This window comes from Callospermophilus lateralis, unplaced genomic scaffold, assembly GCF_048772815.1.
Source record: "Callospermophilus lateralis isolate mCalLat2 unplaced genomic scaffold, mCalLat2.hap1 Scaffold_841, whole genome shotgun sequence".
NCBI lineage: Eukaryota > Metazoa > Chordata > Mammalia > Rodentia > Sciuridae > Callospermophilus > Callospermophilus lateralis.
Genome location: NW_027516489.1, coordinates 427,177 through 499,265, shown reverse-complemented (window position 1 = coordinate 499,265; position 72,089 = coordinate 427,177). Strand labels below are relative to the sequence as shown.

The window sequence follows — 72,089 nt, the reverse complement described above, 5'->3', positions numbered from 1 at the left end:
TATCATTATTTCCGAACCTCAAATTTGTGTTCTGGCCCACTTCAAATGGATTCTAAAGCTATCATTCCAAGGAAACTGCTCCTTGAATCACTCCCCAAAAGTCCTTCCTCTATTCTAAAGCATTCCACCTCATCGAAATGTGTAGGTTTTCCTCCACTGGTCCCTCCACTGCTTTGCTACCAAGTGGAGAAGCACCCCAAGGCTTGGTCTTGATCCTCCCCTGTGAAACCCAGGCATCCCATTCTATCCCACATCTTTACAAATATCCATCCACATACGAAGGACATTCTAATCTGCATCTCCAACTTGACCTCTTTGCCACTCCAGATTTCTTCAACATTTCACAAGTCCAACTGGTATCCCAATTTTGGATAGTTGCAAGAGGTATTATGTAATTTATCTTATTTTCTAAATGTGACTCATATCAGTACAATGCAGAGAAAGCCACACAAGTATCCATACACAGCACAGTCACACAACACTAGGCTTTACCTGTGATGGGAAGCCGGGGCTTCAGTGTGTAGAGCTGGGCAGGAGTCTGATGAGGGTTCATTCCATACCTCAAGGGCATCTGAGACACTCCTTTACTGTACTGCTTCCTGAAGCAATCTGAAATTGCTTCATCATATTGTGCTGTGTGAGTAAATGCCTACAAAAGGTGTAAGCTTTGTGAGACACTAGCAGCAGGGATAAGAGAGTTTTAGGCACACAGCAAACTGCATACCTGGTTCCTGTGCATGAGACAAACATGACACAAACAACAAATAACTCTACAAATGATCCCTTCCTGTTGTCTGTCATTTTTTTGGTAGATTCTATTTTTAACAAAAGGATAGCAGTTCCAAACAAAGCCTTGTTAGGTGATATATCTAAGCAAGAACTGAATACATTTGGTTGGCAAACAATGCACTCGATAAACATCACTTTTTTTTGGAGTACCAGAGATTGAACCAAGGGGTCTTAACCACTAAGTCATATCCTTAGCCCTGTTTATTTTCCATTTTGAGACAGGGTCTCACTAAGTTGCTTAGAGCCTCATTAAATTATTGAGGCTACCCTGGAACTTGCCATCAATCCTCCTGACTTAGCCTCCCAAGTCACTGGGATCACAGGCTTGCACCACCATGCCTGGCTCAGATGTAACTTTAGTGCATCCCCCACCTTCAAGGCCAACTTGCGTCTCGTCTCCAAAGAGGTGTCCTTACTATCGGAGCTCTGCATCTCTGTGGACACTGTCACATAGTCCTCTGGTTCACACACAACTGTCACTCGAGCATGATTTTTGGCTGCGGCCCTCAGTAAGGTCACTCCACCTTTCAAGAACAACAACAAAAAAAATCTTTATGTCACTGTACACAAAGTTCTCTTTAATTCTTGACTTAAAAAGGAAAACAAATAAGGAAAAAATACCTAAATAAAACTCCATACCACAAATAGATAATAAAACAGAAAAGTTATAATTATCCCAGAAGATAATCTTGGAGAAGTAACTATCTTTGTTTCACTAATAATGGAAAGAAAATCTCATTAGAATTCAAATAATCCCCTCCTCAGTCAGTCCTCAAAATGGTTTCTCTAACTTACCAATATCAATTTGCTCAACAGCCTCCTCAACAGTTACATCTGGAGAAGCCACTGTCTTCACAAAGGGGTACAGATTACAGGCAACAACTCTAGAAAGGAGAGAAGTGAGCATCACCGAAGAATCAGCTTATGTGGTTTACAGCTTATCTAGGAAGAGGTCAGTACTAGAAACGTGATCAAAGCCAAAAAGATCCAAATTACAAACTGTGAGCCTGACATTCAGAGTTCTAAAAAGTTCTAAAAAGTTGTGCTAAAAGGTCTACTTGTCCAGCTGGTCACACAGTGGTCACTCCAAGGAACCACTTGGGTAACCTCATCAGGCCATCAGAAACTTAAAACACTTCAACAGAAATGGAAAACACCAAACTACAAATAATACCCTCATTTTAGACTGTGATCACTTTTATCTAGGATGTTCAAATTTAGATTTACTTACCAATGGACTGTGCACGATGATGAAAAACAGTAGAACATTCTAACGGTGAAATACTTGTTTTGCCTTCAGAGTGGTCACAAAAATGATGTTAACAGGAAGGCCAAAAGAATAACTTAAAATGCAGAAATAATTTTAAAATGACTAATGAAGTAGACTTCCACTCTCTGGACTTCAAATTCCTGTTGGCAGGCTCCTGAGTCAAACATGTTTAAGTAGTGAAAATGATCAAAAACTCTGGGAAAATAGGAGATTGAATCCCCCAGTTCATTCTATTAAGTCTATTTTCTGATACCAAACCAGATAAACGTGTCCCAAGAAAACTACAGACCACTACCTCTTATGTAAGTTGACACAAAAAAATCCTAACAAACTGAATCCACAAAAATAGAAAAAAAATTATACATCATGGCAAGTTGAGTTTATCCCAATAATGTGGAGTTGGGGTAAGTATCAAAAAAAAAAAAAAAAGAGTTAAGGGCTGGCACTGTAGCTCAGTGGTAGAGCACTTGCCTTACACTGTGAGGTACTGGGTTTGATCTTCAGCATCACATAAAAATAAATAAAGATATTGTGTCCAGCTACAACTAAAAAATATTCTTAAAACAGAAAAAAACAGTTAATATAATGCTAACAGAATAAAGAACAAAAAAAATCTGATCATCTCAATAGATGCACAAAAAAGCACCTGGCAAGCCAGGAGCAGTGCGCATACCTGTAATCCCAGAAGCTCAGGAGGATGAGGCAGGAGAATTTAGAGTTCAAAGCCAATCTCAACAACTTAGCCAGAACTGTCTCAAAAAAAAAAATGACAAGGGGATGTGGCTCATTGGTTAAGTGCTCCTGAGCTCGAGCCCCAATACTTAAAAAGAAAAGCCTTTCTTATCACTAATATTCAACATTGTGCTAGAGGTTTCCGTCAGGAAAACTCACCAAAAAATAAAAGGCATCCTCAGGATTAGAAAAAAAAAAGTAAAGTTATCCCCACACACAGATGCTATGATGTTTTATATATACAGAAAATCCCAAGAAACTCACAAGAAAACCTACTAGCACCAATAAAAAAATGCATGGAGGTTGCAGGATATATGATTGATAGACAAAAAGCAACTGTATACATTAGCAAGGACCAATCAGAAAATGAAATTCAAAAAACAAACCTACTTACAATAGCATCAAAAAGAATAAAAATACTTAAGAATAAATTTAACATATAAAACTTGCATACTGAAAGGTACAAAATAATGATGGAACAAAGTGAAGAAAAACTGAAATGAATGAAAAGACATCCCATGTTTATGGGTTGGAAGACTTAATACTCCTGAAATGGCAACATTTCCCAAATCACCTATTGATTGATTGAACACAATCCCATTACAACTACCTTTTTTTTGTAGAAATGAACAAGTGTTCCTAAAAACTATGTGGAAATTCAAGTGTCCCTGAATTGGCAATCATTTTTTTCTTTCTAGAACTGGGGATTGAATCTGCAAGTGCTCTAAACTGTATCTCTAGCCTGGTTTTATTTATTTATTTATTTATTTATTTATTTATTTATTTGAGACAGGAACTGGCTGAATTGCCCAAGGCTGGAGTGGAACTTGCAATCCTCTTCCCTTAGCATCTTGAGTCTCTGGGATTACAGGTGTGGGCCACTACACCGAGCCCAAAATAATCTTGAGAAAAAAAAACAAAGTTGGAAAACTCAGCTGCTGATTTCAAAACATAAGACAGAGCTACAGTAGTGAAGTAGTGTTGGCATAATGGAACATAGAAACACAGCAGACCAAGCCCACCCAATGACGATTTAAAAAATCTATTAAACAAATAATGCAGGACAACTGGACAGTCACATGCAAAAAAGTAAAGCTGAACCCCTACCTCACACCTATATATAAAAATTAATTTAAAATGAATCAATGACCTAAGTTTATACCTAAATTAAAAACCCTGTAAAGAAAATATACAGGGGCTGAAATGTGAAAAGTCAAAGGTTGAGTGAAGGGTTGTTTTCTCTCATATGTGAAAGGTTAAGAGGAAAAAGAAAAAGAAAGGTGAGGGGATCTCAGGAAAACTGAAGAGGTATTAGTAGAGGAAAGGAACCGGGGGAAAAGAGGAGGGGAGAGAAAGATGGACTCTGCAAGGCTTACAGTGAAGGAAAAATAGAGTGAAGAACATCAGGTTTGGCATATTCTTTGTCTTTGTTTCTTGATGTGTTAAAAGTTCAACTTCAGATTTTTACCTTATAAGATTAAAATCAAGTCTGGCCATGTCAGCATTATCTTCTGGGATATTACAAGCCAGGATTCCTAATTTAACAAAGTTAAAGAAAGATTAAGTTCAGAAAACAAGAAGGTACTTAATTTAATGAAGTCCCATCAATCAAGTTAAATCCTCTAATGCTCTTAATTATATAAATACAAAATGCAGTTTAAGAGTTGTTGATCAAAAAATAATAGTGAGTATATTTAAAAATCTCTTGGATCAGTACCTAATATACCGTTCTTGAGTAAAAAATGTAAAAATTGCAAAACAAATTTTATACCAATAGTGTCAAATCCATCACAGTCCAGGTGTTCCCTAAGTCAACGGCTTTTCTGATGATCATTAGCCTTCCAGTTTTTGTTTGCCCAATTTTACTGCAACTGACAAGGTAGCAATATACTATTTATTACCATTTTTGTTTATTTGCAATTAACTGTGTCAGGCAAATGAATAAAGCACTCCAAGAAATATCCTTTAAAAATCAGGTATTTTGGGGGCTGGGGTTGTAGCTCAGTGGTACAGCATTTGCCTAGCATGTGTGAAGCACTGGGTTCTATCCTCAACACCCGATAAGAATAAATAAATAAAATAAAGATCCATCTACAACTAAAAAAATATTTTTTAAAAAAAATCAGGTATCTTCTGATTTTAAAAGTCTATACTTTGTACTATAAAAACTAAATATTTTCAGTAACTCCAATAGGAAATACAACACTCTAAATTAGTAGTTACTAAGACAAGAGTAAGAGCAAGCAAAAGTAAACAATCTGAATTAATCATGTAATAAGGTAAGGCAGATTTTAAACAGGTTCTAATGCAGTATGAAATTTGACAGTTGATGTGACAAAACCAATATAACCTAACAAGCAGTAATTTTTTTTCAGCTTATGACTTGCTTTCTTTCTCCTTTGTTCTATAAAGTTTTAAAATATTCTTGTAAACCATTGATTGTTTTAAACTGAAAATATCACTTACCTGCATGGACTGCAGGATGCAAGGTTTTCACACGCCCCCCTAACATTTCAGGAAATCCAGTTATCTCAGAGACATCTCTGAAACACATAAACAGAATATTAGGACTATTTCTGAACTGTCAATAATCCAAACAGCTCCCATGAAGTCTATTGTTCTCATTTCAAGAGATTTTTTTCACAGCCTGAATTGAACAAAAAAAATTATTCCAGTGTCCTAAGTTTCTCACAATATTCGACTTCTTATTTTTTGGTACCAAAGATTGATTCCAGAGGTGCTTAACCACTGAGCTATATTCCTAGTTCTCCCCGAACTTTTTAAAATTTTTAGACAGGGTCTCACTAATCTACTTAGGGTTTTGCTAAATTGCTGAGCCTGGCTTTGAACCTCTGATTCTCCTGCCTCAAACTCTGGAGTCACTGGGATTCCAGGATTGCACCACCTTGGCCAGGTACATTTCATTTCTTACATAAAATTCTATTAACTTTCCAAATAAATGTTATTCTATTTTCTAACTGAAGTATGTTTGGGGAAAACCAGTATACTAAAGCACTAATTTTACATTTTTTTCAGGAATCCAGAAATTGAATCATAAACCATACTTATTAAATATTAAGAAATAGATGCAACCTGAGAAGCAATTTGGCAGTATCTAATAAGAAGCATTAAAAATATTCTTATCTCAGAAATTAACCAAGTAGAAATAAGAATTGAGTTTTATGATTAAAAAAGCATAAAAGTGGCATATCAAACAAGTGGAAAAAGAAACCTGTTCTGAAAAGTGAGGTAAGGCCTGACGTGGCAAGACATGCCCAAAATCCCAGCTACTCTGGAAACTGACACAAGAGGATCGCAAAGTCAAGGCCAGCCTCAGCAACTTATAGAGTTTCTCAGCAACTTAGTGAGACCCTATCTCAAAAAAAAAATTAAAATATGATAGGACTGGAATGAAGCTCAGGAATAGTGTACCTCTGGGTTCAACTCCTCATACCATAAAAAAGGGGGAAAAGAAGCAGTGTGGGTGTGATACAAAACATCATTAAATACTATGTAAATGTTAAAACTACATAGAAAAATGATAACAGAGATCACAAAATATAAAGGGCAATTTTAAAATATTAAGCCACATCAGTCAAGCTGACCTCCAGAAAGCTACACACATAAACATTCTCTGGCAAAATTATAAGTTGTAATGATGTGGGAAAAGGCCCATAATATATATGAGCAAGGGGAAAAAAAAGCAAGAAGCAAAACTGTATCTTCTGTGTAAGCTATGAAGTAAAGTAAATGCTTATAAAAACACTGGAAGAAAGACATTAACATGTTGAGAATTATAAGCCCTTTTACTATCTTCTTTATAGATTTCCACACTTTAAAAAATTTTCTGCAATCAGCATATATGGCATTTGTAGGAAGAAAATAATAAAATTTTAGAACAGCAAATTCTGAAAATAGGATACAGATTTCCTGAGTACACTACACAGGAATAAATTTAGTAAATAAAATTCAGTTCTTCCAACTAAAGATTATCACTTAAAACAGAGATAGCAGATTTATTCCTAGAAATAAACATGTGGGGTTAAAAAGCTTGTTATTCCTTTGTACTCAAGAATTTGTCTGTAACACATGTAGTCTTCTCTATTTACTATTGTATACTCTGAAACCTCACCAGTTGACCACACAAGACAATAGTTACCTTTTTGGGAAAGATCCTGGCCTCTTTGCGTGCTACATAAACACTCTACCACTGACTTACATACCCAACCCCGTACAGATTTCTGTGTAACTCAGTTTTCTTAATTGCCTAATAGCGACAATATCACCCATAGCAAAAATGTTACTGGGAGGACTATATGAGTTAATATACATAAAACACCCCTCAGGTAGGGCATGGTGGGACATTCCTGTAATCCCAGTGGCTTGGAGGCAGAGGAAGGAGGACTACAAATTCAAAGCCAGCCTCAGCAATTTAGAGAGGCCCTAAGCAACTAAGTGAGACTCTAGAGCCCAAAATAAAAAAAAATAAAAAGGGTTGGGGATATGGCTGGGTAGCTAAGCACCCCTGGGTTCAATTCCTGGTACCAAAAAAACAAACAACAAAACATACCCCTCTCACTTGTCTTACTCCATTCAGTGAAGTTTATTGTGCTGGGCTCTATAAAAACCATTCATGGAGAACATTCTCACCCTTTAACAGGATAGAAACATATCGATCTTCTCAATTTAAAAAAAAAGAAAAGCTATCATCATAATGGGGGTAAGTGAGGAGTAGGTAGAGACAGAAATAACAATAACACTGGAAAGTTGATGACTATTTAAACTCGATAGCACACACATAAGAGGTTATTATTATTTTACACCTTATATTCATTATGCCTAGAATGTTTCCAAAACACAAGGTTTGAAGGAGAAAAAGGTGGGGGCAGATGAGAACTGACCCCAACTCAGCCCAATGGAAAGAAGATATATGGACTTCATAGTCTCATCCTGCTGCTCTTCAGAAAAATAGACCTGCCAGCTTTCTGTGATTCTCACATACCTCACATAAGAGAGGAAATGCTTATAAAAACACTGGAAGGAATACATCAACATGTTGAGAATCAGAAGCCACTTTTACTACCTCAGTGTTAAGATGTAAAAAGGATTTGAGAAGCTCCAGGGTGCAGAGGTACACATCTGTAACCCCAGTTACTTGGGAAGCTGAGGCAGGGTGATTCCAAATTTGAGGCCAGCCTGGGAAACTTAGTGAGACTCTGTCTCAAAATTTCTTTTGTAAAAAGTGTGTGTGGTGGGGTAGGAGGTAGTAGGGAGCTGGGAAAGTAGCTCAGTGGTAGAACACCCTTGATTCAATTCTCAGTACTGGAAAAGGACAAAAAAAATTTTAGAGAAAGCATTTATTTAATAAAGCTTTCTCTTGGCATCTGAATTTGTACATCTAGGGAGGCTCTGCTCATGCACCACAGAATTACATGAAGAAAAATGTGGATAATCCACATCGACATGGTCTGGAGGGCCAGAAGTGAACTTTTCACACAGCAACAAAGGCAATTTCATCCCTTTTCTAAAATCTCTCTGAGGTTGATATGGCCTTCCTCTGAACTCTCACTACAGTTTATTATATCTGTCCTTTATCATTTTCCGCCTTTCAGTGGCCTTCCCTCCTCTCCAGCCATAATGCAAGTTTCTTGAGGTCTGGAATGGCCTTCTGCTTTATCTTCTGGACATCTCCTTCCACTGCATAGTAAGGTAATAAATGAGCCAATGAATGACTTGTTCTTTCTTTCATTCTGTTAGGGGAGGTGCCAAGGGGAAGTAAATGTGATTCTTCAAAATGTAAACAGCTTTATTAAACAGTTAATCACGTGAACAGACGGAATTATAACTTTTGAGTTCATCGTGCATAATAGATGACCCACCTAAATTAATCTGGGGTTCTGAAACTACCTGGGTTCCAATCATACACCTTACTTGACTCTAGATCTATTAAGTTACTAAACTTTTGAGGCTCATTTTCCTCTTTCATGAAGTGGGTGAGGACTGCTCCAACCTTGCAGCGTTACTCAGTATAAGGAGTTTTATTCAGGGTTCCTGGATTACATTCTTTTCTGGATGGATCACTTTCTGCCTGGACTTACCTTAAAAACTAAATTGTGCCTTACCTGATTGCCAGGCCAGCATCTCTGAGAGCTTTTGCAGTTCCTCCGGAAGCAACCAGATTCAAACCAAGAGACGTTAGGTTTCTGGCAAATTCCACAAGGCCAGTTTTGTCAGAGACACTGAACAAGGCTGAAAGAGAAGGCATTTTTTGCTCACTATTTGCAGTATGTTACATCGCTTCTCCAAGGCCTGGGGGAGGAAACTCATGCGTGACAAGGCCAGCGTCTGGGCCTACGACAGGCAGGCCCTGCCCCGAAGCCACCTGGGTCGCAAGCTGGCAAGCCCGGAGAAGGAGATGCTGCGCGGGGACAAGCGGGCTCTGGGCACTGATCGAAGCCCACAGAGGGGTCCGCAGCCCTGCCCAGCCCGGCCGGCGGTGGCCGCCCGGCCACAGTCATGGTGGGACACCGAGCTGCAAAGCAAGCTCGCAGATAGCGCGGCTCCGCAAGGGCCTCACCGAGCTGGCCAGGAGCCATGGCTGCAGCACCTAGTCCGGGAGAGCGTGGCGGCTGCGGGGACACCACGTTCGAAGGAGGAGGCGCCACCGGGACTGTCCGGTGCAGGAAGCGGGAGGGCGGGAGGGACACAGTCCTGTCACATGACATAAGCCCCGCCCGGGTCCCGCCAAACCTCGGAAGTGCAATTGGAGCCTCGGGCTGAGACCCGAGCAGGGTGGGGCTCCGGGTGGCGCTTCAAGATCCGGAATTTGAACTGGAAGGGTTCCCGCCTCGGATTCCAAAATAACCGGCCTGCGACAGGATCTGCCAGTGTCCCGGAGAATGCGGCCACTCCACAGCCTCTGGAGCAAACTCCTGGTGCCCACGGTAGCCTGTCTCTGGAGGCTGGAACGTGGATTGAAGTGACAACGCACGATGCTGAACACAAGTAAAGGAACCTCAAGGGACAGTTCTTAAGAGTGGAAAAGTTCCAAAGGATTTTGGCAATCATCTAGCAACGCTCCTGTTTCAATAGGTTTGAAAAATGAAATCGAGGTCTACTTATTAAGTGACTGACTGGAGAGTGCCCAGATCAGAGCCCAGAAGAAGTGAAACGGACATCCATTTGAGTTGGCTTATTTCACTTATAAAAATTGCCCGAAATCTGCATAAATAAAGATGCTATGTTTCTTGCAAATCTGTAAGTGTTGTTTTGCCCCAAGCCTAGAGGAGAGGAATGATACTGGTTAAATGGGGAGGGAAAAGACCTTAATTCATTTAAAACAGGAAAAGCAAAATTGAACACATTTGGTTTCTGTTTTTTGTTTTCTTTTTGAAATAACACATTTGCTTAAAATAAATACACAAGATAGGCTGTCCACACAAGCCTATTTTAGTATTCTTTAGAATTGTATTAAAAATAGTAACATGCCCTTTTGGGGAGTGGGGAAAAGTGTACTGGCGATTGAATCCAGGGAGATTTACCTCTGAGCAACATACCCAGCCCCCACTCTTTTTTCTTTTCTGTCCAGGTTAGCCTGGAATTTGCCATCCTGATTCTTCAAAATATAAACTATAATTTATTATATCTGTCCTTTTCACTTTCTGCCTTTCCTCCTACCTCCACCTCCCCAATCATTGGGATTACAAATGCATGACACTTCACCTGGAGCCTTTTATTCTTAGCCCTGAGGCTCACATTAGATGGAAAGGAGTCTATTTCTTTCCATTATTTCTCTTCCTCTAATGCTTCTGGCTGCTGCTTTTAATTCCCAAAATAAATACTTATTAGCTAGAATAAAGGTTTATTTATTTATTTAGCACTGGGGATTGAACTCAGGGACTTTTTACCACTGACCCATATCCCCTTCCCCAGTCCTTTATTTCATTTTTTAAATTTCTGAGGCTGGCCATGAATTTGTGATCCTCTTGCCTGAGCTTCCTAAGTCCCTGGGATTACATGTCTGCCTCATCATACCCAGCAAGAATTCTATTTTTGACCTCTAAATTTGTTTGACTCCTTATTCTGGATTTTCCAAACATTTCAAAGAGAAATGTTTTAAGATTACTGCAGTACCTTCAGAGTGTCTCAGAGTGTGGTATTTTTCCCCTTTCTTTTTGGTTTTTGTGTGCCAACTTTGAAATTTAAAAGTTGAGATTTGTCACCAAGGAATAGAACTATAGACAAATATTCCTGATGAACTGAGATGCAAAAATACTTAATAAAATATTAGCAGACAGATCGTGTTTGGCAACATATTAAGAAGATTATACACCATGAGCAAATTGGTTTATTCCAGAGGTGCAAGGATTGTTTAATATATGCAAATCAATAAATATAATCCATTAAATAAATAAAATTAAGAACAAAAATCACTTAGTCATCTCAATAGATCAGAGAAGGTCTTTGACAAAATACAGTACCCATTTATTATAAATAACACTGAAAAAAGTAGGGATAGAAGGAACCTATCTCAACATCATAAAAGCTATAAATAAAAATCCAAAACCAAACTCAGGGTAAATGAGGAAAAACTGAAAGCATTTTCTTTAAAATCTGGGACAAAAAAAGGACAGCCACTCTCACCACTCCTGTTTAATAATATAGTACTAGAAATACTAGCCAGTGCAATTAGGTAAGAGAAGGAAATAAAAGGGATAGAAATAGGAAGGAAAGAAGTCAAATTATCATTATTTACAGATGATATGATCCTATACCTAGAAGATCCAAAGAACTCCACTAAAAGACTACTAGAGCTAATATACAAATTTGGCAAAATAGCAGGTTACAAAATCAACATAAAAAATTAATAACTTCCCTATATACCAACAATGAATCTGCTGAGAAAAATATCATGAAAACAATTCCATTCCATTCACAGTAGCCTGGGGGAGGCAGGGGAACAACTAGAAATAAATCTAACTGAGGAGTTGAGAGACCTCTACAATGAAAAATATAGAACAAGAAGAAAGAAATTGAAGAAGCCCTCAGAAGATGGAAAGATCTCCCATGTTCATGGATAAGCAGAGTTAATATTGCTAAAATGGCCACACTACCAAAAGCAATACACAGACTCAATACAATTCCCATCAAAATACCCATGACTCTCTTCACAGAACAAGAAAAAAAGAGTCCTATATTCATTTGGAAGAATAAAAGGCCCATAATAGCCAAAGCAATTCTATGCCAAAAAAGCAATGCTGGACATCACAGTAGCTGACTTTAAATTATACTACAGAGTTACAGTAACAAAAACTGCATGGTAGTGGCATAAAAACAAGATACATATACCAGTGGTACAGGGTAGAAGACACAGATACAAACCCACACAGATATAGTCACTGATCCTTGACAAAAGTGCCAAAAGCATACACTGGAGAAAAGACAGCCATTTAATAAATGGTGCTGGGACAACTGGTTATCCATATGTAGAAGAATGAAACTAGACCTTTAGCTCTCACCTTGCACAAAAATCAACTCAAAATCGATCAGACATAGGAATTAGATCAGAAACTATACAACTCCTAGAAGAAAATATAGGGTCAACATTCTAGCATATAGGCACAGGAAATGACTTTCTCAATAGAACTCCTAAAGCTTGGGAAATAATGCCAAGAGTAGTAAATGGGATGACATCAAATTAAAAAGCTTATGCATAGCAAAGGAAACAAGAATGTGAAGGGAAACCAACAGAATGGAAGAAAATCTTTGTTAGCCTATTCTACTGACAGAGGATTAAGTTACAGAATATATAAAGAACTCAAAAAACTTTACACCAAAAAAAATCAAATAACCCAATTAATAAGTGGGCAAATGAATTAAACAGACACTTCTCAAAAGAAGAAATACAAATGGCCAACAAAGATATTAAAAAATGTTCTACATCATTAGCAATTAGGGAAATCCAAACCAAAACTATACTGAGATTTCATCTCACACCAGTCAGAATGGCAGTCATCAACAATACAAACAATAAAAATGCTGGAGAGGATGTGGAGAAAAAGGAACACTTTTACACTCTTGGTGGCATGTTAGATTGTACAACCAATATGAAAATCAGTATGGAGTTTCCTTAAAAAGTTAGGCATGGAACCACTGTATCACCCAGCTGTACCACTCCTCAGTATTTATCCTGAAGAACTGACGTCATCATGCTACAGTGATGTATGCATAACCAAGTTAATAGCAGCACAATTCACAATAGTCAATATAAATTACTAATATCAGAATTAAAGGGAAATAAAACTATATAGGTCCTACAGACATAAAAGAGAATAGAGAGATATTTTAAACAATTTTATACAGATAAATTTGACAAACTATGCAAAATAATTTTTAATAAAACCCAAGTTATCTAGTTGATCAAAGGAAAATCATAAAATCGGAATCACTGTTGAACATATTAAATCTATAATTTATCCCCAAAGAAAATTTCAAGTCTGATGTCTTTCAGAAAGGTAATTTCATCAAAATATTTAAGAAATAAATAATTATCAGTCCTACCCAATTTCTTTTAAGGAATAAAGAGAACAATTTTTTTCCTAGCTCATTTTGAAGCTATCATAACCCTGACACAAAAATATGACAAAGACATTCCAAGAAGAGAAAATTATAAGACTTATGAACATATGTACAAAAATTAAAACAAAGTATTAGATAGTTAAATCCACAGAATAAATACAAAGAATAATATATTATGACCAAATTTGGCTTTTTTTCAGAAGTAAAAATTGGTTTAAACTTTGAAAGTTAATCAGTATTATTCATCTTATCAACATAATAAAGGTGAAAACCATAGGACCATCTCAACAAATACAAAAAGACCTCCAATTAAGTTAGCCACTAGTTCATAAGAAAACTCAGCAAATTGGGGATAGGAGAAAACTTTTTTATTTTTATTTTTTTTTTTATTTTTTAGTAGATGGACACAATTTCCTTTATTTGATTTATTTATTTTTATGTGGTGCTGAGGATGGAACCCAGTGCTTCATGCATGCGAGGCTTTTCTTTTGTAGCTTCACCACTGAGTTAAGACTCCAGCCCCAGAAGAGGACTTCTTTAAGATGATAAAGGTTATATATAAAAATTCTAGGGCCGAAGGTGAGCAATGCTGGTGCGGATTGGAGAGCTACCTGACCTAGAGTGGTTGTTTCAATGGAAGGAACTGATAATTTCAAGACACCAAGCAAATTATCTGAAAAAAGGAAATCTGTGTTATGTTCAACTCCATATATAACTATCCTTGCCTCTCCATTTATGCAGAAGCTTGACTTTGGGACTGGGGTAAATGTTTACCTAATGAAAAGATTTCCAAGAGGTTTGTCTCATTCTCTTTGGGCTGTGAAAAAGATTAATCCCATCTGCAGTGATGATTATCGGAGTATATACCAAAAGAGACTGATTGATGAAGCTAAGATTTTGAAAAGCCTTCATCATCCAAACATTGTAGGTTATCATGCTTTTACTGAAGCCAGTGATGGCAGTCTGTGCCTTGCTATGGAGTATGGAGGTGAAAAGTCTCTAAATGATTTAACAGAGGAACAAAATAAAGACAGCCAGGATGCCTTTCCAGCAGCTGTAATTTTGAAGGTTGCTTTGAACATGGCAAGAGGGCTAAAGAATTTGCACCAAGAAAAGAAACTGCTTCATGGAGATATAAAGTCCTCAAATGTTGTAATTAAAGGTGATTTTTAAACAATTAAAATCTGTGATGTAGGAGTCTCTCTACCATTGGATGAAAATATGACTGTGACTGATCCTGAGGCCTGTTACATTGGTACTGAGCCATGAAAGCCCAAGGAAGCTTTGGAGGAAAATGGTATTATTACTGATAAGGCAGACATATTTGCATATGGCCTTACTCTGTGGGAAATGATGACTTTATCTATTCCACACTTTAATTTTTATGATGATGATGATGATGAAGATTAAGCTTTTGATGAAGGTGACTTCAATGATGAGGCATATTATACAGCTTTGGGAACCAGGCTACCTATTAATATGGAAGAACTGGATGAATCCTTCCAGAAAGTAATTGAACTATTCTCTGTATGCACTAATGAAGATCCTAAAGATCGTTCCTCTGCTGCACACATTGTTGAAGCTTTAGAACTAGATGGCCAGTGACCATGTTCATGACCACCTCACCATGTGTGGTTTGTGTCTATAACTGTTCTGTTTATTTGGATACATTTATATAGTCACTATGATGATCTACACAGTTACTAGTCTCTGAAAGAGGCCTATTGTAGGACCATAGTACTGTTAACATTTGAATTACTTCTTAAGGCTATTTTTTTGCATGATAAGCACTCAGTATTATACTGGATTTTCTGTGAAGTTTAAAAAACTAGCTCTGCAGTTCCTTAAATGTTGCTTATATAGAGCTAAAACACTAGCAATAAATGTTGTAAACTGTCTAATATTAATTTGAATTGGATGACCATAACTTTTACTAATGATCATTGTTACATATTTTCTTTTTATGAATCTATTAAAATTAGCACTTTATACAGTGCAAAAGCCTGCATTTGCTTCTAGTTTTTTGGCTGATGTACTTATTAAGTGGTCACTAGAACTTGAAGAAAAAAAAATGACTCAATAGAAAACTCCTTGGGTAGTTTGATTCTTTGGCTTGTCTTGCTGTCTTGGATCTCCCCAGTCTTAGTTGTTTACTTTAATTTACTTAATGTATTTTCTGTACTGATCCCTTTTTTAGTTTTTATTTATTAATCAAGATTGTATAAAAATAATAGAACTCAAGTAGGGCAATACAAAATAAAGGATAGTTTTCATACTGAAAAAAAAATAAAAATAAAAATTCTACTGTTACATATCTAATGATTAAATGTCAAGTGCTTTCTCTGAGTTCAGAAATAATTCAAGTATATTTAATTACACTATTAATCATTGCCTCTGTAGGTTCTTGTGAGTGTAAGAAGGCAATAACAACAACAAAAATTGTAAGGTATAAGTAATGGAAAGAAGGATCTAAAGCTGTCATTCTGGATGACATGCTCTAAACATAAAAAAACTCAAAATAATATATACACAATTAGCATTAGTAAATTCACTTAGATCACTGAATATAAAACCTAAGGTATATATGTATTTGCAAAAAGAATTAATAAATAAAATAATATTTAAGCAATTAATTTCATTGGAAAACATCATGTTTCTAGAAAAAATCTGAGGAAAGACATGCAAGATCACAAAACTGAAAACTACAGAATATTTCAGGGAAAATTAAAGATCTAAATAGAAGACTAGATATAGCATGCTCATGGATTTGCAGATTCAATATTGTAAAAATGCCAATTCTCTCTAAATTAACTTATTAATTCCATGCAATCTCAGCCAAGATCTCATTGTGTTTTTCTGTGGAAATTTATTAGGGGCATCTAAAATTTATAAGGGGATGCAAATGGCCTATAATAGTCAAGAAATCAAGAAAAAGACATTGTTGGAGAATTTACTACCATCATATAATAACATTTAACATAAAGTGATATTGGCCAAATTATATTGTGTGGATGAACTAATACGTAACAACAAATTCCACCATTATGTACAATTATAATGCACCAATAAAAAATGTGCTGGGAGAGCTAGATGTAGTGTCACATGCCTTTAATCCCAGGGTCTTGGGAAGCTGAGACAGGAGAATCGTGAGTTCAAATCCAGGCTCAGCAAATAGTGAGGTGATTATCAACTCAGTAAGACCCTGTCTCTAAATAAAATAGGGCTGGAGATGTGGCTCAGTGGTTGATTGCTCCTGAGTTCAATCTCTGATACCAAAAAAAAAAAATGTGGAGGAAAAAAATTTTAATTTGATTTTTAAAAATTCTTACTATAAAGCTACACTATTTAAGACAGAGGGGTATTTATGTGATAATATATAAATAGACCAGTAGAAGAGAAGGGCCTAGAAATAGGCCACACATATATAGTAACCTGATGCATAACAAAGATGCCATTGCAATTTTGTGGTGATAAGATTTCTTTTTTTTCTCAATAAATTGTGCTGAGGAGCAATTGGAAATTCATATGACAGAAACAGACTTTAACTCTACTGTCTTGATCCATCTTTTACTGCTATAACAGAATGCCAAATATTGGGTAATTAATAAAGAAAATAAATTTATTTCATTCACAGTTCTGGAGGCTTGGAAGTCCAAAATCAAGGGGATGCATCTGGTAAGGCTCTTCTTGATGCATTATAACAGCGCAGAAAGACCCACATAGTGGGAGAGTGTGCACAGGAGAGAGAGAGAGAGAGAGAGAGAGAGAGAGAGAGAGAGAGAGAGAGAGAGAAACTTGCTTTTACTAGAAACCCTCTCGCAAATGATGGCATTATTCCATTCATGGGAGCAAAGCCTATTTCACACCATTTACAAAAGTTAATTCCAATAGGATTGTAGGCCTAAATGTGAAAAAAATAACAGTAATATTCTACAAGAGGGGTTGTAGATAGTAAACATTTTCAGCTTTGTGGGCCCTAGGGTCTCCAACTGCAACTACTTGGCTCTGATTTTAGTAAAAAGACCCCTAAGAATATGAATCATAAAAGAAAATATTAATAACGTTCTGAAGTTTTGTTTATCAAAAGACATTATTAAGAGAATGGAACAGCAAGACAAAATCTAGTAAAAGATTTGCTATATGTATCAGTAGGGATATGTACACATATCATATATGTTGCATATCTGTGATACCTAAAGAATGCTTAAAAATCAATAAGGAAAAGGCAAGTAAATCAACAAACAAAATGAGCAAAAAATTTGAGTTGGCATTTTACAAAAGAGAATATCAATATCGACATATGTCATGAAAAGATGTTCCACGTGATTATTTATCAGTAAACTACAAATAAGAATAAACCATAAAGAGGTATCAATATAAGCCCAACATAATGGCTAGCTAAAATGAAAAACACTAACAATATGAAGTGTGGAAAGGCCATGGAGCAGCTAGAATAGGAAGTTTTATATAATACAAATGAGAGTGTAAATTTGTACAACCAGTTTGAACTGCTGAGGTCTACTAAAACTTCCACTATGATCTAGAAATTCTAATACTAGGTATATAAGAGAGGGGTATAGATATGTAAAGCAAAAGGAATGTGTAGGACCATTCACAGCAGTTTTCTTTATGATAGCCATAAACTGGAAATAACTCAGATGTCTATCAACAGCAGAATTGATAAACTGCGGTACACTTATACAATGAAATACCATACAGCAATAAGAATTTTTTAACACTGATGAGTATACAAGACATGATACCAGAGAAAAGACAAGACATGAAATTGGAAAAAGCAGTATGGGTTCATCTCTACAAAATTCATGGTCAGAAATAATAATCTATGGTGATTAAAGTAAAAATAGTGATTACTTATGGTGTAGGCACAATGAAGCATTCTGGGTAGCAGAAATATTTTGTATCTTCGTGGTTACATGAGTAATACATATGTAAAACTTATTATAATTTGATAATTTATCATTTGTGCATGTTTTGTCTATCTTAATTTGCAACCAAAATTTTAAAAGTCAAAAACTTTACACAAACATATTTTCATTGAAAGATTCAAATAATACCAAAATACTGACAGTAAGACATTAATCTTGCCATTATTTCCTACTCTTTCTCACTGTTCTCCCTAGAGACTACAATTGTGAGCATAAGTCCTAATTATCTATGTGAATGTAATATAAGAAATTCATTTTTGCAAGCTGGGATTTTGGCTCAGTGGCAGAGCACTGGCCCGCAAGTATGAGGCACTGGGTTCGATCCTCAGCATCACATGAAAATAAATAAATAAAATAAAGATATTGTGTTCATCTACAACTAAAAAATTATTAAAAACATTTTTTTGCTTATAATTTAGTCTTACTTTTCAAAATACGTCTCCCAGCTCTTTGTATGTTTAGTGCACATCATCCTCAATTTTAAAAAGCTGCATAATGTTCCAAACTATAAAAGTCATATAATTTAATCATCTTGTTACTAATTGAAACTTCAATTATTTCTAATTTTTCACTATTTGAAACAATACTTCAAGAAGCATATGTCAATATTCTGAGAGCACACTACAATATATTGATTTGCACTATGCACAATTAATTTCTGTAGGCTAAAATTGTGGAAATAATATTGTTAACTGAAGGAAAATTATAGTGCAAAAATTTAGGTACATTTTGCCAAATTGTCTTGAAGTAGATATTACAGGTTATATTCTAATCAACTGTCCATAAAAATATCTAATTTCTCACATGTTTATAACTGAATGTATCAATCTTTTAAAATTTTGCCAGTAAGGGCAAAACAAACAAAAAACCCCTGAAACTCATTGTTGTTTTAAGTTATATTTCTATGCATCATTTACATTTCTTGTGAAAGTGACTATATTTTTTGCCCCATGTTTTTACTAGTCTTCCTATTTTAATTGATTATTTTGGACTTTATTATGAATAATAAATATATTTTAATAAATATAGAAAATATTTTCTCTTAGTTTGCCACTTGTAAATTTTCTTTTTTTTCACATGGCGCTATCTAGGTCTCTCACAATAATATTGAACAAGCTTTAGTGGGAAAACATTTATTCATCATTAGATGTGAGGCTGGTATATGCATATAACACTCATTAAGATAAGAAAATTTCTCTGTAATTCTGTTGAACTAAAATGGTTTGCTTTCTTCTTAAAAATGCTAGTGTCGCCACAGGTGGTGGTAAGTGCCTTTAATCCCAGGAACTCTACAGGCTGAGGCAAGAAGATCACAAGTTTGAGGCCACCCTGGGCAACTTAGCAAGTCGCGCCTCAAGTTTTTAAAAAATAAAAATAAAAAGGGCTGTTGTTTACTGGTACAGTACCCCTGGATTTTCCCCAGTGCTGTAAAAATAAAATAAAACTAATATTATATAACATAAAAATACGAGTGTCCAGTTGCATCAAATATTTTTTGCTCTCCTTAAGATAATTATACTTTCTTTAATTTGAATATAATGATTTACATTAATATATGCTGAATTTCAAATCAGCCTTGGATACCTGAGATAAATCCTACTTATATTTTAAGAATGTATTCTGAGAAGTCAAAAGTCTAATGTTTTCTCTAATATGCAGAAGTTATGGCAAAACAAGAGAATTTAGAAAAGGGGGGGACACCAGAAAATGGAAGGGACATCATTGTAATAGAGAAGAGACGTTGAGGGGGAAGTGGAGAGAGATGGGAAAGGGGAAGAACAGAAGAATGAGGTTGACCAAATTATGCTGTATGCATGTGTGAATGTACCACAGTGAATTCACCTTTGTCTATACCTATAAAATACCAATTTATAAAAACAGCAAACAGAAGGGTGAAAGGCAAATGGAGTAGAGGAGGGGGAATCTGGGTGAGAGGGCAGGGGAGAAAGGAAGGGAAAGAAGAGGTACTGGGGACTGATAGGAAACAAATTATATTCCATGCATGTGTGATCATGTAAATATGAACCCTACTATTATGTATAAGTACAATGTACTAATAAAAAAATTTTAAATCAAGTTAAAAAAATCTGTGTTCATTTTGCTAATACTTAGAATTTCTATATCTGTGTTCATGAATGAGTGTGTTTTCCTTATAAAATTTTAATAGCCAGGCCATGTCAGCACCCACATAAGTGAATCAGCAAGCTTTCTATTTTTGCATATTTTGTGTTAATTAATATAGCCTAGGAATTACTTGTTCCCTACTTTTATAATCATTTGTGTTTGATGACTGGCTATAGTCTGAATGTTTGTGTCTCCCCTGAACCCTCAACACAGTTGAAACTGAATCCCCAGTGCAATGCTATTATGAAGTGGGGCTTTCAGGGAGGTGGTTAAGCCATGAGGGCAAAGCACTCATTAATGTGATAAGTGCTCTTACAAAAGAGGCCTGAGGGTACTTATTTGTCCCTTCCACCACAGGAGGACACAACTAGAAGGAGGCATTAATGAAGCACAGAAACCTTAGCTAAACTCTGAATATTGGTGCTTTGATCTTGGATTTCCCAGGCTCCAGAACTGTGAGCAATAACACTTTTGTTGTTTGTATGTTACACAGTCTAAGACATTTTGTTATGGCAACCTGAATGGACTAAGACAGGGCCCTTTTATAGATTGATTTTTGATAACCTTTTCAAAATATTCCATGTGTTTTACATCATTGTTTGTTATTTTAAAGTGGATATTTCCTGTTGGATCTATTTTCTCAATTTTAATGATTTATATTTTATAAAAAATATTTTAATATATTTTTAAAAATTTACTAGCTTAAACTTCATATTCACCTTGGAGAAGTGGTGCACACCTGGAATCCCAGTAACTCCAGAGGCTGAGGCAGGAGAATTGCAAGTTCAAGGCCAGTCTCAGTAACTTAGTGAGACCTTGTCTCGAAACAAATTTAAAAAACAAGCTGAGGATGTAGCTCAGAGGTGGAGAGTACCCCTGGGTTAAATCCTTATAACCATTAAAAAAAAAAAAAAAGAAAACTACTCCATACTGTAATTTCTAATGCTGATATTCTTTCTCCCCACCCGCACTACATTCCAGACTTTTAACATTTTGGTTCTTTTCAAAGAGTAAACTTTTCAGCTTTTTTTCTGCAACCCACCCCTCCCCCATTTATTTCTGGGTTTTTCTTTAGTAATACACTTCCTTTCTTTTCCCTTATATTTTTTTGCGTTCCTGGTTAGCCATTTCTTCTGAGTATTGTGGATTTTAATTTGTGTTGTTTTCACCGTCATTCTTGTTGTAGTGGTTCAGTGTACTGGCTCTGGATCACACTATCTAGGTATAAATACCAACTCTGTTATTTATGGACTGTGTGCCCTGGGGCAGCTTATTTAACAAAGCTTTGTTTCAATCTCATCTGTGAAATGAGACGATAATGGAATTAAACTCTCAAGATTATTGTGAAAATAAAAAGACAATTTATGTAGATCACTTAGCATAATTCTGGTTTGCATAGTCATGTCCAACACTTTTTAGGAATTTTCATTTCTAAATAAGAGCATGTCAAATTTCTTTTTAATAAAGTTATTTAAAGAAGTGGCTTCTATCTCTAAGGTTATAATTTTTACTAATTTGTTTATTGATTTCAAAATTTATTACAGTATGATCAAACATGATTTCTTATCTGGGAATTCATTAACAATTTATTTGTGTTTTTAGCAACTAGTTAATGTTTCATGTGTGTTTGAAGAAATTGTGCATTCACTCTTTATTGTGTACAAAGTCCTTTATACTATCATTTCATTATTGTGTTATTCAAAGTCTCTCTACCCTTAATTTTTTTCTCCCTAATCTGTTACTTTCTGAGATATGTATTAAAGTCTTCCAAAATGGCTGTGCATTTTTCTTTTCTACTTACATTTTTACCAGTTTTTACTTAGAAGTTATATTTGTGACTTTTGATGTTATAATGTGAGATTTATGAAGGTTCATTATTAGCAAAGCTTCTTATGGAATGGTATTATTCCCAAATAGGAATTATCTTGTTGAATCCTTTCACATCAAATTCTTTCTTGTCCAGCATGGTTATCATGTTTCTTTTTAGTAGTAGTTGCCTGATTTATTTTTGCATGTTCTTTTATTTTCAACTTCCTTCTTAGATGTGCTTCTAAATAATTTATAATAGATGTTGTTTCACCAAATTTTGGGTTCTTTCTATTGAAGAAATTTCATCCATTTGTTGTATAATTACTGATGATTTGAATTTTTTTCTTGCAAACTGATTGTGTATGTGAGTGTGTATCATGGTTTTAGAACTTCCCTCCTATCTGTTCAACATGGCTTATCCCTGTCATTCTTACGTTGCAATTATGTAGAACAGGAGTTGTCCTCCTGCTCCTTCTTTTAGCAAATAAAATTTTATTAAAACACAGGCATGCCATTCATTTACACCTTATCTATGGCTGCTTTCACACAACAGCAGCGGAGTTGAAGTTGTAACAAAAGACTGTACGGGCTACAAAACCAGTTATTAACTATCTGTCCCTTTACAGAAAAAGTTTACCAATAACTAATCTAGATTTTAATTTTATGTTAATAATTTTAAACATATGCCATATCCAGACAACAAGTTAAATACTTTCTCCACTGATTCTTGAACTTCATATCTAAATACTTTTTAAAAAAATGTTTTTTAGTTGTTGATAGACCTTTGCTTATTTACAAGTGGTGCTGAGAACTGAACTCAGTGCCTCACACATGCTAGGCAAGTGCTCTACCCCTGAGCTACAACTCCAGCCCCTCTTCATACATCTTGAATTCATTATTTATTTTGTCGAAGTTCATCTGACAGTCATCCTTTCAAAGAGAATCTATTGCTGATACATACCTTCTCAATTTTTCATATCAAAAATCAAGTTTTTTGGGGGGCTGGGGTTGTGGCTCAGTGGTAGAGTGCTTGCCTAGCACATGCAAAGCCCTGGATTCCATCGTCAGCACCACATAAAAATAAATATAATAAAGGTATTCTGTCCAACTACAATTAAAAAATAATAATTTTTAAAAATCAAGTTTTTAAGTTTTAATATCACTTTTGATTATTTTCATGGATATAGTATCTGAACTTCTCTGAGGCTAATTACTACATTGGTTATCCAAGAATGTATTTTTACATTCTTGCGGGGATATTGACCAATTTCACTTTACTTGATTTGAAGATATCAAAAAAAAAAAAAAAAAAAAAGAATCCACGCTAAATATTATTCAATTTGGTTTCTCCTCCTCACGCAAGTTCTTTCTCTTGCCAGCACCTCCCCCAAGTTTTCCTGCTCCCCTCCACCGCTACGGCCCCCCGGAGGTGCGGTCCCCAGGCCCACCGCCCGCGCCCACCGTCCGCAGCCGCGTGCTCCGCGCCCGTGTGCCCCCCTCCCGGACCCCTGCCCCATGCACCGCACACACTAGTCCACACGCCCCCCAGCCCAGCGGTAGGTGTAGTGCAGTCTGCGCTGGGCCGCAGTGCGGCTGCGCGCGCTGGGCCGCAGTGCGGCTGCGCGCGCTGGGCCGCAGTGCGGCTGCGCGCGCTGGGCCGCAGTGCGGCTGCGCGCGCTGGGCCGCAGTGCGGCTGCGCGCGCTGGGCCGCAGTGCGGCTGCGCGCGCTGGGCCGCTCCGGGGCTGGCTGGGCAGCGGCGGGGGCGGGGCCGGGAGCGAGCGGCGGCGGCGGTGACGTGGGGCGTGGCGTGGAGCGGAGCTTGGGGCTACAGCAGCGTGGGGACCTCGAAGTAGAAAGCCCCGGGGACAAGGAAGGAAGGCCGGGCCGCCAAGTCTCCGAGCGGCAGTTCTCCTCGGATCTGGCGGGAGCCTGCCCCAACACCTCGGCTTCAGACGTCCCCCTCCTCACCCCCCAGCCCCAGCCGCTGACGGGAGAAGGCAGCGGGGGGGGCTGAGGGGCGCCGCCATGCCTCTGCCGCGGTGAAGCGCCCGGCTGTGAGGAGCCGCTTGGTCTCCCCGGTGATGTCCCCCAGGCGGCAGGCGAAAGCGACTTACTGGAGCCCTGGGGTATAGGCCTAGCTTATCCAGCTTCCTTCCTCCTCCTCCACCCCTCCCCCCCTTTCGTCCTCCCCTCCCCGTCTCTTTCCTCCCCCCTCCCCCTCCCCCTCCCCCTCCCCCCCCGCCCCCTCCCCCTCCCCCTCCCCCCCGCCCCCTCCCCCCTCCACCCCTCCCCCCTCCCCCCTTCTCCTCCCCTCCCCGTCTCTTCCCTCACCCTTCCCGGCGCCGCCATCTTCCCTCCTTTCCTCTCCCCCACCCCTCCAGCAGCGATGGCAGAGGAACAACAACAGCCGCCACCACAGCAGCCTGATGCCCATCAGCAGCTTCCCCCCAGCGCCCCCAACTCGGGGGTGGCTCTGCCAGCCCTTGAGCCCGGGCTGCCAGGGACAGAGGCCAACGCGCAGCAACACAAGGTCAAGAACTCCATCTGGTAAGAGGATCCTCCATCTCTGGGGTGAAAAAGCCCAGGCACATATAAATAAATATAGGCCTATCAACAACTGAAAAATATTAAAAAAGAAAAATCTTTCATGTCCCTTTCCAGCCAGTTCCTACCCATCCCAAGCAACCACTGATTTGATGGTTTTGCTATCTAAATCATATTTAGATTGGTTTTGCCACTTCTACAATGTTATAAAAGTAGAATGATACAGGATATCTTTTGTGTCTGGTTTCTTTTATCGAAAAGACCCACTAAGTTGTGTTTGTTAGTAGTTTTTCTTTTTGTAGCTAAATGGTAGTATTGCATTGTGCTGATAAACCATTTATTTATCCATTTAGGTATCTCTAGGCATTAAGATTATTTCATGGATTTGACTATTTTGAACAAAGCTCTATAAATAGTTCTGTGTAATTCTGTTTGTGTTCATTTCTTCTGGGTAAATACTGTGAGTAGAATTTCTAGGTCAAATTGTAGAAGTATGTTTAACTTCCTGAAAAAGTGCCAAAGAATTTTCCAAATATATGAGAGTTCTAGTTGCTCTACAGTCTAACATTTTGTACTCATTGGTGTGTTATATTTAGTTCCATCATAGTAATATTTTGGTACCTCTGTTCTTTTTGATTAATCAAATAGTTTTTGTATTCAGTTTTAATCCTTCTAATGGATTTTTAGTTATACTTGCTTTATTTTCAGGGATTTTGATAGGGATTATAATATATACTCTTATCACAGTGTACTTGGTGTTTATATTATGTCATTATTATAAAATTAAGAATCTAAACAGGTATTGTTCCATTAACTCTTTTATGTTCTTTGTCCTAAAAATACCATAAAGTTTTCAAAAGGATTTTATGATTTTCAATTTAAACAATCACATACATTTTAAAGATGAAAGGAAATAGTCTTTTATCCTTACTCACATATTTGCTGTTCGTATTTTTCTTTTCTTTGTGTGAATCCAAATTTCATCTCATATCATTTTCCTTCAGTCTAAAATCTTCAGTTGGTATATGTTGCAGTTTACATTTATGGTCTGTGATTCTGAGATGACTTTTGTTTTTCCTCCTCTCCCTTTAAGGGTGTCTGTCATCCTATTACCTTCTAGCCTTCGTTATTTCTGATGAGAAGTAGTGTTTCTTGGTATCATTTTCCCCTTACTGTAAATTGTCTTTTTTCTTTCTGATGAAATTTAGGATTTCTTTTTTTACACAAGTAGTTTAGCATTTTGACAATTGTGCAAATTGGTGAGATTTGCTTTATGGTTCCGCATAGAGATTTTTCAGCAAATTAGATCTGCAAGTTGATGTTTTTCACTGATTTTGGAGAAAGTTTTGACAGTTTATTCACTCCCATCTACTTCTGATACTCCATGTTTTGGACCTTTTAGCTGATGGTCTATTCATGTTTTGCAGTATTTTCTTCTTTCCTACTGAAAACTTTTTATTGAGATGTGTTCAGTTTCACTTATCATATTTTCTGTTCTAGTCCATTCTTAAGCTTACTCAGTGAAATTTTCAAGTATTGTATTTTTTGATTCTAGAATCCCATTTTTAAATAGTTTGCTGTACAGTGAGTTTCTGTTCATTTATTTTGTAACCATATTTTGCTTATAGTGTTTGAATATTTATAACTCTTTTAAAATTCTTTTCTTCTTATGTCAACATTGGTGTCATCTCTGTATGTTTGTATGGCATGCTTTATTCCTAACGGTTATATTTTTATTTCTCCATGTATCTAGTAATTTTTAATTTCATGTTGTAAATGTAGAAAATCTGTTGTAAAGTTTTGCTTTCTGTTAATTTCTGCAGAGTTTAGTTTCTGCTTTGATTAATAGTTTGGTAAATTTATTGTTGAGGCTTTATTTACATAGATAATGGCCAAATTTTCCAACTAATTTTAACTTATTCTAAAATAAAATGAATTTTGGGATAGCTTATTGATAAAATTATTGACTTCTAAAGTGTGAACATTCTTAAAATACTTTACTTTTTTTAAGGTTTAGACTAAGTTCAAAATTTAGAAATCTGTTCACAGCAGCAATTTTTGCTTACAAGTTACAATAATACATATGCATGAGTGCTTTAATTTATTCCATAGAGCACTGTGCTAATGTCAGGGGTTCAGCTGAGTGCCTTTTGGTTTGTTTATTTTTGTTCTGATTCTTGGTCATCAGTTGTTTCCTTTATAAAGGCTGCCTTGCAAAATCAAGCTGTTTATCAGGACTGGAATGAATGTAAGTAGGTTAAGTAAAAGTTTAAATCCGCTACTAGGAAACAAGTTTTTATATTGAGTAGCAGTGTCATTGTGTACATAAAAACTTTTTTATTGCTGCTTTTATGCGTTCAGTATTATAGGTGATAACAGTTTAAGAGCTGAAAGTGTGGTCTTTATTCTTAATTTGAGGCGACATATTATTTGGTGTTGATTCAAGAAACAATGTAACTTCCATTCCGTATGACACAGATTTATAAATACGATACTAGTATTAAGGTGAAGTTAGTAAGGTTAGGGAAGCTGAGCAAGTTGTACAAAAAATATGGAATTGAAGGTGAGCATTGTATTAGTGAGATTTGATTAAATGGACAAAAGGTAGAAACACTAAAGAACCATAAAATATTTGACTGAAACCATGTAGGAGTATTAATCTGCCTTGTGATTACAGTTGGATGTAACCAAGAGTGTTTGAATGGTAAGGCACCAGAGTTCACTCCTTGAATGCAAGGTCTGTGATTCTTGTGCATCTCTGACCCTAGTGCCTATAATCCTCGCTAGATGATGACACTAACATGTGCCATTGTAAGAAAATTAATATATTTTTTTTAGGGTTAGAAACACTGTTTACAATAAACACTTGTGGAACAGATTAGAATAAACATTCCTTTTCAGATTGAAGAATTTGAGATTCTGTTGACAGTGAAGTACTGAAAATGCTCATTTACCTCTTAAATCTGGGAGTAATGGGTTTTTGGAGAAGTATTTTAGGAAGATTACATTATAAGCAGGTGATGTATTATGAAATTGTGTTTTAGGATGATTAAGAGTGACTCTTGCTCAGGAGTTAAATAGATATGTCACAAAAGCCCAATGTAAAAAGTAACTCAGGAGATATAAGAAAAAAAAATAATTATAAGGATGGTGGAGAAAGAAGCAAAGGGGAATCAAAGATGCTGCTAGTTTACAAATCTGGTTGACTTGGATGATTATAGTACTACTTGTGGTGTTAGAAATATTAATAAGGATTGATATTGTCCATAGGCATAGGAGGAATAAATGAAAGTTATTTGATGAATTTGGCTTTAGATATTGTGTATTTTAAGTGATGGCAAATTACTAAAAATAAATGCTTTCAGTAGAAATTTGGAGGCTCAGGATCCAAAATGCAGAATTGAATTTAAAACTGGGAATGTGCATTTGGAAATTTATTATCCATAGAGGACAAAATCACAAAACTAAACGAGCCATTCAGGGGTTACAACATAAAATCAGAGCACATAATGAAAGGCAGGTGCTTTCAGTTTTTAAGGTTTTTTTTGGAAACAGAAGTGAAAGTATATAAAAGAGAGACCCAAAGTTTAAATCTGAGGGAGGCCAAGTGGTTCATAAGGTTTGATGTCTTAGTGCAGGGATGGGGGAAATATAGCCCATGGTTCATTGTCTATTTTCATAAATAAAACTTATTGAACACTGCCACTCCTACTTGTTTACATATTGTCTATGGTTGCTTTTGTGGTATAGTAGTAGAATTGAGGAGTTGGTATGGAGAGCAATTGAATTCTGATTGCCTAAAATATTTGCTGTGTGGTCCTTTACAGCAAAAGTTTGCTGACCTCTGCTATAGAAACGTAAGAAATGAAGAACAAGAGCATAGCCTTTATTTTATATATATATAAATATATATATTATATATATATATATATAATATTATATATATATATATATATATATATATATATATATATATATATATATATATATGATGCTTTTGGTAACCGGAAATATTTATCCTGTGGACAAATATCCACTGAGAATGTGCTTTGTGTCTGACACTGGGTTTTGCTGGTATAATCTAGGAAGAGGCTGGGTAGCAGAAAATTAATTAACCAGTATGTAAATGGTCAAAAATGGAAATGGTGAATGTAGAATTTTATTTTATGAATCCAGAAATAAATGATTAGTAATTCAAAGTGTATATAAGGAAGAATTTTTTTTAAATGTAGGAAAAATATGAAAGGAATATTTTTACAGAGTTTCTCTGGAGAGGCAGAGTGTGTTGCCATTATAGGAATTAATGGTCTAAGACTTGAACACAGGGAGTACATGGGCCTCATTACGGGAAATGAATAGAATTGTTTGTGGAATTAAGTTAAGAATAGAGATTGCTCACATAGCTGTTTTTAAATAGCAAATTGTGTTAGGTAATCAGCAAAAATTCACTAAAATGTACTTGATAGTTATACAGAAACTGCTTTATTGGTACTGACTTATGGTCGTAATGGGTATTATAAAAACAAACAAACAAACAAAAACCCTTTGTATGCAGTTTTCACACTGGTATAGCATTGTATCTTTTTTTGTTTAATGTGTAAGTGCAATTGTAATATTTTCACCTTTTTTTCTAACCACCAAACCCAAATATAATTGCCTTGTTCAAGAAGAACAGCAGCAAGAACTTTATGAGCTCACAGAGCAATGAGGTGTACTCTTACTGAAAGGAGGAATATGTTTGATTGCTTTTCTGTCTTCCTTCTAGATAAAAATGGAATATTTTATTTGTGTGACTGGATTTAGGTCTTTCTAATTTATTTGTTTTCTGTTTGTTTCATGTAAGTGTATTTTGTTTGACTATATTTCCATCCTTTTTCTGACATTTGGATTTTCTTTGGACTCCATTTTAGGTTTTTTACTGACTTTTTAACAATGCCTCTGTCTTTTGTTTTGGTTAGCTTCTTTAGATTTTAAAATACATCATTAACTTTTCATAGACTATTGAGAGTTAATATTGTACAACTTCACATAAAATGCAGAAATCTTTTGACCTACGTGTCTGTTTACCTTATGGGTCCAGTTGCTCATCTCCATGCTGTTATTGCCTTGTGTATTATATTTAAAAGCATTGTGACTCCTATGAGATAATGTTATTTTCCCTTTAAACAGCTGTGTTTTAAAGACATTAAAAGGAGAAAGTCTTTTTACTTATTGATGCTTTTTTTTTCCTTACTCAAGATCCAGGTTTCCCTCCGATAACATTTTCTGTCAGCCTGAAGAACTTCTTTTAGTGTTTTTTGTACTGAAGTTAGTTGGGAATGAATTCTTAAGTATTCTTTTACTTGAAATTGTCATTATTTCACCTTTATTCTTGAAGGATACTTTTGCTCTCCCTGTTCTTCTGTCCATGCCCAACCCGATCTCCAAGCACTTTAAGGATGGTTTTGCCACATCTGTTAGCATCCACAGTTTCTGAAAACAAGTCTACAGTAATTTGAATTGTTCCTCTCTATGAAATATATCCCTTCCTAGTAATTTTTGAGTTTTCTCTTTAATTTTGGTTGTCAGCAATTTGATTATGATATGCCTGTGTTTGGTTTTCTTTGTATTTGACCTGTATGAGTTGGACTGAGTAGAGTCTTTAATGGGCAAGTTTGTCACATTTGTAAATTTTCTGGGGGGTCATTATGAAAATATTTTTCCTACTCTGTTTTCTCTGTTCTGTCATTACTATCTATGGCTAGCTTTTTAATATCTTCCCCTTAGGTCTCTGAAGCCCTGGTTATTTTAATCTTTTCTTCAGTTGAATAATTTCTGTTCATCTGTCATCAAATTCACTTATTCTTTTCCCTGTTGTGTCTCTTCTAGGAAATTTTATTTTAGATATTTAATTTGCTGTTTAAAAAATGTTTTTGTTTTCTTTTAGATTACTGTTTTTTTCATTCATTACCTTCCTGTGTCCTTTCCTCATTGAGCACATTTATAGTATCTGTTTTTATGTCCTTGTTTAAAAATCTTAACCTATCATTTTGAACTTACTCTCTGTTGACTATCTTTTCCCTTGAGATTGAATCACATTTTTTACCAAGGAATTTTAAATATTATCAGTGTTATTTGTGGAAATTTTGGTTTCTTTCAAAGGTTGTTTTCAAGGGTTTTTTTTATTTCTTTGTTTTAGTGAGCCTTTAATTTTGTTAAACTCAAATTCTAACTTGGCTGAGGATAGCACCTGCTCAGATCTCTGTCTGTTTGTCTGTCCTCAGCTGCAAACTGGCTTGGGCCTGTCCTTTAATGTGGGCTTAAAGACTGGGGAAAATATATACCAGAAATTTGGCTTTTTTTGGTGGGGGTGTCTTTTTCCTTTTGGAATTCTGTCCTGACTTTTTGGTGATTGTGGCTGTCCTGGCTGGGTCCTCTTTTTCTTCAGGCCAGGAAGATAATGGGTTTCCTGTTGTAATTGTAATAGCTTGAGGTTATGGATGCTTGCCTGCTGGACAAAGCTTTTGGAATGGGAAACTCACCTGTTCTGGTCTCTAAGACCTATTAAAAAGAGCAACTCATTCATCCTGGTACCCCATATATACTGAGGATTAACTGTGTTCCTCTCTTTCTCCCTCCTTCCCTCCTTCCCTCCCTCTCCCCCCTCCCTGCCCTCCAGGATTTATTGAAGCTATTTTTAGGAGCTTTCTGGACCATATTGAAAGCAGAGTTCTTCTCGTCACTTTTAGGATTTCACCTTAATCTTTGTAGTCTGTCCTTAAAGATAATACTCCTTTTAAAAATAATAATAATTATTTCACTCATTCTTGAAAATTTACTTAGATTGCTTGACATCATTGTTTTATTTTAGATATTTGGGGTGTGGGTAACAGGGATTGAATTTAGGGGCACCACTGAGCAGGCCTGGGCCAAGGAAAGGGTGTGGCCTCCTGGGGTGGAGGGAGACCTGCCCTGGGCCGAGGCAGCAGGCTCTGGTTTCTAAGCCGGGGTTATTTCTGGCAGCCCCAAACAGTGAGATTTTTATAGGCAAGAGACTATGAGAGGGCAGACTACCCATCTTGGTGGGCAGCTCATCGTGGGCCTCAGAAGTGACGAGTGATATAAACTTCTGTGCACAGCTGTAGCCACCTCTTTGTCCCCTCCCTTAGCCTCTGGCTCTGTGGTGCTGCTTGGAATGCTTTTGGTCCATCTCTCCCACCAGAGCCTGCCCAAGGCTGAGGAACAGCACACCCAGGAGAGCCCCCAGATTAGGGGTCATAAAGGCTTAGTTCTCAGCCCCCAACTGTGCCACACACTCACTGTGTGACCTTAGCAAGAGGCTCAACCTCACTGAGCTACACTTCCCTTTTCACCCTAATGAACTATATAATAGCAGCTACCCAAGGTGCGTCAAGGTATAGCCAGAAGGTTCCAATGGTAGCCACCAGGAATTGACCCTCCTCTGCCTGCCCCACTCTCAGGAAACCCTGTACTGACACCGTCCTCTTGAATCCTCATTCCATCTCTGAAGGTTAGGTATTATCTCCCTAACTTTCTGGGCAAGGAACCTGGGGATCAGAAAGGTTAAGTAACTTGGGTTAAGGTTAAGTCACCTGTGTTGGCTCCTCGCCACTTGGGAAGGGTTTAGAGAAGTAGGGTGCATTGCTGAAGCCAAGGGGTGTTTAAAGAGGAAGGAGGCTCTGTCCAGCCCTCAGAAAGGCCCAGGTCCCTGCAGCTGACCCCACAGGTGGGCAGGAACGTGTCTGTCTTATCACTGAGTGATCCCATCTGTGACTTCGGCTACCAGCTTGTGCTCCTGCTGGAACATGAGCTGGTCCTCGGTGCCTGGTGTGAGAAGTCCTGGGGCAGGCAGAGGCCGCAGGAGACACACAAGCAGGGCCTTCCTCTCACTCTGCCTCCCTCTTTAGGTGGACCAGTCTGGCCTGGGCCTGCCCTCCAGAGATTACTGCCTGAACAAGACTGAAAACGAGAAGGTGAGTGCGTCTTTGCGGTGGTTCTCCCACCGTGTCCTCCACAGCATACCTGGGCAGGTCTTAGAAGCTGGGGGAACACAGGGGTATCACTTTCCTGATGGGCAACAGGCAGCCCAGGCAGGGGAGGGATGCCCCCAGGCTTGCTAGTTCATATGCAGGCACTGTGGGCACAAAGGGCAGGGGTTAGGTGTCATTTGTCCCCATTGTAGAGAGGTGGCAGTAGCAGCCCCCACCATTTGAGGGTCTCAGACCTTATATATACCTCACCTCTAACCCTCCCAGTCACCCCAAAGTCACTCAGCTTCTCTGAACATCATTTTCTTCATCTGTCAAATGGATATTCATTTTACCTTGCCCTATACAGAGGAAGAAATAAGTCTCAGACACAGAAGTGACCTCTTCAAGGTCACACAGCCAGTAAGTGGGGAGATCCAGAGCCACAACCAGATCACCTCCAACCGCTCACAGCTCTCCCTTCCCCTGCCCGGCCCACTGAGGTTCACTCACCTGTCCACGGGGCTTGAGGTCCAGTAGGAGAGGGAGACATTACTTAACGGACCACCCAACTAGATGCCAACTGTATACATTGTGATCAGGGCAGAGGGAGCCGAGAAAGGACTTGATTCAGCTCTAGGGACGTGGTGGCAGAGGGTGGTTGAGAAAAGGTGCATTTCCAGAACAGGAAGATGGCTGAGGACGAGCCCTGAAGGCAGGGCCAGAGCAGCAGGGGCCAGCCTCAGGGACCTGTGTGTGTGCAGAGGCGGTGGGCTTTACCAGGAGCGCCACGGACACCAGTGAAGACACACAGCGCCAGAATCCTCCCCAGAGCTATTTTCCAGCATGTTTCCTGGGTCCCATGCACAGGGCCGCAGCTGGGCCGGCCTCACCTGGCCCACTGGGTGGCAGGTGACAGCCACTGACAGACAGTTTGGGGGTGCTGGGCCCTACAGGTGCTGACTGGATACCTGAACTACATGGTCCAGCTTGGGAAGCTGCTGGGCAGCGGGGATGAGGACGCCATCCGGCCCCAGATGCAGCAGATCCTGGACTTTGAGACGGCGCTGGCCAATATCACCATTCCCCAGGAGAAGCGTCGGGACGAGGAGCTCATTTACCACAAAGTGACGGCCGCCGAGCTGCAGGTACCCTGTGCACCGGCTACTGCAGGTGCAGGGCCACTGGAGTCGGACAGGGCTCTTGGGGGGAGGGGTCATACCAACTTCATCATGACCATAAAGCCACCCTTGGGAGGAGGTGTTTATGCCCAGGTTACAGATAAACTGGGGCTCAGACAAGTAAGATTACCTGCTAGTGACCACAGAGTGCAAAGGGACTCCAGAGCCAGGCTTCTTCCCTCGCCGGGCTGCTTCGTGTGACAGCGTTTCCCTAGCAGCTCCATGGTTGTGATGTAAGGCTCACACGGACAGGGGCATTCCCAGTCATCCAGCACAGAGCACTAAGTAAAGGTGGGGTGTGGATTCCTACGTTGCTTCTCCCTTTGCTGAACAGGAGATGGAGAGACATGGTCAGGTCCCGGAGGCTCCTGAGGGCAGGGGTGCTGGCCCTTGGACTCAGGCTTGGCTCAGCTCTTGACCATGTACCTAGGCAATATCCAGAAGCGTAACGGGGAGTCAGACCTGCACTTTCTGTGAAACTGTGTGAGTCACCAGAGACCTGCTGTCCCCTCTGAAGGTCAGCCTTGCCGAGGCTGCCCCCTGGTGGCTGCTCAGGCCTCCAGGGCCTGGGGTGGACTTTCTACTGCTTCCTTCTTTCTGGCCCGTGTGCTGTTGCTGACCCGCTTGTCCTGGGCCCTGTTGGTCTCCGAGGAATGAGCAGAGTGGTTCCACGTATCTCCCAGTTCCTTGCCCTCAGGCAGGAGCACCTGGTGGCCCTTGCTGTTCTGCTGGGGCGGACCCTGCGCCTGCAGTGGGTTCCACTGGCCAGTCTTCTCCCCGCTCCTCACCCATCCATTCCTTCTTCCTTCGAGGAGGAAGTTCCTGCCCTTTTTTCCTCCTCCATCTGACAGATGTATCAGGAGCCACCTTGGGCCCTGCTTTCCTGTGCTTCTGGTCTAGTGGGGACACTAAGAAACAATCCCAGTCTCCCTGCCTAGTGCTGTGGGCGAGAGAAGCAGGACGCTGGGGCCCGGTGGGGAGGGGCTGGGGAAGCTGAGTGTACACCTGCCCCGCGGGGACCTTGGTGTGTGCAGGGCCTCGTAGGCTTCATTCCAGAAGTCGTGCTTCCACTGGGTTTCCTGGGTGAAGTGTGTGTCCCTCTGGCCCCAGACAAAGGACTACAGCCAGCCCTGCTCCACCCTGGCCTAGTGGACAGCAGTTTGGGAGTGTTGAGTCCCAGGGCTGACCGGATACCCGAACTACATGGTCCAGCGGGGAGGCTGCTGGGCCCCGGGGGTGAGGGCGCCACCTGGCCCCAGATGCAGCAGATCCTGGGCTTTCCCCACCTGATGCTTCACCCTGTGCCAGGATCCGCCACCTCAGTTCATGAAGCTCTCGTGAGCCCTGTAACTGGTGACATTCAGGAAACTAACCCACTTTCCCAGGTCTTTGCCCCAGGCCATGCAGTCAGGTGACCCTGATTGTTGGACCCAGTTTGAAGGTCTCATCACACACCTCTGAATTCTGTGGCCACCGAAATGTAGAGATTGGCCTGAGAGTCTCCTGCTAGGGAGAGGGGAGGCTCTGGGCCACAGGGGAGGCCAGGCAGAGAGGCCTACGGCAGTCAGCTCTGGGGGCAGGGTCGCTGACCCCATCTTAGGAAAAGGATAGACAGTGCCCAGAGCTGGTTCCTGCTGGGGACTCTGATCTAGGCCTCCTAATGCCCAGCTCATGTCACCAGCTCATGTCACAGCTGGGCGACAGGGCTGTGCTGGTGCTTGCTGGCTCAGGGCCCACTGTGTGCTTCTCTTCCCAGCCCTGTGGGGGTTTGCCATCAGTGTTGGTGGGAACATTCACCCAGGGATGATGCCAATCAGCCCCCTACTGAGACCTGGTCTATGACTTGTACCAGCACAATACCGCCTTTGGGAGCTGCCCCCGCTCCATCCCCAGCCTCATTTGTCCTTTGAGATCTTTGTTCCCCAATAGATACGATGTCCACTTAAACCCAGGAGCAGGGGCTGGGGTTGTGGCTCAGTGGTGGAGCGCTTGCCTTGCACGTGTGAGGCACTGGGTTCAAGTCTCAGCACCACATATAAATAGATGAAGGTATTATGTCCATCTACAACCAAAAAAAATTAAAAAATAAAAATAAATAAACCTTGTCATGTATGTAAGAAATAATAATAAATAAAAATAAATGAATAAATAAACAAACAAACCCAGGAACAATGGCCTTGGGGTGGAGCCCAGTGGTAAAGCCTGTGCTTACCTGCTCAAGGCCCTGAGATCAATCCCCAGCACCCCGCCAAATACACCCACAGTAAGCCATATAACCTCAGGAAAGTCACCTTCCCTGATCAGCAAACTCAGCCTCTGTGAATTGGGGGTCTTGTGGCTGACTGCCTGTCCCAGCAGGCGGGGTGGATCTTAGGTGGCTTTATGGGTACGGTTTTCCTGTATGAAGGGAATGCATTTCTCACTTCCCGTTTTTGTCTTACATTTCACCCTTTCAAGAGAATAGAGAATGGGGTTTGAAATCTGCCAGGCCCAGGGTCACTTTTGGTGGGTCTTAAGCGATGATCGTAATTTCTGGGATTGCTAGCTAAGTCAGGTGCCCATCCAAGTGACTGACATATAGAGGCGTCTTTGCTAAAAGACGAGATATGCAGCCCAAAGCCTCATGTTCTGTAAAACTGCACACTAAAAATAACTGAGCGTGTGGGGAATACAGGGCCAGAGCAGACACATTGTGCAGCTCTGCTTGAGGAGGTGACACCAAGGGACACATGCCAGCATTGAAGCCCGAATCCTATGTGTTTGCACGTAAGTTGGGCCACTTGGGCCGGCGTCAGGCTCACAGAGACAGGTGGGGGTAGGAAGTGGAAAGCACAGAGTTCAAGTCTTGCAAAAGTCATCTGCAGCTGGGTGAGCCACATCCCCAGGCCTTTTTATTTTTCATTTTGAGACAGGGTCCCACTAGGTTGCTGAGGCTGGCCTTGAATTCGAGATCCTCCTGCCTCAGCCTCCTGGGTTTCTGGGATTATAAATGTGCAAGATATTTTACCACAATTTATTTTTAAAATGTTGTAGGACTTTATAACAAAAATCTGCAACCTCAAGAGGGATAGCTCGCATGGCTGGAGGCTGCTGCTGCAGGAGATGCTGGCCGTGACGTGGAGGTGTTGGGGGAGAAACCTCTGCGCAGGGCACCTTGGGGTGCCAAAGGGAAAGCGAGATCTGTTGGGAGCTGACAGTTATGAAAAGCCAAGTCTCTCTTTGGAAAGCCCTTGGGTACAGGGTCTTTTTTGGGTCACCTTAAAACAGAGCTGCTGGGGCTGAGGTTGTGGTTCAGTGGTGGAGCGCTCTCCTAATGTGGGTGAGGCACTGGGTTCAATCCTCAGCACCACATAAAGATACATAAATAAAAACAAAGGCATCCTGTCCACCCACAACTCAAAAAATACTTAAAAAAAAAAAAAAACAGAGCTGGCGCATGCTGGTGCATGCCTATAATCCCAGAAGCTTAGGAGGCTGAGGCAGGAGAATCAAGAGTTCAAGGCCAGCCTCAGCAACTTAGTGAGGCCCCAAGCAACTTAGCTGCCTCAAAATAAAAAGGGCTGGGGGTGTGGCTCAGTGGTAAAGTGGCCCTGAGTTCAGACCCCAATAACTCCCCAAAACAAACAAGTGCAAATAGCCGGGGGCCTGGTGTGTGCAGGGCTGAGCTGCAGGCCTCTCCCTTCTTGTTGCAGTCATCACCAACTTTGCTGTCCCAGCTCCCCACTCGGCAGCCTCACTTGTGGACCACAATTTACCCCCGCAATGCTGGCCTTCCTGAATGTTGGATCCTCTGCAGCAGACTGCTGCTGCTGATACTCTTGTTGAGTGGGACAGTGCTGGCTTCTGTGTGTGACCCTCCCAGTTACCAGATACACGGGACTCATTGTCATGATGATCCCTGTTTTTCATATGAGGTGCTGAGGCACAGATGGGCACATTAACTTATTAAAGGTTGCACAGCTTATAAGCAAGGAAGCTAGACCAGGAGCCCAGTCCAGCTCCTGATTCTTAACTGTTAGGGGTCTGAGGCTCCATTCTTCCTCTGTAAATGGGGATAATTGTGGCCACTGCTTGGTCAGTTGGGCAGTGGCACATGCCACATGGGAAGGGCGTGGTGACGGTGGCGGCTGCTGTGCCTGCTGCTGCTGCAGCCTCTCCTCCCACCCTGGTTCCGCTTCAGATGAGGTTTGCCTCTGGCTCCTGGGGACGCTGCCTCTGCCTGGAGCTCCATCAGCACCATGGTCCCAGGGAGAGGCACAATGACACCTTCTGAGGGACACCCAAAGACGGGGCTGAGGAGAAGCCACCCTCCAGCCTCACGCTGTCCCCTTCCCTCGCAGACCTTGGCACCGGCCATCAACTGGCTGCCCTTCCTCAACGCCATCTTCCACCCCGTGGAGATCAACGCGTCCGAGCCCATCGTGGTCTATGACAAGGACTACCTGGAGCAGGCCTCCGCGCTCATCAACGCCACGGACAGATGGTGAGGCCGGCAGCCCTGTTGGGCAGGAGGGGCAGGAGGCGGCAGGGCGGCCGGACGCAGGGTGCTGCACCCTGGTGAGCTTCCCTGAGAGGCAGCAGAGGGTGCTGGTCCCCTGGGCAGCTTCAAATCCTGCTGCCCTCAGCCAGCTGTGTAGCTGTGGCATGTCCCTTGTCCTTTGTCGGGGTCATACTGTCACCCATAAGATGGGGATCAGATAGCACCTACCAAGCAGGGGATTCAAAATGATTCATGTTTTAACACCGTGCCTGTCATGGAACAGGACTCCGCCAATACCACCCATAATTTTTGGTTAATACTTACGGGTTTTTTATTTTATTTTATTTTTTTATTTCAAAGGCTTATAAAAATGTTGAAAATTACAGAAAAATAGGAAAAATGTAAAATTATTCAAAATATTACTCTTGGTCATTTTGGGGGGTGTTTGTGTGTGTGCATATCAGGGAGAGAAGGTGTTAGGGAAGGGAGGTTTCCAATCCATAGCTCTTCTTTCTCATTAACGTGACTAGATGGATAATCTACTTTTCCCTTGACTTTTCATTTTTATTTTAGTAGTAGGAGTACTGATGATTGAACCCAGGGGCACTTAACCACCGAGCCGTATCCCCAAACTTTTTGTATTTTATTTAGAGACAGGGTCTCACTGAGTTGCTTAGGGCCTTGCTGTTGTTGAGGCTGGCTTTGAACTCACTATCCTCCTGCCTTAGCCTCCTGAGCTACTGGGATTACAGGCATGTGCCACCGCTCCAAGCCTTGCCTTGACTTTCATTATGAATATTTCCCAGTGCCATCCCAAACCCTCTGTGAGGATCATTTTTATAGTTGCATAGTATTCCGTCAACTGTTCATACAATATTTGCCACACTCTCCCCGTAGTCAGGCTTTTAGGGTGATTCCGGTTGAGGTTAGATGTTCAATATAGTGAACATCTTTGTACTAAGGTAACATCTTTGCAAACATGACTCAGCCACAGATAGGTTCCTGTGCCCTGTGGGTGGGGGACATGGGAACGGTCATTCATGGAAACCTGGTGGCCAGAGCTTCCTTTCCTGCCCCTGCTGCTCTAAGGCCTCTACTTCCTGTCTGGCCTTCAGCAGGGAATGGCAGCCTCCTCCCCACTGTAGCATACACCACCAGGCAAGTCTCTAGGCAGCAGCTTCACAGGTTCAGACACAAAGCAGCTAAGCAGCAGCATGTGTTGAGCACTGCTGGTATGCAAGTGATTGCACTGGACACTGGGGGGTTCTAGGTGGAGCGCCAGGCGTTCCTCGGAGAGTTACATTCCATGTGCTTGGAAGGCAGCCGCCAGCCGAGCACCCAGATAGGCTAGGAAGGAGGCTGGGGTGAGGCTGTTCGGGAGCCCCGGGCATTTCTGAGCCAGCGGTCCTCTCACCCCAGCCTGCTGAACAACTACATGATCTGGAACCTGGTGCGGAAAACAAGCTCCTTCCTCGACCAGCGCTTTTAGGACGCCGATGAGAAGTTCATGGAAGTCATGTACGGGACCAAGAAGGTGAGCTGTGACAGTGATTCCCAGGTTCATGCTGAGCACCTACTGTGTGCTCTGCCCTGGGTTGGGGGCTGGAAAGACCACTGTACCCTCAGGGCTGTGGCACTTACGAGGGCTGAGTCTAGGAGGAGAATGAAGAGGCCACTGAAGGGTCCATTTGGGGTCATGGGAACACTGATGGGGACTTAGGTGGCTTAGAGGCTTCTGGAAGGAGGTGGTTAAGCCAAGCACAAAGAGGAATCTTAGCAACTCAGCTGGTTTGCAGAGAAGGTAGTCTCTGTTCTGACACTCCAGCTGTGGAGATGTCAGCACTCTCCTTATGTAACTGTGACTCTAAAGGTGGGGACTTCTTCCTCAGAAGCATCAAACACATCAAACACCTGCTCACGAGGGTTCCCTGATTATTATCCTCCCTGTTTGTAGTCGGGGGAACCCCAGTCCAGATCCAGGCCTCAGGTTCTCTTCGGGGCAGGAGTCCCAGGCCCCAGACCCAGTAAGCTCCACCCATCTTGAGTGCCCCCAAACCTCTGCGGGTCCTTCTGTAGGAGGCCCCAGGCCTCCCTCCTTCCCGCTGGGGAAGCTTGCCTCCCGTAGGAATTCTGATGCCAAGAATGAGGCCGTCACCTCTCTTTTATGCATCCAGCAAACAGTTACTCCTGCACTGTCACATGGGCCAGGCCCCAAGCCCAGTGTGGGAATACCAAGATGGGTGGGGTGGGTCTGTGCCCAGGAGCCCTGCCTGCCTGGGAGGTGCCAGGGCTGACCTCCCTCATGTACCAAAGGCTCAGAGAATGGCTGGGTGTGCCCCGGCTGCAGAGCAGGGGAGGCTGGGCAGAGATTTGAATGGGAGGTTCTGCTTCTTATCACACAGCCTTGGGCGGGTCACTTAAATGGGCCAGGGACTCGGTCTTCCCATCTGTGAAAAGGGGTGACTGATCCCTGGGCTCCTTTTCCTCAGGCCGTAAAGTCGGTTCCAAAGGTGGAAGCTTCTGCTGGGTGCCTGGCCGGCTGTCCTCGTGCTACCTGCCTACAGTCTACAGTTCTTGTTGGGAGGAGGGACCCCTCTCCACTCCCTGCTGGGCTCCTCCGGTTACAGTGAAGAAGTTACAAGTCGCACAGCCTCTTCAGGGGCCTCTTGGCCCCTCCTTTTCTGCCTGGAGGTGGCCCCCATGTCAGATGAATGCTGCCTGACCCTTTCTTTTTTCAAAGAGTTTTCTCCTCATTCCAAAACCTTTGTCGTAGCCAGTCAGAGTGGCCTTTTTGCGGGAAGTCACTGGAGCCAGACTCTCTGGGCTCAAGCCCACCACAGCCACTTGCTCCCTGAGTGCTCCTTTTGGGCCAGTGACTTAACCTCTCTGTGCTTCATTTCTCTCCCTTAGTCTCCCTGGAGCATTCTAGGCGTGGGGCCTACACACCCTGGGCACTCAGGCGCTCAGTGCTGTCACGGCTGTTAACATCATTACTGCACCTCTGTCTCCTGCTGGATGTTCTGGGCATTTCCACAGAGTCCTCAAGGGCAGGCCTGCGTTTGATTCAGCTCTAATTCCTGAGAACTGGCACAGTCCCCGAGCAGGGGAGTCACTCAGGGGACAAATGCATGTGTGTAAAGTGAATGGGCTTCTCCAGAGACGCGGGCAGAAGATGAGTAAGAATCTGCCCGTGATCCAGCCGTCAGAGCCTCTGCCCATCCTCAAAGTTGGAGGCTCCCTAGCTGTGACCCACTATGTGCTCGGCCTCAGCATATCCAGGCCAAGTCTGTGTCCAGCTGTGGGCTGCCCAATGACTGGCAGGGCAGCGGGCAGGAGGGAGAGGGGAGCAGAAAGCAGCCATTGGAAACGGACACAGGTTGCGACAGCTAAGCAGAATCCAGGGGCTACACTTAGACTAGAATGGCCTTCCCTTCCTTCTTGACTAGAAAAAAAAAATTTAAGTCATAATTTACATACAATAGAGTATTCAATATACCTGGCCATGGTGGCACACTCTGTAATTCCAGGGAGACCCTGTCTCAAAATAAAAATTTGAGACATAGACCAGTTTAGTGTGATGCTAGGGTGGCCCTGGGTTCCATCCGTAGCACCCCATTAAGAAAAAAAGAAAGAAAGCCCGCCTAGCATGTGTGAAGCCCTGGGTTCAACCCCTGGCACTTAAAAACAATATGCACACACATATGCATAGAGTGTGGGTGAAGGATACAGTTGGTTGATTTGTGACAATGAAGTCGTGTGTGTGACCACCAGCCCAGTCAGGACAGAGAAGGTTTCCATGGCCCAGTTACCCGGCATGCCCTCGGGCCCCTCCCTGCGTCTCCCCGAGGTGCTGCAGATGGGCAGCCGAGTCCTACGCTGCCTGCCTGGCTGCCTGGCTCAGTGAGTCTGTGGAATTCATCATGTTGTGGCATCTCTGAGTAGCTGGTTCCTCCGTGCTGCCAAGTGGTATGTCGCTGTAGAAAAACACCACATTTTGTTTATTCATCTGTCTGCCGATGTGCATTTGGGTTGTTCGCAGTAGGGCTGGTGTAAAGCAGGCTGCCCCAAGCTGGTTGTCACGCCTGTTCCTCAGGGTTAAGAGGACCCTGCAGCTGGACCGGTTTCCATAAGCAGGGTCATCACACCTGGTCATTCACACTCTCCATGGGGGGATGGCCAGGCAGGGGGCCAGTGGGCTGAAACCCTCCCAGTGCTCTTTATCAGCTCTTTATCTGGGGAGCTGCAGCCCAAGACCATTTCTGGTTCATACTGAGGAATCCTGTGGGCTAGCACTGCTTGTGGGTGAGACTGAGGAAGAACCAATTTAAGCCCCGTGCAGTGACACACCTGTGGTCCAAGCTGCTGGGGAGGCTGAGGCAGGAGGATTGCAAATTCAAGGCCAGTCTGCGCAGTGAGCATTGAGAGACCCTGTCTCAAAATAAAATATAAGGAAAGAGCTGGGGTTGGGGTGGGCGTGCGGCTCAGTGGTGAGGCACTGCCTGGCATCCTTAGCACATTAAAAAAAAAAAAAGCCGACATTGAAGTTTTGCGATGTCACTGTGGCCTTCTGTCTCTAGGAGGCTGTAAATGGGGCTGGGCCCCTGGCCTTCTAGGAAGGTTCCCATTGCTCAGGTGGATGGGCAGCTTCCCGAGGTTCTGCGCCTCCAAGATTCCTTGTGTCCTCCAGGAAGCAGGACCAGGTGGAGTTGGCGGGAGCCCTGGATGGAGGGCCAGGCATGTCAGAGTTCCCATCCCTGTGGCACCCCTGTCACCTACTGTCACCTGCTGGACCAGTGACTGCCCTTACTAAATTTCTGCTTCCCGTCTATCCAGTGGCTCATCCCTGCCCGCTAGGGGTGCTCAGTGGCAGACCTTCGTGAAGTGCCAATCATGGAGACTGGCACTCAGGAGACAGTAGGTGGTGGCCATGAGGGGTGTCGGTGGCCTAAAGTAACTTCTGCGGTCAGAAGAGGTCTGTCTCCCTGGAGTTCTGGGGGGAAGCACAGGCCCCCGATGGCGCCACCTCCCAGGCAGGCCTTGGGAGAAGGAGGACTGTGCCCAGTGACCCTCTGCGCTCGTGTTTTCCAGACCTGCCTTCCTCACTGGAAGTTTTGCGTGAGTGACACGGAAAACAACCTGGGCTTTGCCCTGGGCCCCATGTTTGTCAAAGCGACCTTCGCCGAGGACAGGAAGAACATAGTAAGTACCTCCCCTGTGGACAGAGTGGGCATCGCATCTACTGGGCGCCCCCCACCCCAGCCTGACAGCCCACACTCTGCTCTGCCCTGGTCCTTTCCTGCTCCAGGCCACAGGATCCCGGGGCCTTCTTTAACTCAGAGGCCGTTTCCTCAGGCTGCAGGGCGTGACTTGCTAAATGACTTCCGTGGTTGAGGCCAGGCCAGTTGTTTGTGTTATTTAATTTGATCTTCCCAGTGACCCCATGAGGCTACCACAGCCATCTCCACCTCCTGGGTCTGCGAAGGACCCCACCAGGTAATGTTGACCTGGAAGTGACATTTTTCTTACTCTGAGGGTGACAGAATTATTCAAGCAGGTAGAGGATCATCATGGCTGAGTGCTAGGGAGACAGCCAGCCCCCAGCTCAGATTCTGGCTCTGTCACTTGGCTGGGTGACTTGAGCGGTGTTCTCCCCTCACCTGGGACATGAAAGTGGGGCTGTCCCTTCTGCAGAGGGGTGTTAAGGTGAGACAGCAATAAACCACCAAGTCGATCTTAAAGCAAGAGATGGAACCTTTATTCACCAGTTGATGTCTGGATCCACCAGCTGGCGGGCCAAGGGCCAGGCTGCTAGTCCACACCCTTCGACCCCTCCCAGGGTTCGAGCACACCTTTTGTAGTCCAAAACCATATTAACATATAAGTGGCTGTTGCTATGATTCAGATCCATAAGCAAACATCATAAGATCTAAAATCATAAGCACTAAAGAGGGTGGGCCAAAACGTCCCTAGTTGAGAACAAGTTAAAGAATGGCTACTAACATCTACACCTCTGACAGGGTAGCTTGTCCAAGAAAAATGGGAACTGAAGAGGGGACACTTTTACGTTGTATAAGAATTGCCATCTGTGTCGCCTAACATGCCGTGCTAGGCAACCGCTCACTGATGGGTGCAGAGACGGGGCTTTCCCACGGGAGAAGATTTTCTTACATGATGTGGGGTCTCAGGGCAAAATGGAATCTGTGTGGTCATTGCCCACACAGCCTGGCCATAACAAAATGAGATGCTACACATAAAGAACACCTGGCCCAAAATAAGCTACAGTCAATGGCAGCGATAGTTTATCACTAATGGTATTGTTTGCGTAACTAGTATCTGTAGTCAAGGGGCAGCATTGCACTTCCAGTCTGCTGAGGCAGGGGCTGGGGTGGTGGCTCAGCGGTAGAGCCCTCGCCTAGCACATGCGAGGCCCTGGGTTCAATCCTCAGCACCACATAAAAATAAGTAAAATAAAAGTATTGTGTCCAACTACAACTAATATATATATATATATATATATATATATATATATATATATATATATATATATATATATATTTGTTTGTTTGTTTGTTTTGTTTTGTTTTTTTAATCTGTTGAGGCAGAATCTGAGTCCAGGTCTGTCTGGCCCCAGCCCCATGGCTCTTGCCTTCCCCTTCCCTAGAATCTTCCATCTTCTATCTTTGGCCCCCGGGTCTGCCCTGCATCGTCACCCTCAACAGCTGCCATTTGTGCCCTGAGACCTTTCTGAGTGCCTCTCAGATCAAGTTCTCTGGGTGTTAAAGCTCTATTCCATCAAAAAGGATCCCATCAGCCTGGGAGAGGCCATGTCTTCTGGACGGCTCCAAAAGAGCACTCTACCACTCTAAAGGCTCCGAAAAGTCCTCCTGCAGACCTTTCCGCTTCCCCAAGGCACGTCCAAGCTCATTCGGCCACAGAGACCAGTGCATGGAAGGCCCGTCTCATCTCGAGGGATGTCTGTCCATGTTAGGAACATGGTCTGGAAGCACAGCCATGGCCACCCTCTTAGCCCACTCTGCAGAACCCGAGGCCTTGAGCCAACCTCAGTTTGACCTCGGGTCCAGTGTCATCCTGCCTGGGGCACTGGTTGCATCCAGGGGGCCAGTGCCCAGAGCTGAGGGTGCAACATCTGTCTCCTCAGGCCAGCAAGATAATCCTGGAGATCAAGAAGGCCTTTGAGGAGAGCCTGAGCATGCTGAAGTGGATGGATGAGGACACCCGGAAATCAGCCAAGGAGAAGGTGAGGCCGCCCGGGAGCTCGGGCCACCCAGGCTTCCTGCACCGGGCAAGAGCAACAGAGAGAGAGCAGGGCTAGGAGAGGCCAGCCTGTCCCCTGGGCACGCATGGATGCTGTCCTGCCTTGTGACCAGTCTAGCAGGCTGGGGGGACAGCCTGAAGTCCAGTGTCACACATCTCTTGGCTGAAGGTGGACAGGCAGGACAGCACGCACAAGAGAGGTGGACCAAGCCACTGTGGTGCTTGCTCCCTCCACAGCTCCCAGTCCCCCAGCAGTAGGGGACAGAGCCTCAGAATCTCAGAACCTCATCACCTCCCAAAGGTTCCAACACTTGAACTTTGGGGACACATTTGGACCATAGCAGCTTCCCTTGGGGAAGCAACATTTAATCAGAAACCCAAAAGATTAACTGGGGGCTGGGGTGGTGGCTCAGCCGTAGAGCGCTCGCCTAGCCTATGTGAGGCACTGGGTTCGATCCTCAGCACCACATAAAAGTAAAAAAAAAAAAAAAAAAAGATACTGTGTCCACCTATAACTAAAAAATAAATATTAAAAAAAAGATAACTTAGGCAAGGGGGGAATGTTTCCAAAAAGATGTGAAAGCCCTAAGTGGGGAGGAGCCTGATCCCCCGCCCCTTGGCATGACCCTGAGCCCAGAGCTCACAAAGCTGGGGCCAGCTGGTCAGCATCGCGGGTGCTCAGTCCTCTGTGTCCCTCCCATCCAGGCGGACGCCATCTACAACATGATAGGCTACCCCAACTTCATTATGGACCCCAAGGAACTGGACAAATTGTTCAACGACGTGAGTGGCTTACGCCCTGCTATCCCAAGTGCCCACTTGGGGAGGGTCCAAGGTGGGCGGGGCGCCCAGGGCTTCTGGAGGCAGGGAGGCTGACCTGGCATCATGACAGCGATCAGGGGATTAGCTCAGCGGGAGAGCACTGGCCTCGCATCATGACTCCAACTGGGTTCAACCCAAGCACTGCATAAAATGGGGTGGGGGGAGGTAGCGGGGCTGAGGTTGGCTCAGTGGCAAAGCGCTTGCCTCACACACATGAGGCCCTGGGTTCAATCCTCAGAACCACATTAAATAAATAAAAAAATAAAGATATTGTGTCCATCTACAACTAAGAAATTTAAAAAAAAATAAAAGACTTGGGGAAGCAGATCCTAAAAGGTGCAGTACCTGACCCTGAGCCCAGAGCCCACAGGGCTGGGGTCAGCTGGCCAGCATCGTAGCCCTAAAACACCACGGTGGTGGGGGGAGAAAGTGAAGCCCCTCACACCCCCGCTCCTGCCCCAGAACGGCCACCTGTCTTCAGGGTCGTACCCCAACCTCCTCAGAGAAAATTTGGAACTCAAATTTTGACCTTGAGATGGGGATGGGAAAGAGGAGGCAGCCATCCCAAATGCACAGTGAAGCTCCACTGAGGCGGAGGGGGATTACTGCCTCCCTGCTGCCAGAACCTTCGGCACATCACCCCTTTAAGTGGGTTGTGATTTTGCCCCAAATGATAGTTTGCTATCTTCTCATGAGTGAAATTCAGGCATTTTTGAAATCATAATAACCTCTCATCATGGTTCTATTTAAAACCTAAGACTATTAAAATTACTTCTGAGAATAGGAGACTCATTCCGCAGCCATGTTTCTTGAGAATACTTTCAGACACCCCAGGGTCATCCTGATGCAAGACCCAGAGTCTCCTGGAGACAGCTCAGGCAGGGCCCACAGACAGGGGCCTGCCCCTGAGGGCCCAGTGTTTTACCACAGCCCTTGGGTATGCCATAAAGATCTGGAGTGGACCTGAGGGAGGGCTTTGCACCTGGTAGGAGCTGAGAGGCCGGGCCCAGGGGTGGGGGGTGTGATAACGCCTGTCCCCTGACATTTCAGAGCCAGATTCCAGTGTAGTTCATTAAATCTGTGCTGTCCAATTTGTTAGCTACCAGCCATGGGGGGCTATTTAATTAATCAAAACTTAAGTTAATTAAAATTTAATTACACTAGCACATTTGAGATGCTCAGTAGCCACCTGTCACCAGAGTCTACCATATTGGCCAGTGTAGGTGGAAAACACACGGAGAACACACCCATCATCACAGTCCTGTAGGACAGTGATGGAGATACTTCTTGCTCAAGGGAACCACTGATGGGGCATCCTGCAGCACTGTGACACTGTCAGGTGCCTGAAGAAGACAGTTGTTGCTGGGCCCAGCAGGTTAGAAGCCTCAGAGGGGCAGAGCCTGCAGCTCTGAGCCCACACTCTGGCCCTGGGCCTGCCTACCCATCCCTTCACCTCGTGGAGTCTGAGTTTCTGACTTTCCTCTGGGGTTGCTCCCATCTGTGTCTCTGCTTCTTTCCTCAGTACACGGCAGTTCCAGACCTCTACTTCGAGAACGCCATGCGATTTTTCAACTTCTCATGGAGGGTCACCGCTGACCAGCTCAGGAAAGCCCCCAACAGAGACCAGTGAGTCCCCCAGGCCCGGCCAGGAAGGCCTTGGTTCCCCACCATAGGGATGCACCCCACTGAGCTTGCCTTCCTCACCCACTGTCAGGTGCCAGGTGTGACTGTCACAGAGGCCCTCTTTTCAAATTAAGAAACCAAAAGCCGCTGGGTGTGGTGGCACATGCCTGTAATCCCAGCAGCTCAAGAGGCTGAGGCAAGGGGATCGCAAGGTCAAAGACAGCCTCAGCAACGGCGAGACACTAAGCAACTCAGTGAGACCCTGTTTCTAAATAAAATACAAAAGAGGATTGGGGATGTGGCCCAGTGGTCCAGTGCCTCTGAGTTCAATCCCCAGAATCCTCTGCAAAAAAAGCCAAAGTAGAGCCCATCCTGGCCCCAGTCTGGGTGCCCCAGTGCCCAGCCTGTTGGCAGAGTGAACCTGGCCTCTGAGGCCGAGGGGCCCTGGCACCACATCCCAGCTTCATGGCCTCAGCATTCAGAGCCTTCATTTCATTATCTTCGAAGTAGCAGGGAAGGGAACTGGTTCTTGGGTCATTGAAGCAATCCAGTGTGGGAACTGGGGAGAGCCAGGCCCTGACAGGAGGCCCTCCGTATGGGTGAGTGTCCCATAACTCCTCACAAACAGGAGCAGTGGTTTCTCCCACTGTCCCACTGAGGGCTGGGAAAGGTTCTATATGGGCGCTGATGACCCAGCACTTAACACACTGCAAATCCCACTGTGCATCAGTGTCCCCTGGAGAGCAGTTTCAAAAATAGTCTCCAAGGATGAGGGTGTAGCTCCACGGTAGAGTACATGCCTAGTACTTGAGACCCTGGGTTCCCTCCCCAGCACTGCCAAAAATGTGAGGGGGGGGTGTGGGGGTTGCCTCCTGACGTTTTTTTGTTGTAGTTTTTGGTTGCGGGGGCTTTTGCAGCAGGGGGTAGGGAGTTCCTGAGGATTGAACCCAGGAGTGCTTTATCACTGGGCTAAATTCCCAGCCCTTTTTAATTTTTTATCTTGAGACAGGGTTTGACTAAGTTGCTGAGAGCCTCACTAGGTTGCTGAAGCTGGCCTTGAACATGTGATCCTCCTGCCTCTACCTCCCAAATTTGCTGGGATTACAGTTGTGCACCACTGCACCTAGCCATAGCCTAACTTCTACCCCAGATCTTAAGTCAGAATAATCTGGAGAACGACCCTTCTTTTTAAAATGGTCTCCCCAGGAAAGTTAGATGTAGTCAGCCCGGTACTAGTCCCTCCACTCCTGAAACAGGATAAATCTTACCAAGTCAGAACAAGTCCTCTTTGCCTCTGGCGCCCTCTTGTGGGCAATGGAGGTTCAAACATCTTTTTCCTCCAAGTTTTCCATTGTCAATGAGGGTCCCCCTAACAAACAAGAAGGTAGGTGGACCTTCACCTTCAGAATATGGCACAGACACTACTGCCAATTTACCTGGCTTCTTAAGTTTTAGATTAAAAGTTTTCACTTAAACTTGTCTTCTAGCCAGACACAGCAGTATTCATCTGCAACCCAAGCTACCCAGGTGGCTGAGGCAGAAGAAGCCAAAGTTCAAGGCCATCCTCGGCAATTTAGCAAAGTAAAAAATAAGGGCAAGGGATGAAGCCCAGTGATAGAACACCCCTGGGTTCAGTCCCCAAGGAAGGAAAGATTAATGCATTATGGAAAATCTGAACCAGTCGTGGTGGTGCACACCTATAATCCCAGTAGCTCAGGAGGCATGGGCAGAAGTTCAAAGCCAGCCTCAGCAAAAGTGAGGTACTAAGCAACTCAGTGAGACCCTGTCTCTAAATACATACAATATAGGGCTGGGGCTGGGGCTTAGTAGTCAAGTGCCCCTGAGTTCAATCCCCATTAACCTCCTTGCCCTCCCCCCAAAAAAATATAATATGAAAAATCTGAAAACTTATTCATGAACTTTTCATACCCTGTACACTAAAATCATTGATCTGTCTTGCACTTTTTGGATTTTTTTACATAATTTTTTACATAATGGCTCATGCATTGGTCCTTTGGAAAATAGTGTTTTGCCAGGCATGGTAGCACACGCCTGCAATCGCAGCAGCTGAGGAGGCTGAGGCAGGAGGATCATGAGTTCAAAGCCAGCCTCAGCAATTTAGCAAGACCCTAAGCAACTCAGCAAGACCCTGTCACTAAATACTATATAAAAAAGGGCTGGGGATGGGGCTCAGTGGTTACACACCCCTGGGTTCATTCCCCAGTACAAAAAAAAAAAAAAAACAGAAAAGAAAAAAAATTGTGGTTCCACTAAGATTTACAGATTTTCCGCTCTCATATACTGCAGCCAAAAAAAAAAAAAACCACATTAGTTAACATCATAGTTGACCTCCTGAGAAAAATCTTAAAGTACTGGGAAGCTATCAAATTCATGATGGTCAATACAAGTTTTCCAAAATTTTAATATTTCTTTGAAACTTCATTTTTCTTGAAACCTCAGATTTTTATCATTGGTAATAAATGACAAAATGTGAATTAGTTCCCCTGAGGTGCTAAGCTTCCTTTTTCATTTTCAAGAACATGTCTGCCTTGTTGCCCAAGTCCAAAATTCCATGGCTGGTCGGTCATCCGAAGAGGATGAGAGAGACCTGAAGCACCACGTGGGTATTCCCCATTCGTCACACAGGATATTGAAAAGACTGGTACTTGGGGGTCGAGATTTAATGGAATTAATGATTAGGCTACTTTTTCCTGGGTGTTGTCAACGAAAATGACCCGCTGGCTTGTTTTGGTTGGAGCACCTGCTAGGAAAGGAGCAGGTGGCCACTAGGACTTGCCCGGCCCCCTGCCCAGGCAGCAGCAGTGTCATTCAAGGTTGCTTTTGTACCATGATGCAGATCTCAACATGTGGCAGAGACAGAGTGTCTCAATGTTATAATGAAAATAGTTTTGACATCATAAACCAGAGGATCTTGGGGACTGTCACTTTAGACCACACCTTAGAACGGCTGCTAGACACATTTCAAGCCTCAAAAATAACCTCAGTTCAATATCTGATGGTCCCTCTTGCTGTCTGTGAGCGTCTCGGTGTGGCACCCTCTGAGGTGACATCACTGATTTATAGGTATTCAGGTGTTTTCTAGCTTCCCCCTCAGAAACAGTGCTGCCTGATGTCCTTGTGCTGACCTGGTCCTGGGGTCAAGGAGTACCCACTGGAGTTCCGCTCCGCCCACCGCCTGGGCTCTCACGCACCTGTTGCTTGCAGGTGGAGCATGACCCCGCCCATGGTGAACGCTTACTACTCGCCCACCAAGAACGAGATCATGTTTCCGGCTGGGATCCTGCAGGCGCCCTTCTACACCCGCTCCTCGCCCAAGTAGGCCATCTCTGGTGCTGGTGCCCCGACGGGTCCCCTGCCCCTCAGCCAGCCCTGTGTCTGCAGCTGACCCTGACAGCCATCTCACTGAGCCATCTGTGCCCTGGTGGCCCAGGTGGCCTAGGATTGCAGCGTCGTGGGTGCAGAGCGCAGCAGCCCCTGTCCCCTGCCTTCCCTCCAAGGGTCTCTGGGGCCAAAAGCTCCTGCAATCGGGAAACGTGGCACAGTCATGCAGTCAAGAGCCCCATGTGGGAAATACTGCTGTGACGGTGGCTTAGAGCAGTTGCAGCCAGGGAGTTGGCGGGGTGAGGGCGCTGTCCTAGAAGCTGGACTCCCGGGATGACTGTGTGGAGCTTGGGAAGAGGCACTGGCCCATTCCCAGGCTTTGTTTTCTTTAAAGCTTAACTGCTAGTCTGTGGGAGGGGACAGTGATCCTCTAGAGTGTCCAGCACGTGCATGTCACCCACAGGGCACAGCTGGCTCCCTTAGACTGCCCAGCCTCCCACTGTCTCCAGGGCTGTGTCCCACAGAGCCCCTGCTACATCTCAGGCCCAACAAGTGAGGGCCACATGGCAGGGCAGGAGCCAGAGGCCTTGCTCTCACTTTGTGTCTCCCTCCAGGGTCTTAAACTTTGGTGGCATTGGTGTCGTCGTGGGCCATGAGCTGACTCACGCTTTTGATGATCAAGGTACAGGTTCCTTGGGGTCCCTCCAGACAGAGCCCATCAGCTTCTTAGCCCCACTGCCTCTGCTCCCTGGGACTTAGCTTTGCAGAGAAGGACCAGAGTCTAAACCCTGGCTCGGCCGCTTGCCAAATGCTCTCACCTCGGCAAGTCACATCATTCTCCAAGCCTCCGTCTCCTTATCTGCAAAATGGGTGCAACAGGTCCAGGTGGGGGTGAGGAGGATTGTGTGAAGGCTATAGTGAGCACTTTCTGCAGGGTGCTGGGTGCTCGGTGCTCAGTAGGAGTCAGGAGTCAGAGACGTGGAAGTCACACCCTCCTCAGCAGCTAGTGTCCAGGGTCTTCCTCAACTGCCCCCTGCTCAGGGACAAGAAGGAAGTGGCAGAGACCCTGGAAACCAGGCCTGTTATGTGCTCCTGATTCTGCCAACTCCACTGGCCCCTTGCTGGACTCCATTCCTTGGGATCCGAGGCCCTTGGCCAGTGGAGATCCACCCTGCGCCTCAAACCTTTGTACAGCCACATGGCCGCCTGCCTGGCCACTTTTCCCCACCCTCTCCCACTCGGTCTGGCCCGTCCTCTGGCCCTCTGATGGGCATCCTGTCCCTGTACAGGCTGGAGGGTGGGGTCAGACAGGGGAACCGACTTCCCACTGGGAGGGAAGAAGAGCGATAGTGCCACTCCTGCGCTCTGACCACAGGGCGGGAGTATGGCAAGGATGGGAACCTCCGGCCCTGGTGGAAGAACTCCTTGGTGGAGGCCTTCAAACAGCAGACGGAGTGCATGGTGGAGCAGTACAGCAGCTACAGCGTGAACGGGGAGCCGGTGAACGGCCGCCACACCCTCGGGGAGAACATCGCAGACAACGGGGGCCTCAAGGTGGCCTATCGGGTGGGTCTGCTCCCCCTGTGTACCTGTCCAGGTCCACATCTGTCCAGATGCCTCATCAGTAGGTCAGCATAGAAACGCCTGGCAAGCTGCAGGAGTGCTGTGCCTCGGCTTCCTCGTCTGTCGGTGGGGGTGGGGAGGACGTGAGCACTGACTGTGGACGCAGCACCTGAGCCGAGTGCCCAAGGCCTTCTGCTTGGAGACCACCTGCTTGAGAGTCCCAGGAGAGAGCCAGGGCAGGGTCCACCTGCAGAGCCGGCCCCTTCTTGCCTTTGTGGGGGAACCCACTGCCAGGTAGGGCAGCAGGGCCCAGGAGGACACTGAGCACAGAGCCAGTTCTGGGTTCCGATCCTAGTCTGGAGTAAGTCGCTACCATCTGAGCCCATTGGCTTGGCTCTGAGCCCCTGACCTGCACCCTCAGGTGGCCGGAGGTGAAACCAAGTGACTCAGACACAGGTCCCGGCCTGAGAGGCAGCCTGGCGACTCACCAAGGGCCAGAGGCAGGGGGTAGTGGAAGGAGTCAGGAGCAAGGGCCTCTGTCACTGAGAAAGGAGCTTGGTTCTATTCTGGCGACAGTGAGAACCACTACAGGGTCAAACAGGAGATATGATCTAATTCCTTCTTTAAGGCAGGTCTGCAAGCCGGCAGCCCATGGGCAAATCCAGCCCCAGCCTGTCCCCGTAGGTTTGGGGAACCTGGCCACACTGTATCCACAGGTTGCCTGTGGCTACTTTTGCACTCTGAGCGCAGAGGAGGATAGTTCAACAGGGACCGGTTGCCCCAAAGCTGGAACATCTACTCCGGCCCTCACAGAGGAGGTCTGCCAACACTCGCCCTAGACGGTTCGCTCGAGTTGCCACATGAGGAGGGGACCAGGCTTGTGTCCTCGGTTCCTCTGAATTAGGGAGACCCGTTGGAAGCTGTTGTGAGGTTACCCAGGCTAGAGGGGGAAGGGTGAGGAGGGTCAGTTTTGGGGTGTTTGGCTTGGCTGGAAGAGTTGGGGGGAACTCTGAGCCTGAGTAACTAGGAGGGTGGTGGTGCCATCCTATGGTGGCAGGTTTGGTGAGGGTTCATGTAAATGACTTCTTCCTTCTGTGCCATGCTGAGTTGGATGTGACCTTGGGTGTCCAGCTAAGGCAGTTGAATATCCAGATCAGGGAAGAGGCTGGTGCCAAAGTGCACATTGGAGAGCCATCAGCATTGTGTGGCGTTTTAGGCCATGGGGTCCATTGCACTCCCCTTTAGGGAGGGAGCAGAGAAAGAGGAGGGATCCTCCAGGCTGAGCCAAGGCCCAGAACCCAGAAACCAGCCTCGGCCTGCACACTAGCCCCTCGCCCCTGTGTCCTGGCTGCCCTCAACCTCTGGCCTTCTCTCCTCCCAGGCTTACCAGAACTGGGTAAAGAAGAACAGGGAGGAGCAGACCTTGCCCACACTGGGTCTCACCAATGACCAGCTCTTCCTGGGGTTTGCACAGGTGAGTTCATTAGGGGAACAGGTAAGGTCCCCTCCAATCACCAGCTCCCTAACTCATCAGACCGTCTTCAGGTCATTAGCCTGTGAGGAGGTGAGCTTCCTGTCATTAGAGAGATTCAAGGAAGGGCCAAGAAAGAATACTAGTATCCTGTATGTGGTGGAGAAGGCCCCTCCTGGTTCTGGGGTTCTAGAAACTTTTTAACATAGCCAGACACCGGTAATGCATGCCTATTATCCCAGCTCCTTGGGAAGCTGAGACAGGAGGATCACCAGTTCGAGCTCAGCCTCAGCAACTTAACAAGACTCTGTCTCAAAATAGAAAATGGAAAGGGCTGGGGATGTAGCTCAGTGAGAAAGCAGCCCTGGATTCAGTCCCCAGAACCGGGGGAGAAAGAAATCAAGACCCACCAGGTTGGCACTTGAGTTGGCCTTCAGTTGATTCCCAGAGCTGCCTCTCGAGAGAGTGTCCTACCCAGAAAATATGAAATCTGGACTAAATCCAAAATTTGTAAAGTGGAGTTTAGGCAGAATCCCAGCCTGGTACGTTGGTATCAGACAGAGACCCGGCTCTGGCTGAAGAGACACAGCTTGGTGACACCTGCGTCAGACAGGGGCATAGGCGCACTCCAGCCTCCCCTCCGACCCACCCATGGGCCTTCCTGAGTCCTTGGGGTGTGAGCACCAGGCGAGGGCTCATTCCACCCCTGCAGTGGTGGGACCAGTCTGGCGGCCTCAGGGCCCCACAGTGACCCCAGCTTCTCCCCCTTGTCCCTCAAAGGTCTGGTGCTCTGTCCGAACCCCCAAGAGCTCTCACGAAGGCCTCATCACCGACTCCCACAGCCCCTCTCGCTTCAGGGTCATTGGCTCCCTCTCCAATTCCAAAGAGTTCTCAGAACACTTCCACTGCCCCCTTGGGTCACCCATGAACCCTCATCACAAAGAGCCAAGACGGAAGAGAGGAAGGGGCTGAGGATGAGCCCCCAGGGGAGGCTGCCATGTCTGCCCCTTCTTCCAACCCCTTGGCCGCCCAGGGCCCCTTCCCCGAACTGGAGGGTTTGCAGCTGGCACTGGGCCAGGTGGGGGTCCTCTGCATACCCGAGTTGCTCCCCTGTGCAGACCGGCGTCCCAGCGAGCACCAGCTCCAGTGGGCATTGGGGTATCGGGCTGGTGGCTCACCAGGCCTGGGCCCCACAGCGACAAGGGCCGGGGGACACAGCCCCCTCGCCCACATCTAGCACCACATAGACCACAATTACCACTGTGTCAAATGCTTTAAGATCTATTTTTGGGGAAACTATTTTTTAAACATTGTGGAGTACACTGGAAATCTTCAGGGAAAAATGCATTTAAAACACTTTTTTTTGAGGGAAGGATTGTTATATTTATTATGTTTTCTTTTTTTTTCTTAAATAACCTGTGGACAAAAGAAGCCCCACTGATTTACCCCCTCACTGCAAGGCTGGGCTGAGTCAGGAACACACACACACACACACACACTCACACACACACCTGTCCTTCCAGGGTGCTGTGCATCCTTTGGAACCACAAGAAAGCCCCAGCCAGCCCAGAATGGCCCACCCTAGCCTCACTAAGAAGAGGCTTTGGAACCTGAGGAACAGCTGGGGCTTCCTCCTGCCTGCGCCCACCTAGCCAACCCCCACCTAGCCAGCCAGGCTTCGTGGGCAGGCTTGTGTGTGCCCCCTACCTGTGAGAGTGATGTGTCTCATGGCCTGGGCCCAAGGGGCTCCCTGGTCAACGTCATGTTTCCATTATCTCAGAGCCAAAGAGCTTCTGGATCTCAGATACTTGGGCAGGGCAGGCAGGAAATTCAAAGAGGTCCAAAAAACAGCCTCCCCTGGCTTTTACATATGTACTTCCCGCTGCCTGGAATGTTCTGACTTCCCCACCTGGTGAACTCCTACCACCCTTCAGTGCCCCACTCACCATCACCTTCTCTAGGACGCTTCAGGTCTGCATGGGGAGGCTCACACAGGCTTTCCTCTCCTTCCAGAGGGTATTAGTTTACTAGGGCTGTTGTAACTAAGTACCACAAACATGGTGGCCTACAGGACGGATTGAGGTGTTGGCCTCCCAAGTCTCTGGGGTTACGGGTGTGGGTCACCAAGCCCGGCCTGACTCTACCTGTCTTTAATAGGAGTAGGTCATTTCTCTTGGACTCTGTTTCTCTGGCTATAAGACCTACAATGTACTCTCTTCTACTGTCTTGGTAACCATCAGATATGGGCGACAGTAAGGATGCCAGAGCTCAGATGCTTGAGCTCAGACTGTCCCCACGAGGTGCGAAGGGGCCTGCGAGCCCCATAGGCCCCAGTGTCTCTCCCCCGGGCAGCTGGGAGAGCCCCCTCCCCTCCAGCTCTTGTCCTCAGGAGAGCAGCCTGTTTAAGGAGAAGAGCCTGTCACTGGCTCCCACCTCTTGTGTTTGACCCTGTTGTGTCCTGTTTGCTTTGTCTGGGGCAGTGCCAGGGATTAACCAGGCCTCAAGCTGCAAGCACCACCACTGAGCCACACCCCAGGCCTCCAGCTTCTTTCTGGAGCCCAAACAGGCCAAGCCCTTTCCCACTGAGGCTCTGGGTCCCTTTTGTCCTTCAGGCTGGAATGTTCTCTGCCCAGAGGGCACACCCCTCCCCAGCAGGATGGATGCATGAATTCTGTTTAGACCCTCCATGAGTCATGTGCCTATTGGAGTGCAGCCATGGGCAAGAGTTCTCACCCCGCCTCCCCTGAAGCTCACAGTTTGTGGGACAGAGAATTTCTCAGCCCTGATGCTCAGAGGAAGTGTCATTCGGGGACACTGGGTTGCAGGCAGGAAGTGGCTGAGCTGGGTTCTGAACCCAGGCCACTCGATTGGAAAACGTGAGAAGCCACTAGAAACAGAAAGCCCCAGGGATGCCACATGTGCAGAACATGCATGCGCATACACACACACACGCACACACACACACATGCATGAAGGCACAGGATGGAGGAGCTGGCTGCTGCCCACCCTTTTCCCAAGAAGGGAGACCTAGCTTTTAGCCACCCTTTCCCCAGCCTTGGGCCTGCAGATGCCCTCCCTCCAGACAGGCCACCTCCCAGGGACGAAGAACAGGCTTCTTCCTCCCCAGGCCGGGGTCCCAGTGCCCTTGCCCGCCCCCATCCTCCTAGATCCTTGCCCAACCTTGTTCCCCTCCCAAGCAGGACTGGAAACCCCAGTCTGGCCTTCAGACTTCACCCAACACATGTGGAAACACACAGGATGTAACTTGGGAACAGCTGGAAAAAGTAAGCAATCTGTAACAATCGTGTAAGCAGAAGGGCCTGCAGAGGCCTTTGAAAGGGTGAGGGAGCAGGGGGTTAGGACAGACTTTAAACTTGTAAAGAATTTGGTCCACTGTAGAGCCCAACCAGAACTTGGAAAACCTCAGAAGAGAAAACTGGAAACTTTACCAAAGGCCGTCAGAGAATGCCCTTGAGCACCCTGACGGTGGGCGGAAAAGTCCAGTGTAAAAGTCCAGCTGTCCCCAAATTAATGTATGATTTCAGCGTACTCTCAGCCAAAATCCCCAGATAATTTTGCATAGAATTTGACGAGCTGATTCACATGAAAGGGAAAAAGCACAATCAGGACAATTCTGAAAAAACATTGAAACAATGAAGGAGCTATATTCCATATGTAAATATTTATAAAGCAATGGTAAGTGAGAGCTGCTGTAGGTTAGGAACAGGTATCAAACTGGAATAGACCAGAAGCCAGAGACAACCTTGCTCATATATAGGAATTAGGGTAAGATAGAGGAAACACTTCCTGAGTGGAGAAATGAACCAGCGCCCTCCGGTCCTCTTCTGTATATGGCCTGTTGCCCACCAGGGCCTCCTTCTCAACCTGGTGGTCTCAGGAGGGCTGAGCTTCCTACATGACAGTGGCTCCCAAGGGGCAGGAAGCACAGCCTGCCAGGTGTGTTAGGCTCCTCCCCAGGGCCCAGGTTGACATCCTCCTGCATATTGTATTCCTCGAGCAGGGCTGTAGTGCAGTGGTAAAGTGCCCGGCTCAATCCCTTATACCAGGCTCAAAATTAAAAGATAAAAGGAGGGCTGAGTGTGGTGGCACACGCCTGTGATCCCAGTGACCCAGGAGGCCGACACAGGAGTATCTCAAGTTCAAGGACAGCCTCAGCAATTAGTCAGACCCAGTCTCCCAATAAAAGCAAAAGGGCTGGGGATGTGGCTCAGTGGTAGAGACTCCCTGGGTTCAATCCCCAGTACCAAAAAGAAAAAAAAAATATCCTGTGGATACCAGGGGACCGCTGAAAATTTTCCTGCCCATCCCACCCAGAGCTCTTAGTCTGGGTCTCACTGGGCACATGGCTTCTCTTGTGAGCAACAGTGTCTCTGAGCGAAGAATGACCAGTTGGTCCAGTCTGGCATGGAGATTTGAAAACTGTATGGAAAGTACTTGGCACAGGCTAGGAGCTCACCGGTTCACCAGATCATCAGGAGCCTGATTCTCCATCCTCTCCAAGGCTGGGAACACCCCAGTACACATCTGTAGTCAATTTCTTTGAAGAAGCCCAGGGTAGTGCAGAGTCCAGGGCCCTGCTCCCACTCCAGGTGGACTTTAACACTGGGCCCAGGGACCCTGCTGCCTTGCCACCCAAGGCTAAGGGTGCTCTTACAGAATGCCAGCTCATTGCTGATTATTGGTGGCCAGTCCCTCCCTCCCCCAGGAAATTCAGCCACTCACTTCCAATGGTTAGAAATACTCAGACTCAACCTGCACCACCTTGTGGCCCAGCAGGGGGAGGTGCTGGAGATGGATCCTAGCCTCCTGCAAAAAAAAAAAAAAAAAAAAAGGCAGATCTGCACCTGAGCTACACCTGCAGCCCAGAGCCCCCCTCTGTTATTTGCTGGTTCTATTCTAATTTGTCTTGTGTCAATGTTCCTTTCCTTTCCTTTTGAAGGGCTGGGGCTCAGATCCATGGCCTCATGCCTGCTGGGTGGGAGCTCTGCCCCTAGGCCACACCCCAGGGGTCCTTGTTTCCATTTCCAGGCTGAACAATGCAAGCTCCTTGGCATTTGCTCTCTTCTGCTTTTATTTATTTTTAAACTTGGGGGGCTGGAATGACCCCAGAGTCTTGTGCCAAATGTGTGCTCCACCTTGGAGCTACATCTGTCTGCTGTTTTCGTGTTTTCCAGTAGTTGCCGCAGTCTGGCTGGGCACAAAATCATGAGCCACTCACAGCTTTGTAGATTCAAACAGCAATTCTTTATTCCCGAACTCACACTGGCCCTCTCCAAACACGTTCTGGGGAAATCCACGTTCTCTGCCTCCCCAAAACTCTCTGAATCCGGGGAGAACACAAGGGGAACTCAGGCAGCAGGATACACCCTATTCCCAGCAGGAATACTCTTAAACCTGGAACCGCCCTAAACCCGGATTGTCCTAAACCAGGAACGCCCTAAATCCGAGGAGAGCCTAAAACCCTGATCTGCCCTAAACCTGGATCCGCCCTGGTCCTTGAGCAAGGTCACCTTACATGCAATGTCACTGCAAAATGTCTAAGGCAAGTCCTATTTCCACGAGTCCTTCCACTAAGCAACATGGGGTATGCTGGCAAGGAAATTGTCATACCAAGTGGCTAATGGCTCTCAGCAAGTAGTGAACATCTGCCCGTTCATTCTATTGGGACCTGCTTGGGAAGGGACACACTGGGCAGTGCCTGGGGCCGGGCCTGGCCTGGGATCGGCTGCTGGCTCTGTGAAAAATGAAGGATCGCAGGGCTGGCGTGAGGTAGTGGGAGCCAGGACGGCAGCGCCAATCTGTCTTTGGTTATACATAGTTGTCCAGCAGAAGGTTATGTCATTGACTAATCAGAGTGAGATGGGACACAGATGGGCCTCTCCATGGCAGGAAGCACATCTTCTCACTTTTAGAAGTGCTCTAGTCTGATGCAGCACACGCCTGTAATCCCAGCCACTCAGAAGGCTGAGGCAGTTCCTCGCAAGTTCGAGGCTAGCCTCAGCAACTTGGTGAGCCCCTGTCTCAAAAATATAAAAAGTAAAAAGGATTGGGGATGTGGCTTAATGTAGCACCCCAAGATTTAGTCCTCAGTATGTCTCCAAAAGGAAAAAAGAAATGAAATGTTCTAGGGAATCAGCACAAGGGCTCTGGAGTCGGAAGTCCTGGGTTCAGAAGTCCTGGGTTCAGGTCTTGCCTCTGCCCTCACTTACTGCATAACTGCTGATGGCTATTTTGACTGGAGTGGATTTGGTGGAGAGTGAAGCTTCGGAGAAAATGCAGTTGAGGTGGTAAATCCCAGTTCCTGTAAACAACAAAATAAATTGTCGCCATTGTGAGAGAGGGATTCCCCTTTGGGTCAATAGGGTACACGGAATGGAGTAAACCTGAACTTAACACTCATATTAAGTGGTAATGGGAATGCACAAACTTGCAGATTTTTTTCAACAAATGTAAATTGTGAACCAAGTGATCAGCATCCTCAAAATCAGAATGCCGTGTTCTCTTGAGTGTCCTGCTGGAGGAACCTGTGGTCCCAAATTGTAGTTTATATTAAGGTCAAATTCAGGATCCAGGGAGTTGCCACATTTTAATTCTAAAACACAAGGAGACAAACTGATTTTTATGAGTGTAGGCAAATGACTACTTGAGGCAGTCTGCATGGTTGAGAGTGGATCGATGAGTGGTGGCTGGATGCATGAGTCTAGAGGTCGGTCAAACCAAAGCTTGCAGAGGGAGATTGCAAAGGTTTGAGCGAAGAGGAAGACCATTGGGTTTCAGGGCTGTCCTGGATCTCTGCAAAGCCTCTTGTGGAGGTCATGGGTTTCCTCTGTGGGGTGCTCCTCTGCTTAAAGCACCTGGAGGGTGCAGAGCCCCCTGGCTGCTCTCCAGTCTGCATTAGGCAACATCAAGACCCTAATGTCCACCTCAGCAAGACGCAGGGCTCTAGTGTCAGATGTCATATCAGCTGTGTCAGCCTCTGAACAGAAGGAAAAGAAGTCACCAACAGCACACCTGTCACCCAGGACAGCTGATGGCCAGGTCACATCTCAGATGTGACATCCGCCCCCAGGATGAGGTGTGGCTTTCTGCAAGAGTCACAGAAGCAGTCCTGCAGGAGGGCTTACCTCTGGGGCTTGCTGGGCTCAGAGAAGGGCGCCTCCAAGACACGGTGGTGTTTTTGGCGTGTCAGGCTCATGACCTAGGAGAAAGCTGGTGGCTTCTGCCCACCCAAGCACCAGGAGCCCCCGGAGTTCCCTGATCTATGTGAAGAGGAGGCTGCAAAAGGGATTGGGTTCTTGTCCACCCCCACCTTGAAATGCCCTTATCTATCTCAGGAAAGTAGGCTGGAGGTCACTGCCCCTGGACAGATGTCCCTTCCAAGATAGTGTTCCTGGGGCTCATTCAGATTCTAAAGAGGATGTAGCCCAGTGGTCAGACCTACTGGGTTCCATCACCAGCATGCGTACACACACACACACACACACACACACACACACAATTCTGGAACTATTCATTACCCAAATAATCATTTATATGCCCTCAAAGTTGCCAATATTCTACATTCTCTTCCTGCTATATAGAAAAAGTGACATATAAGTTTGGCCAGGCACAGGGGTGCACACCTTTAATCCCAGTATCATGGGAGGCTGAGGCAGGAGGATTGTGAGTTCAAAGCCAACCTCAGCAAAAGCAAGACACTAAGCCACTCAGTGAGACCTTGTCTGTAAATAAAATATGAAATATGGGGCTGGGGATGTGGCTCAAGTGGTAGCGCGCTCTCCTGGCATGCGTGCGGCCCAGGTTTGATCCTCAGCACCACATACAAACAAAGATGTTGTGCCTGCCGAAAAACTAAGAAAATAAATATTAAAAAATTCTCTCTCACTCTCTCTCTCTCTCTCCACTCTCTCTTTAAAAAAATATATGAAATAGGGCTGGGGATGTGGCCCAGTGGTTGAGTGCCCCTGAGTTTAATCCCTGGTACCAAAAAAAAAAAAAAAAGAAAAACTAGCAGTTTTTCCACAGGGCCTGTGGCACACACATGTAATTCCAGTTACTCAAGTGGCTGAGGCAGAAGCATCACAAGTTCATGGCCGGCCTTAGTAATTTAGGAAGACTCTGTCTCAAAATAAATTAAAAGGGCTGGAGATGTGGCTCAGTGGTAGAGTACCCCTAGGTTCAATCCCTGGTACCAAATTTTTTTTTTAAATAGCAGGTTTTTTTTGTTTTTTGGTTTTTTTTTTTGATCACCCAGTAAGTGGGTCAGAGCAACACATCCAAATGAAGAATACGATATCTTTCAAGTGCAGAGGTGCCCAATAGGTACCAGATTGCTTTCTTGGACGCAGGGGTACCAGATGGAGCAACTGTAGAAGGGTATCTCAGCATACCCACACTGCTGGACCCCTAGATATTTTGCTGAGGTAGAAGGCTCTGAATTCCAGCTGGATTTATTCCTCCCACCCCTCACATGCACCTGGATCACCGAGTGTAGGATAATCACCACTTCAGCGTGACAACATCCATGTAATGGGGCAGTGTGGTATCTTGTGGAAGAGGAAGGTCATAGAGATCTCTGTGAACTAAATTGGAACGTTGGACTAGAGAGTTGATACACTCCTGAGGCAGGACAGTGAAGGTGTCTTGCTCTCCTTTTTAGATTTAAGAAAGTCACTTGTGATGGCCGTGATGGACAGGGAAGGGGAAGGAAGGCAAGTTCCAGATCAGTAGCTGCATGCCAGAATTGGGGATTGGAGTGTGTCACTTGATGGTGTGGGATGGAGGTGAGCATGTCACATGGTGGCTTATGATGGGTGTGAGTGTGTCACATGATGGTTTGGGACCGTGGGACCAGGTATTGACACCGTATCTAGATGGTGGCTGCAATAGAGTCACTAACCTTATAATAACCCACACTCATCCCCCTGAACCTTCTGCACAGACCAAACAGACGGGTTGGAATGTGGTGGGAATCACCACTCCTGTGTCTTTCAAGTCCTGATGGTGACAGTGACCTCTGAAATCCCTCTGAAAATGCAGTGTGCTTTTGGTTTGTGAATTTTTTTAAGATAGAGGTGTTCTAGTTGCTTCCACTTGGCCTTTCCTATCACCTGGAAGGAAATGACCGTTCTATGTCTCAGGTCAGAAAACCATGGCCGGGATTGTGCCAGTGGCGCGTCCATCCCTTCCACACGCATTCCAGAACTAGGGAAATCACCACAGGTGGATCCGAGCACCCGCTGGGCTGGCCAGCAGAGGAGCACAGTCATTGTCACCTGACCTCCACGGCCCTGGCACGGGTGGTGGAGCACAGTGGCTTTGAGGGTTAGTTCAGAGCTGGCTTCCAGAAGCCCCTGGGGAGTCTGATGGTTTCCTTTTCCCCAATACACAGTCCTAGGTCCCTGGGGAGAAACCAAGAGAAAGATAAAGGGTGTAAGTGTCGGGCAACATAGCAGAGTCCTTCCTGGGGGACCTACCCTCTCCTTCCTTCGGGGGCTGCTGGGTCTCTGAGTCTGTAACTGGCCCCAGCCTGGGAATGACTCAGAGGCCATGGCTCCCCGTTCTGGTGAGTCAAGTTAGACCTGTGTTCACTCGGCCTAGAACTCTCCTGCCCATACAGGTCAAGTAAGAAGTTGGCCGACTGTCTTCTCTGGGGATGCTGCAGCCAGCCGGCCAGTGCTGGGGCTCTGAAGGCCAACCATTCTGATCTCAGCCTCACCTATGCTGTCTTTTACAGTCTCTGTGTGTTCCTCATCTTTGGCAAGTCAAGGGCTACTGCTTGACCCCTGCCAGCCCATGATTCCACAGTCTTACTAGCTTTAGGGATCACAGCTCCACGTAAATCCAGGAATTCCCCGTGTAAATTCTGAACTACAGAGAAGAGCCAGGGCTCCGGGAAGCTGCTGGGACTCCTTTAACAAATGTATTCATCCCAGGTCTGGAAGGTGGGTCCTCCAACCTGGCCTGGTCGGGGAGTCCGTCTTTTATGATCAAGCCACCATTCAACGCTCAGCCTCTGGGTCTCTTCCTCGGCTTTATTGCCAGTACCAAAAACAAACAAACAAACAAAAAATTGTTTTTGTTTGAGTTGGCCATGGTTGGAGCACACCTGTAATCCCAGCTACTCAGGAGGCTGAGGAAGAAGGACCACACATTCAAGGTAGGCTTAGGGAACTTAGTAGGACCATATCTCAAAATATTTTTTTGAATATTTTATTTATTTATTTATTTATTTATTTATTTATTTATTTATTTATTTTATTTATTTTTTTTTTTATTTATTCATTTTATACGGTGCTGAGGATCGAACCCAGGGCCTCATGCGTGCAAGGCAAGCGCTCTACCACTGAGCTACAACCTCAGCCCTCAAAATAAAATTCTAAAAGCAAAAAAAAAAGGGCTAAGGATAGAGCTCAGTGGTAGAATGATTAACTAGTATGTCCAAGGCCATGAACCAATAATAATACATTTACTTTATTTTCATTTTATTTTTAGAATTGGGTACTTTGAACCCAGGGACACTCTACCACTGACCCACATTCCCAGCCATTTTCATTTTTGATTTTGAGACAGGGTCTTGCTAAGTTGCTCAGGCTGGTCTCAAACTTGCAGCCTTCCCACCTGAGCCTCCCCATTTGATGGAATTCCAGGTGCATGTCACCCATGCCCAGTTTAAAAAAAAAATTAAACTTGTCTTTTAGATTTGCTTCATTTTAGCCATTTCTGTGAATCATTGTTGCGGTAGATACAAGGGCCTGTTGACTATCATTCCTTCACCTGAAGAACTTCCTTTAAGATCTCATATAGGGGGCTGGGGATGTGGCTCAAGCGGTAGCGTGCTCACCTGGCATGCGTGTGGCCCAGGTTTGATCCTCAGCACCACATACAAACGAAGATGTTGTGTCTGCCGAGAACTAAAAAATAAATATTAAAATTCTTTCTCTCTCTCTCTCACTCTCTCTTTAAAAAAAAAAAAAAAGATTTCATATAGGGGCTGGGGTTGTGGCTCAGCGGTAGAGCGCTTGCTTGAGTAAGGCACTGGGTTCAATCCTCAGCACCACATAAAAATAAATAAAACAAAGGTATTGTGTCCATCTACAATTAAAAATTTTTTTAAAAGAAGATTTCATATAGTACAGTTCTGGTAGTAATGAATTCTCTCAGCTTTTGTTAATCTGAAGAAGTCTTTGTTTGACCACATTTTTAAAAATTTATGTATGATAATATTGACTTTTTGTATGTATAGTTTAATGAGTTTTGAGATGTTTATAGAATCATGTAACCACAATCAGGATACAGAAAAATGCTTTCATTTTATATAATCCTTATTTTAAAATAATTATGGTGTGCATGTATGAATGTGTAACAATGAATCCCACTATTATGTATGATTATAATGCACCAATAAACAAATTTAAAAAAATAAAATAATCATAGACTCACAGGAAGTTGCAGAAACTTGCATAAAGATTCCTATGTACCCTTCACCTATCCTGCATAAATATAGCCAATGTCAAAACTGGATATAATCAACTCAAAAAACTGTACCAGTATAATACTTTTAAGCAGAATACAGACATTATTCAGATGTCACTAGTTTTTGTATGCATTCTTTTTTTTAATAGCCTTATAGTAAGGTTTTTGTTTTTATTTATTTATTTTGTTAAGTACTAGGAATTGAACCCAGGAGCACTTAACCACTGAGCAACGTCCCCAGCCCTTTTTTCATTTTTTAATTTTGAGACAGGGTCTTGCTAAGTGGCTTAGGGACCTGTTAAATTTCTGAGGCTGGCTTTAAACTTTTGATCCTCCTATCTCAGCCTCTCATGACACTGGGATTACATGCATGATCCACCATGCCCAGCAATGGATGCATTATGGATTTTTGTTGTTGTTGTTTGTTGGTTTGTTTTCGTACCAGGGTTGGGATTGAACCAAGGGGCGCTTAACCACTGAGTCATGTCCCCAACCTTTTTTATGTTTTATGTTGAGACAAGGTCTCGCTAAATTGCTTAAGGCCTCAATAAATTGCTGAGACTGGCTTTGAACTTGCAATCCTCCTGCCTCAACTTCCCAAATTACTGTGAATACAGGCGTGCGCCACAGTGCCTGGTCAGGCTCAAATGATCCTCCTGCCTCAATCCTCTGAGTGGCTAGAACTACAGGAACATGTCACTATGCCCCACCAGTTTAAATTTTCAGAGTCTGTTTCTGCACCTGTAAGATGAAGCTAATAATGGCCATGTCATAGCTCATGTGAGGTAATGGTTATAAGGTCTTTTCTTTCGACACAGTGGCTTGTGCCTGTAATCCCAGTGACTCAGGAGGCTGAGGCAGAGGATCACTTGTTCAAAACCAGCCTGGGAAACTTAGAGACCCTGACTCAAAAAAAAAGGGGGAGTTCTGGGGATGCAGGTCAGTGGTAGAGCACCACTGGGTTCATTCCCCAGTTGTGCACATGCATATACACACATACACACACACACACACATAATTTAGAGTACTTTGTGGCATATAGAGCTTACTAATTATCAGGTTTTTCCTTTTCTTCATTTTAATCCATTCATTCATTAACAAATATTGAGAAGCTACATGTCTAGGAATTGTGCCTGATGCTGGGAGTGCCCCATTGAGTGAGATGGGGTTTTTGTTAACTACAATAAAGGCAGTCATTGCACAAGTAACTGCAAGTCCAAAGAGCACTCTGGGAGTGGCATTGCAGGGGAATACAAAAGTGCGTTCTTGGGCTGGGGGTGCAGCTCAGGGTAGAGTACTTGCCTAGCAAGGGTCAGGCCTAGGTTCAAAACAGTGCATCTCTGAGGCAGTCATCTTTCAGCTTCACAAGCAGGAACTTAAGAATTTTCCACGTACAGGGTAGGGAATTGGCTAGGTGTGGTGCTGTGTGTGTAAAGGCTGACTTAGGAAGTGGCTCCGACAGACACAAGCAATTGGAAGAAGACAAGTGAGGCTAAAGATCAGGGAGAGACAGGGTGGAGGCAGGGAGAGAGAGAGGTGGGGACCGTTGACTGTGTCCTGCAGGCCATAAGAGGATGGACTTCATCCTCAGAAAATGGACACTAGAGAGAGTATAGGGGCTGAGGATATAGCTGGTTGGTAGAGTGCTTGCCTTGCATGCACTAGGCAGTGAGTTCAATCCCCAGCACCACCACCAAAAAAAAAAAAAAAAACCACTATGGGGAGTATAAGCAGGGAATGGAGTGAATAACATGGTCCATTTTGGGTTTTTAAAGCTGGCTGGTTATGCAGAGAACAGACTGGAGGAGGTCTGGAATAGAGTCAGGGAGGCCAGTCAGGAAGCTGAGGAGAAAAGGGGAATGTGGCACGTCCAGGGCAGCAAGAAGCCTAAACTTGGACCTAAGCACCAGTTCTATTTTATTCCAGAGAACTAGGGCAAACACCTGGTTCCCAAGAGGGCTTGGGCTGGTTCATTGGAGTTAGGTCTGATGCAGTTTTAAGATATTACCACTAGGCGGCGCAAGAACCCAAAGAGACGCTTAGAATCAGCAGAGTCCTTGGGGGAACTGAGTCCTGGGAGGCAAAGACAGCCAGAGGGGGTCCCCTTCCTTTGCTCAATTAGATGGCTGACTCTCAAAAGCAGGAAGGAAACTGGAGGGAATCCTGGACTACATATTCGAAAATATGAGTTCAAGTCCTTCCTCTTCAGCTTCCTGTCTTAGGCGAGTTATTTTACCCCTGGAGCCCTCAACTTCTGCAAGAAGGCAGCTAATTATCCTTGGCAGTGGAATTAGAGAGAGGTCCTGAACAGAGAGGCTCAAATCTTGGTATCTGAGTGTCCTGAGTTTAATTTCCCCCTTCCTTCAACCGCATACTGACTCTATAACTTAGGTAAAGTGATGTCACCTCTCGGATAAACAGTTTCCATCTCTGTTAAACGAGCTTTTTTTTTTTTTTTTTTTTTGGTACCAGGGATTGGACCCAAGGGCACTTTTACTATTGAGCCACATCCCCAGCCCCTTTGTATTTTATTTAGATAAAGAGTCTGCTAAGTTGCTAAGATTGGCTTTTGGCTTTGAACTCCTGGTACTTTGCCTCAGCCTCCTGAGCTGCTGGGATTATAGGCATGCACCACCACCCCTGGATTCAATGGGAATTTTAACCTATCCCTTGCGTGGGTGCAAATTTTAAATGAGATACTGTCTGCATGTAGTTAATGCAGGGCTGACAGATAATAATTGTTCAATACATGTGTATTATTATAGAAATTTAACTCATATTTATTAAGTATTTAATGAATTTCTAGGCCTGGGTCTATGCTACTATCCTCTGCCAATAATTCTGTTGGGGCAGAAGAAAGGAAGAATCCTTCTTTTCTGAGCCTCAGTTTCTCCAACAGAGACACAGGGAGTAAGATGGGATTGGATTCTTAGTAGGAGCCTTTCCAGCCCTGATATTCCAGGCTTTTCTTTTCCCTCCCTCCTTCCTTATCTTTTCTTTTCTTCCATTTATCCATCATTTATTCATTCCTTCAACAATCATTCATTGACAATCTACTATATTTCAGGTGCAGGAACCAAAACAGACCCACATTAAAACGGTTGGAAATCCCTGGGAGCCAGTCCATTGGAAAAATGTTGGTTCAAAAAGCTTTGTTCTTCCTTACAGCCATCAATCCTTGCAAGTTATTTTGTGTTTGGAAAAGGAAAAAATCATGCCAAGAGTTTATTTCCGTGCCTCTCTGTGTGGCTATGTACACACACAGGAGCACACAGACTCATTTATATAGAACATTTGCAGCACGTTGTCATGGGAACCATATTTTTCAGTGTCTCTGGGCATGAGGGCTGCCTGTGAGTAGAGGAGCTTTTATAAAACACCCCCTGCATGCACTTTTGTGTGGTGTGAGATCCTGCTGTGAGAGCTGCCTCCAGAGCCAGTGTGGGCCCTTTTGATCATTGCTGCTTGTTTCCCTTATTGATCTTGTCAGATATGAGTGAATTTGACCGAGGGAACAGAATGTCTAACTCAGTGACTAGTGGAAAGATCCTCTGGGACATTTGCCAACTTGGTGGCACACAGAGGTCAGAGTTTGAGGGGTTTTTTTTTTTTTTTTTTTTGTGTGTGTGTATGTGTGTTTTGAAACCCCCAATTTGAGATTGTTGAAGGATTTGGGAAAGACTTGGATGAAAAGACAGAAAGCATCCAGGGAATATATTTTCAGAAATGACAGCTGCAGCAGCCACTTTTGAACACAGTGGGCAGTGCCAGAGCCAGGAAGGGGCAGAGCACCATCCCAGAAGGCGGGGCAGGGAACCACTCTCCCCTGAGCTTCCACTCCGGGGCCTGGCTCCTTTGTCAGGGCTTTGCATGTGGGATCCTCTGTAATTCTCAAATCAGCTCTGTGAGAGGGACATTGTCCTTCCTAGTGGGAAACTGGGATCTGGAGGGTAAAGGAGCCAGGAAGAGGTGGAACAGATTCAGACCTAGTTTGAGCCTGACCTCACAGTCCACTGTCCTGGTCCATTTTCTATTGCTGCAACTGAGTGCCACCGACTGGGTAATTTATAAGAAAAATAAATTTATTTCTTATAGTCCAAGAGCCTGGCACCGGCATCTGATGAGGGCCTCCTGCTGCAGGAGAATATGGCGGAGTGCCTTACACAGTAAGGCAGAGCAAGCAGGCTAACTCTGGTCTCTGTTCCTCTTTTAATAAAGCCACTACTGCCATTCTTGGGGCCCCACCCTTGTGACCTCATCTAATTCTAATCATTGCAAGGCAAGGGATCTCCATCTATTGATCTCCACCTCTAATTACCATTATCAAGATTTCTGGAGATGAGATTTCCAGAACATTGGAGGCTTATTTAAACCATGGTACCCAGTACACTGAGCCACCTCTGCAGTCAGTTTTCTCCTCACCTCCAGGCCAGGAGTGGAGTGAGGGTCAGCAAGGAATGGTAATCCAGAGATTCTAGTCCTTGCAGACCTCAAGTCATGGTGGCAGGTCCTGTCACGGGGCAGCTACGAGGCTGACCAGACCAAGTCTAGCAGGAGACTTCTTCAACACAAGAGCTGGCTTGCATTCTGGTTTCTTGAGAGCTTCCTATCTATCGGGAGCTCTGATTTATTTTGGTGCTGGGGATGGAACCCAGGGCCTCATGCAGTCCTAGCACGCTCTACCACTGACCTTCACCCCCAACGGGTGCTTTCCACATTTTCATTTATAAACTCTTAGAAGATCAAGGCTGGCATCATCATGACTACACTACAGATAGAAACTGAAGTTCAGATCACACGGCTAGTAAGCTGAGATGGGAACCCAAGTAACCTGGCCCTGAGGCTGGGGCTCTTAACCGCTGTGCCCTTCTGGCCTATGATTTAGAGCTCTGTGCTGCTACCACAGAGCCATGTGGCATTTCCCCTCCCCAAAGAGCTTCAGCTGGATCAGAGTAAGAAAGAGCTGAAGGGGGAGGGGGATTCCCATTGAATGACAGTCTCCTGTGAGTCCAGAACTGTGCTGGATCTTTCCACCTTGCAACTTTGTAGGAACATTGGAACTATCATCATGCCCTACGCACAGAGGAGAGGAATTGAGGTCCAGAGGGTGAAGCAATTCAATTAAGTTCTCAGAACTGGGATTTGTGCCAAGATCTATTGTGTTCCAAACCCCATGCCCAAGCCGCAGAAGTAGGACAGCACTGAGTCCTCCGCCCACATTTCTCAGTTACAGTGTCAGGGAGAAGGATCCAATTTCCCCTAGGATCAGGAAAGGCCACTCTGAAACTCCTGGGTGGACTGGCATGGTGGGGCAAGACTAGAATCCCAGCAGCTCTGGAGGCTGAGGCTGATTGTAAATTCAAAGCCAGCCTCAGCAACTTAGCAAGACCCTGTCTCTAAGTAAAAAATAAAAAGGACTGGTGATGTGACTCAGTGGTTAAGCACCCCTGGGTTTAATCCCTGGTACCAAAACAAACAAATAAAATGAAATTTAGGTGGCAGAGGGCTCCCACTTACCCCGGCAGATGGTAGTTCCCAAATCTGACAGGGTAGAGGAACATTCAAAGACTCAATCAACCTCCCTCCTTAACTGTTTACGGAGCATCCATCTCCCATGTGCCAGGCTCTGTGCTGCCCACACAGCAGTGAAGGTGAAAGTCACAGTCTCTGTCCCTGAAGAAAGAAATCCTCTGTGTTAAGGCATAAGTGTAAGTTATTGAAGTTATTGAAATGTACACTTCCAGACCGTTTTCAGATTTTTGATTTCTGTATATCTATCTGTCTCTATTTACAAACATAACATGGTATTCTGAAAGTATCGTTCTGCTTTTGGAGCACTACATTGTGTTTTTCAGAAGCAGGCCTATAACACAGAGATGAATCCATGTTACCTAGGTTGAGTTCAAATTGGTATGTGCACTGTGATTCCCATTATATTGTTCTACCTACTAATGGACAGTTAAGTTATATCCAGACCTAACCACCTCCCCCATTAAGTAAAACCCCTGTGGAGAGACATGTGGATGCCTTTATGAACATATTGATAATTTTTCATGGCAGTGTTTTCCAAAAACCA

At 44.6% G+C, this 72,089-nt stretch overlaps 1 protein-coding gene and 1 pseudogene across 1 annotated transcript; both read left to right on the top strand.

Annotated features, from left to right (window-relative positions):
- Positions 1 to 14,002: 14,002 nt before the first annotated feature.
- LOC143641109 (lymphokine-activated killer T-cell-originated protein kinase pseudogene) lies at positions 14,003 to 14,974 on the top strand (annotated as a pseudogene).
- A 9,661-nt stretch (positions 14,975 to 24,635) lies between these two features.
- On the top strand, positions 24,636 to 55,489 carry LOC143387606 (endothelin-converting enzyme 1-like). The gene is given in 15 exon segments (XM_076841910.1): positions 24,636 to 24,796; positions 29,260 to 29,344; positions 32,701 to 32,766; positions 33,717 to 33,908; positions 38,282 to 38,424; positions 39,841 to 39,955; positions 43,510 to 43,620; positions 45,581 to 45,679; positions 46,402 to 46,479; positions 48,041 to 48,144; positions 51,367 to 51,477; positions 52,098 to 52,165; positions 52,859 to 53,049; positions 54,428 to 54,520; positions 55,298 to 55,489. Coding segments are annotated over 15 exon segments (1,809 nt in total).
- Positions 55,490 to 72,089: the final 16,600 nt, after the last annotated feature.